This window comes from Pezoporus occidentalis, unplaced genomic scaffold (assembly GCF_034315485.1).
Source record: "Pezoporus occidentalis ecotype Australia unplaced genomic scaffold, CSIRO_AGI_Poc_V1 ctg164, whole genome shotgun sequence".
Lineage (NCBI taxonomy): Eukaryota > Metazoa > Chordata > Aves > Psittaciformes > Psittacidae > Pezoporus > Pezoporus occidentalis.
Window position 1 is genome coordinate 1,006,904 of NW_026913466.1, and position 69,275 is coordinate 1,076,178.

Consider the following 69,275-nt stretch of genomic DNA (forward strand, 5'->3'; position numbering starts at 1 on the left):
TCTCCACAGCCAGCTGCAGGCACAAGCAAAAGCGGGCCCTTGCCAACATCATCTGATTGCAGGGCTATAGAAGAGCTGCCAGCACATTGCTTAATTCTGCCTGGAAAGCTGCTGTGGAAAGCATGGGGTAGAGGTGGTACTAATGGGTAGGTGACTGGCAAGTGGTGGATGAGGGCTGAGGAGGGTGACTGCATCCTCAACGCCACCTTCCTGCCCACATGTCCCGTGTGAGCACCAGTGGCTGAACTGTTCAGCACATAGAAACCCATTTCTTGGGAAGAGGTGGCCAGTATCCAAGTGAAGTGACTCATATGGATCCTCATCCTTATTTAAATTGGAGTCTTCCCTTTCAAGCTTTGCCCATTCCATGGAGCCAAATTGCTGTGTTTCAGGAGAGGAGAAAGCCAATTCCCTGACTGTATCTCTCTTTGATGTTGCCATCTGTACTTCTTCCCAAGTAACTATCTCATCTACCTTTTAATATTTCCCTTCATCTTAAATTTGCTTGAGAGCAAAACCCGTCAGCTCACCAAAGCCAGGACAGAAATACTTTCCAGTAGGCTTTTCTGAGGAACCACTGGTACTTGCTGGTTTTGGCACCAGCTCTTCCTTATGTTACCTTCTGCTGGTGTCCTTCCTGCACCTGGTTTCCTTGGACTGAGCTTGGAGATCTGCTGGACAATGTCAGGCAGGCATATCTGGGAATGCACAGGATGGCCATTTGAGTGAAAGAAAGAAAGAACTGGAAAACATCTTGGAATAAATTGTCAGCTTTTGAACCTGGCCAAAACCATAACTCTCTTGGAGGACAGGTATTTACTAGGAATTTGTAATGATATAAGGATGGGGTTGATATTAAGGTGGAAAAGTCTGACCTCTTTCGGTTGGTCAAGGCTAGGGAATTTGAAAGATGTAAGCTAAAAATCAGTCATAAAACCAAATAGGATGAATTCATCCTATGAGGCACATGGCTGCATTGCTGTTGCTTGTCAATGTAATCACTAATGCAGGCCTCTAAGCCACAGTTTAAATTGACAATATTCATTTATTTTAATTGTAAAGGGCCACCATCAAAACAGTGCAAGTGGAAAGAAGCCATTTTTCCTCCGCTGTCCCCATTTTTCTGGCACCTCTTCTATCACATGGAGTAACTTGGGGCTGGCTGACTTGTGCTTCTGAAACAACCCTATAGCAGAACAACAGAACAGCTGGGAAGCATGTCTGTCCCAAACTGAGCTCTTTCAGATTTTTAGCTCTCCTCCTCTCTCTTTTATCTCACCTCAGCATCTCCTGGGTGGCCAAAGCCAGAAACAGTGATCTAGAAAAACCTGCCAAGCACCAAGATGTGAACCCAGAGAAGACCAAGCCTGAAAAAGTAGCAGAGGTCTCTGCTAGAGAAGCTGTAAAGGAAGGAACGCAAAGGGTATTAAATTAAAACTATTTGAGTTACCTTTAAATATACATCACAAGGCAAAGGGAGTGGAAGGCAAACCAAGCAACCCAGCATACATTCTGTAGGAAGTAGGTCTTTCACACTTGTGTTTGCCCAATCAGAAAGGGACTCTAACTGGATCTGGATCTACCCGGTTCCAGGTGTCTTCTGCCTCGGGTCCTCCAGAGCTATTTGCTGGAGTGCCTCAGCTTGGCAAGGTGTCTTGATTGCCAAGTGAATGTGGATTCAGCTAGCTCTGACCAGCTCTGGCATCTGAAAAGATCTCTTTTCTTCCGCTTGACTCTCTCTGCCAGCTGCCTGTGAGTCAGGAGTTCCCAGCCAGCAGCTCTTGTTATTATCTGTTTTCAGTTGCCTTGATGTTTACCAGATTGGACTGCTTTTATCTCTATTAACCCTACATCACTGCCCCAGTGTTGCACACCCCTGTGTGGCTTGGCCACTGGGTCAGAGCACAAGTAAATAAACAGACAATAAATTCACCTTCTTGAGGAAAGAGCGAGGTCTAAAACACTGGCCAAAAATAACACAAGTGTTGGTGATCTCAGGGAAGAAAATAACTAAAAGGCCAAATGAAGGTATTAAAAAATCAAAGCTTAAAATAACTGACAGCTCATTAGACTAAATCTGAACTCTGCTAAAATTCTCCACCAGATGAAAACTCCTGTATGAAAATAGTGCTGAACAGCTGAGAGCAGGACAAGCTGGCCTGATTTCCTTTGGTCTCAGAAGCTGAATTGCTGCTAAGTGCTTTCATTTGTAACCTTAGATACATCTTACAGTCATTTAGACCAGAAGGTCTGATTAAAAATGCATCTAAAAATATAAAGGGGAGATTCTCGAACTTTTAAAGGGCCATAAAGCTATTCTGAACAAGCACCTCAGATCACTTCCCAAGTCCTCCTGTTCCTAGAAATCATGGGGCTGAAGCAAAATTAGGAGGATGAGCCATTTGCCAAGTCAGTGTTCAACAAGGACTTCAGGATATTGGTGCCTTTTCACTTACAGAAGGAAAACCCGATGTCCTGGTTCCCTCAAGGGCTCAGTACAGATACAATAAAACAATAAAAACAACTTTTTCCTTTCTTTTCTCAGATAACACTTGAATAATCAAAACACACAGTTTGAACTTGTTGCTGTTTTATTTACCTCATGTACTACAGTTCATTTACCCACACAAAGTGAACAAGCCATGGCTTTGCTACCAGATGTTTCCATATTAGGGCCAGTGCTGTTTAATATCTTTATGGATGATCTGGATGAGGGGATTGAGTGCACCCTCAGTAAACTTGTGGATGACACCATATGGGTGGGAATGTTGATCTGCTGAAGGACAGGGAGGTTCTGCAGAGAGATCTGGACATATCATAAGCCCTGGCCAATGGGATGAGGCTCAACAAGACAAAGTGTCAGGTCCTGCACCTGGGCCCCAATAACCCCATTGAATGCTCCAGGCTTGGGGAAGAGTGCCTGGAAAGCTGCTCATGGAAAAGGACCTGGGCATGCTGATTGATGGGGCTGAACATGAGCAGCTTGTGCCAGGGCAGCCAAGCAGCCACCAGCATCCTGCCCTGTATCAGCAATAGTGTGGCAGCAGGGCCAGGACAGCGATCATCCCCCTGTACAGCAGGGCCAGGGCACCGGTGAGGCTGCACCTCGACTCCTGTGTTCAGTTCTGGGCCTCTCACTGTAACGGAAACATTGAGGTGCTGGAGCAAGGCCAGAGCTGGTGCAGGGCCTGGAGCACAAGTGTGATGGGGAATGGCTGAGGGACCTGGGGGGTTCAGTCTGGAGAAGAGAAGGCTTAGGGGGGACCTTATCGCTCTCTACAGCTGTCTGACAGGAGGGTGGAGCCAGAAGGGTGCTGGTCTCTGTCCCCAAGGAACTAGTATAGGACAAGAGGAAACGGCCTCAAGCCACGCCAGGGGAGGTTTAGATGAAAATTAGGCACAATTCTTTCCTAATGTCTGCTCAGACATTGGAACAGGCTGCCCAGGGCAGTGCTGGAGTCTCCATCCATGGAAGTGTTCACACACCACGTAGATGAGGCCCTCAGCGACAACCGCTGGCCTTGGCACCACAGCCCGGCGTCCCGCACCGCCCGAGGCCCACCACGGCGCTGGCACCGACCCGCAGGACCACCCCCTCCCGGGGGCACCTGAAAGCGGCGGCTGCGCGGGGGGCGAGCGGGCGGGGCGGTGGGGCCAGGCCCGGCCCTCACATGCGCGGCGCCGCGGGACCCATTGGGCGCCGCCGGGCTGCGGGCGGTGCTGTGGGCCGCGGGGCCGGGCCTCGCCTCGCCGCCGGCAGCCGGTGCTGTCCGTGCGCCGAGCCATGCGGGTGTGCGCTGCAGGACGCTGCTAGGAGCCGAGCCCGCCCGGCCCGGTCTCCCCCTCCGGTGCCCTCCACGCCCGCATGGCAGTGCCGCGGCGGTGACCGTCTCGGAGAAGGTCCGCGTCCCTCGGACGGGCGGCTCTCGGGGTCTCTCAGCCCACGGGGCCGTCCCTGAGGTGAGGTGAGGCGAGGCGAGGTGAGGCGGGCGAGGGGCGGCATCGTCACCAGCACCGGCACCACCGCTTCTTCGTGCGCTTTACCTTTCTTTTACCCCCTTTCCTGCTCTCAGAACGGGTGGTTCGCCGCGTTGCTGAAGCGCCGGTGTGCCCGGCGGAGCTGCAGACGGGCCCCGGGTAGCGATAGTAGCTGGCGGCGGTGTCTCCTCTTCGGGGTGTCCGAACGCGCTCGGTGTGCCCGGCGAGCGGCAAGCCACAACTGCGGGGCCGGGAGTGTGGCGTGCTACCGGGAAAGGCGAGCGCCGAGCCCCCCTTCCGAGGCCGGGGGTATTAAATGCATGTTGGGACCGCCGGCTGTGTGCCTTTTGTATGGGGTCAACTGCTCTGGCGCTGCACCACACGCAGATTGGAGGGGCCTGAAGCGGTCAATAAAGCACATCTTCAGGAAGAAAACAGCCCTTGTCACAGAGAATCATGTGTGGTTCAGCGAGGCACGTCTCCTCCCTTCCCCCTGCTCCCCAGGACGTGGCAACACTGACTCCTGCTCGTTGAGGATCCCTGAGCTTGGCACAGCAGCTCTTCTGTCTTGCAACCTCCATTTCCCCTGTTACAAGTGCTGCCACTGCTGTTGAACACGATTTGAGGCACAGAAAGCTTCTGTCTTGCCCAGCATCCTTTAGGAAAGCTGGTCTGTGGTCAGTGGGGGGATGCAGGCTGTGCATTCGCAGCACACCGGCAGCCCGTGGCAGCTTCTCCTTTTGGGTGCTTCCAGTGTGTAAGAGCCATGAGGTAGGTTACTCAGACTTGAAAATGGAGGACGGTAGTGGTAACCAGCCTGTTGTTTGATGGAATAAGTCTCAGCAGTGCTTCCTGTAATGGTGGTGCTGAAAGTGATGTCTTACTTGGCTTAGCTGCTGGGGTGGAGAGTGAAACATCTTCAGTGCTGGCTTTGGGGTGCCTGCTGCTCATAAGCATTGTCAGTTTCAGCTTTAAGAAAGAGAAATAGTGTAGGGAAGTATTTGTTTGTTTTCTTTTTCAGCATGATGTTTGTCAGCCGTGATGGGAAAGAATCATCTTTTCTGCCTCTAAAAATGGAGATGGGGACTAGCCATGCCCCCTTGTCTGAGGGAGAGGGCTTTAGGATGTGAGAAATTTGCAGGAATAGTGCTGAGATTTCAATCCCACGGCTCTGAGCTATCAAAAAACCACTGTCATCACAGATGGGATAGCAAAGTACCTTTCTCTGTGTCTTTTTTTTCCTTCCTTTCATTTTTTCCCCTCCCCTTTTTGTGGTGGCAGAAGAAACCCCCTTTCTTCCAACTTAGGGCAAGCATTGGTAGTATAGAAGGTTAGTGTTATGTTATTTGCTCCTGATTGCCATCTTAAATTAATTCACCAAGCCTTGCTCAGAGGCCAGGATCCTGTTCATTCTTTGTGATTTACAGATCCCCTATAAACCCTATTATTGTTAGTTGAAACTGATTTATGAGGTCCTGATCTAGGAATATGCTACTGTGGCCATTTTTTCAGTGCTCCACACCATTTTCTCCTGTGTTTCTGAGCAAGCATTACCTTTATAGTAAAACTCATTAGGTGCTTTGCCCGTATCTTGCTTAATGTGAACAAGCAAAGTTATGTTTGCTTTATCTGTTTTCTTGCACATATATAAGTAGGGAATATTTAAATAGGTACTGTTATTTGTAATCAAGATCACTTTGATAAAGATCCAGAATTTACAAAGGCTAAATGAGGTAACGTGGGAAGCGAGCCGCATTAAGCAGTAATGTAAGATGCAGATATGCACAACAGATATCTATACCGGTCCTGACATCCTTGGGGGAGACAGTAATCTGTCCAGCATGTTCGGACCTGGAGGAGGAATTCTAAAGCAGTAGCACCAGCAATGTAGAAAGTCTGCACACTGCCATCACAGGGAGGTAATTATTAATGGGAACAGACCTGTGTAATAACAATGCGAAGAGAATGATAGCACTTGGATGCTTGCTGTGGAAAGATCACCAAGTGTACATTGCGCTAACACGCATAGCTGCGCACTTGGACGAGAGTTCTTGTATTCCAGTTCTTTCCTAGTCCTGTGTTCCTGTCACCTCTGACAAGCTGCTCTTCAGTAGAAGTGAAGTAGGCTGGTGGTATGGAGATTCCACAGTGTCCTGTATGTGGACAGCTTCCTTGATTGTATGTCTGAAGAGTGAGGAAAAAAACCTAATGCTGTTGGTGATATGCTTGCAGTAGGTCCTGCCAATGACAGGAGGATAGGAAAATAGAGGGTGTGTACACCCCTGTAGTCAAAAGCGCTTGCGACCATGTGTGTTGTGGCTTGGTGCAGTTTTGTGCTGAAATATTCCATCTCGAAGTCAGCTCTTAATTTTTCCAGGTCTTCCTCTTCCTTCTGTGTATTAAGGTGCCATTCAGAGCCTGCTGCAGCCCGTATAGTAAGTGGATTTTGAATTGGGTCCTGTACCCCTGGCTGAGTTTCTTCCCCTCCTTGTGTTTTCTGATGGCATCGGCTTCTGTGTCAGTTCTCCCTTCTGCTGCTTGGGATGTTTTGCAGACAGAATGCTGACTCAGTGCCTCAGCCCACCGTCTCCCTTTGTCCCTTTGCTTATTCCTGCGCCGCTAAGAGTCAGAGGGAAGTTTTGGTAGAGGTACGTGGGCACTGATCACTGGGGATGAATCAGTGTCCTGAGGCTTTTAATCAGTGCGGGGCCAGTGATGGCAGTTTTACTGAGAAGTAGTTTCAGTCATAAATGTCATGTAGGGAACCCAGTAAACTAGTTTCTCAACTGGATGCAAGCAAAAGGGAGTTCCAGAGTTAGTATTTTACCAAATAATGAGCTCGGAAGGTTTTTCATTTGTTTTCAGAAAAAGCAATCTGTGTCTTCCAATTAATTCATAAAATTGCTGTAGATCCCTAAATATTCACAAAACACAACTAGCAGTATTTACATGATAACTCAAATCTTCCTCTGTAAAGAGGAAAAAACAAAATGCATTGTTTCAGTTCCTGCTGTTTAGAATTCTCCATTTCTTGCTAGTTGAAATGAGACTGCACAGTTGTTTTTGGTTCAGTTTGTTTTTTTCCTTTCTTACTATTTTATTTATTCATTTCTTGTCTCTTCGTGCTGGAAAGATTATATCCTAGGGAAAAAAAAAACAAACCAACAAAACCAAATAAACCTCCCAAAAGCTGTTAAGAAAAATGGAGGTAATTTCCCTCAGAAATGTTATACTTTAAGACTTGTTTGTTCTATTGCATAACTGACATTTTAAATGCTTTTTTATTATAAGTAGTGAAAAGTCTGTGGACTTCATTATGCGAAGACTTGTGTACATGACTGATTTTCCTCAGATGTGTAATCTCATGAGTACGCACGCATGCATAAGGCTTTCTGGTGTCACAGTAAAGCTGCTCAGTCTTGAAAGGGTTTATTCTTGGCTGTGATGTTGAGGTGCTGTGGTGTGTATTTTGCCAAACAAGGACTGAAATATGGAGAAGGATGTTTGTGAAATGCAGTTTTCTAGCAGCTACCAGCATTACATTTGTAAAAGTGTGTAAATATCATCTGTGTAAGTGTGTAAAATTAGTGTTTCAAAGCTATTCTGTGCCTCTTACCTTGAGAACACTTTGAGCTGCTTTTTTTTTTCCCTGAAGTTTGACTTGCTTGTATTGGGGATAGGTTTGGCTCAAAATCTCTTAGTCTAAGCAAATTGAGTGCAATTTTCTTTTAACTGTGTAACAAAGAATAGGTACTGATTGCTTGCCAAAGACTTTTTCCCCTCGGAGATTCCAAACAAATGTAAGAAAGAACAAAGCCAGTATTTCTAGTGCTTAACTTCTTGAGAATCATATTGGGTTTTGGCATGTAAAAAAGGAGAGTGCGTCACAAGTTGGCACTTCCTAGTACCATCAGTAATACTAATTTCCACATCATCAGTTTTAACTGACACTGTTTCAATCTTTGTCTCACCACAAATATCTGTAATTAAAAGAATTGAAGCTCTCTTCATTTACTTCTGTATTCCCTTCAGCTCTGTTCTTCCAGTCTTGCAAGAACAGGTTCCTGTCCCCCTTCAGGAAATGAATAGGAAGAGAAGCTCAAAGACCTTCATGCAGCAGCTGCCAGAATGTTCAGGGAGATATCCTTGGGAGGAGGAAGTTTGTGTTCTTGGGATCAAGCCAGCAAAATGCCACTTTTGCCCAACACTTGAAGGCAAGCAGTGGTGTGGGAGGAGAGTATGGCTGCACCAAGGACCTGTTTGTTGGCACTGTTTTAGAAGAAATACCTTCCCTTCTTTCTCCCCCTCAAGTATAAATCAGGATATGAAAACACGCTGTTCATGTAGTCTCAAAAATGTTGCTACCTATAATTTTCCTTCTTTCCACTTGAGCTCTTTCCTCAGAAGTGATTTGTTCTAAGACTGAAGGAGTTGCAATACTCAAGATTTCAGGAACAGTGATGGTGTAAAATACAGCCACCGTTAGAGGAGGAGGAAAGTTATCTGTTGCTCAGATTTTTTGTTTCAGAGGTCCTTTTCTTGGTGAAGGTAACTGGTTAAGAAGCAGAAATAATAACCAGGCTGAAAGTGTGTGGCAGCCAGCAGCAGGTGAGAATAGCAATCACCTTTATTCACCATGGTCCTGCATTTTGTATTGTGTGATCAATAGAAAAGAAATTGCCTGGTTCTTGTGACCTGCCTTGCTACTTGTTAAGAGTTTTAAAATCCCTCTCTGTTCACTAGTGCAGTATTTGTCTGAGTCCCATCTCCTGATGATTTCCCCTGTATGTCGAGACCATATGTGAGGCTGCCTAAATGCAGGTGTCTGTTGCTCTTCTAGGTGTCCTATCTGACATGGAGCTAGTAAATAGGATGAGACCTACAGCAACAGGACCCCTTCCCTAGGTTCATTATGTAAAGATATGTACAGGAGCAAAAAAAAGCCAAGCACAAAGGCTTTTTATGGCCCTTGCGGTGAAGCAGTGAGGCAGGCTCCTACCACCTCCATGCAACCCAGTGGCTTCAAAGCCACAGCCAAGGTGCAGGGTTGGGGTTTTTTTTGTTTTTTTTTTTGTCCTTTTTTTTGTTTGGGTTTCTTTCTCACTTGGACTTCATTCTTTACAAGTCAGCACTGAGATAAGTTTCTCTATAAGAGGTGTTCCTGATTGCCCTTGGGTTCTACAGAAGCCAGTGCTGCCGCACCTCTAGTGTTTTCAAGTCTGGCCAGTGCCACAGATACCAACATGCCCGCTAAAAGAACCATTCTTTTTTCTGGTGGACTTTGTTTGAAGCACTTTACTCTTGCTGCAGTGATTTTTCCAATTTGGATTATAGCTTTTAAGGAGAAAACAAGTGCATAGGATGTGTGTATGGCTATGAAGTCTGAATATCTGCCTGTTCTTTGGCTGTTGCAGGGTATGAAGGAGAGAAAACTTGCGCACTTTGAGCTGGTGTGAGAACTTGCATAAAGAACTACCTTAGTGCAGGCTTGCTGAAGCTGTGTGTGCTGGAGACAGAGGCAGTTCTATAACCTTGCAGTACCTTAAGGTCAAAAGAAAAGCTGGTAACCCTGGGGAGATCTTTCATATATCTTGATGAGCGCACATGCGAAGTTGATTTTGTCCTATTATGTCAACAGAAAATATAGTCTGTTGCCTGTCTCAAATGCTCTGATTGAAACCCCACGTTTATACAGTGCTGATTTGCTAATGATTGAAAATAACCTTTCGGTGCAAAAGCTTCCTCTGTGAATATGAATATTTTATACAGAAGTATTATGCAATAGGCATTTTGTCACCTTTGCAGTCCTGCACGGAGGAACATGGAGTTAAGCTGATGTCATTTGGATTGTTCAGTATAACTTTGTCCACTAAACCAATGCAAATGTCAGCGAATCATTCAAAAATGTCTATCTTGCATATTTGTACATAGTGGCTTGTGTACGCTTTGTGGAGAGGGAGGATTGGAATTAGTTTGGTCTGGAAGCCTGTTCATTGAAACTTGTAGTGAGAAGTGTGAAAGGCAGTGCACTAGCTTGCTTTGTTGTTTAAGCACAACTATGGTTACAAACACTTTCCACATGCATTAGCAATTGCCTTCATCATAGATGCACCGCGGAACCAGACTTCACGATTAATCTCACTGGTGCTTAAAAATACAAACTGAGAAGTCTCCATACAGGGTGCCTCTCAATGGCTGCCATCCAGAAACTTTCATGGACTTGCTTTCTGTCTAATTAAATTAAGAAATAAAGCCTAAACTACCTAGCTTAGAAGAGGAACTGACAAAAGGGAAATGAAACTTTTCATGCACTTGATTCTTTTAAAGTTTCATGTTTGCTGTTTCATAACCCATACTAATTTCTTTGCTGTTTTTACCTCATTGGCATTATTACCAGGCAGAAAGGGAAGACTGGCTTGGTGATTTTGCTTCAGTCCGTATCGCTCTGACAACAAATCTGTTGGCTCTTGAAACAAGGAAGTGGAGGAATGCAAATACACAAATACTCGTGTGTGCTGCAGAAATTGAGTTGGCTCACTGCTAGTGCCCCCATGGAAAGTGGGTAGGAAAGAGTCTAACAGAAGAATAATGAGAGAAGAGTGGACTGAAAATGAGACAGAATTGTACTAATAATAAATCAGGAAAATGAATAATGCAGTGGTTTGGACAAGACTATTTCTAGTGGTTAAAATTTGTGGTTACACTTTTGTTTATGTATCGTGTAATTTGATTTAAGATGTACCTAGATTGAAAGGTGAATTTAAGACTGTCCTTGTTAATGTCAATCAGAGTAGCCAGAGCAGACTTTAAAGAAAGGAGCTGCTGAGGCCAGAGCTGCATGAGAACAAAAATAGTAGAACATGTAGAAAAGCCAGAAAATAAAACCATGAGAGGCATGAAACAGTGCAAAAGAAGAGAATAACAGTGTGGCAGAGGAAAGGAGGTAACAAGATGGAGATAAGTGTGAGTAAATATAAAAGAAAATCTGAAAGCATGAAGTTGTATGTACTGTTCTACATGTGGAAAGGGTATGAATTCTCTTTGTTTGACATCTCCAGAAGCAGGACTATAATGGTTATAGATGAATGGCCAGGTCTGCAGTCAGCTTGAATGCATGTTGCAAATATAGACCCCTGTGAACTTAAGTATGCATTACAGGCACCTATAAACTTTACAGGTGGAACTGGTACAAGTGTGGTTTTAGCCAAATGGTTTTGTACCTGGCTAATTCGTGTTGTAAAACCGTGGTCTGTCCACGTGCACAGCAGCCTGGTCACAACCAGTATTCAGCCAGGCAGTGCGTGGAGCAGAACTGCTCCTCTGCTGTCTCTTGTGAATAAAGAGAGGGTGGTGGCCTTCAGTGCTCTGATAACTGCTGACTTCTGTCACCTCCTCCATGTTAATGTCTGATTATTTACCTGCTTGCTGTCTGAACTTGTAAGATTTTACATTTTTGACTTGCTGTCTGCTAAAGAATGCAATACCAATGCTACCAGCAGTTGTCCCCCCTCTTACTGCTTGTGGATCAAACAACAGGTTACCTATAGCCCTGGGAAATTGTGCCTGCTTGCCCAGCAAGGTTCGAGTTGTTAATGTCTTGATTAGATTCTTGCTGTCTGCAACAGAAGAGAGGAAGTGAAGAGAAGCTTGCACATAGCTCATGGAGAGGAGAGGAGAAGAGGAGGTGGCCACAAAGGGAAGGAAAGAATTACAGTGAGCTGCTGAAATAAAGGGCTTGTTGGGTGGCATGTGAAAAGCTGCAGTGAGGCTTTAGCATGGACAATGAGCTCTGCAGGGAGCACCAGTGGGATCCTGTGGGCTCCCATGGAGTAGGAGCAATGCCTAAGGTGCTTTCCAAAGGGACTGTGGTTTTAAGACCAGCTGGAGCAGATTTGAGCTCACCCTACTGATGAAAGGGGAAGTCCTGCCTCCCTGCCCACCCGCCTGTGCTTTTGTCTGGCAGGAGGCTTCTCCCCGGCACACACCAGGGGACAGAGTGGGAGTGTTAAGCAGCAGGATGGCCACAAATCAGCTTAAGCTGATTGTGAAACCCCACTCAGATAGCAGCAAAATCTGGTGTATATATGGTTATGTTACATTGCTGCTTCTGCAGTGGGTTTCTGGGCTGGTTTGGGGTTTTCCTTCTCTCTTGATGGCATGACATTTTTCCCATGTAGTGGTTTGTTGTTATGCAGCAAAAAGGGAGAAAGATGGCATTTAACCGAAGTGATTGTCAAAAGTCTCCTGTTGGCTGGGTACTTGGAGATACATGTAGAACTGAGTTGTGTTAAACCTCTAATGACTGGAACTGCCTTACTTATTTTATTACGTGAAGTTTTTTTCCAAGATCGCCACTTCTTCCCCAAAATACTGTGATTTCCCTCCTCCGTTCTTTATAACAATTTGCTCTGTTAGTGCATCATCTGATTTTTTTCAGTCTGTGACCAATGATTGTTTCCATGTTAAATGCAGCCTCAGTTAAGCACAACAGAAACAGCGTTTTCCTTAACGGAAAAGATGTTTGGTCAAGTGACTGTACAAATGAGGGTGACCACATGTAGGCTACAGCACACAGGACGTGGCATTTGGAGGTTGCACGTGTTATGTGCTAAGTGCCTGGCTGTGGTTCGCATAAAATTGGTTCTGGGTGATGCCAACACCCCAGTGTAAATGGGCTATAAATCCTTCCTATGCTGAAGGGGCCTCAAAAATAGAGGATGAAAGGGAATGAGTGCCAGGAGGGACAAGGTTATAAGAGAAGAGGTACATGTGCTCCTTATTTAATCTCCTTTGTTCCCACTGTGCCCCATACTGGCTCTGTAACAGTGGGTGTGTATTCTTGTGTCAGAGCAGATGTTTCTGGAGATGTTGTTTTGTTTTAACAAATTGAGGTTGTCACTTCAGAAATGGAAGGGAGAGCTGAAGGATGAAGCATAAAGAGAATCCAAATGGGATTGGGAACATAATCCAGGAGCATTTCAGTGGCAAGTGCTGTGGGGAAGACTCCTTCACTGGTCTTGGCTCTGCCCAAGCATACACTTACGCACTATTATGTTTTATATGAGAATCTCTGCTTTAGGTAGGGTTTTTGTTTATTTGTTTGTGGGTTGGTTTGAACCAGTATCTTGCGAGTTTGTTTTGTTTCCCTCCATCTCTCTTCCAGGTATTGGCCAACTCATGTGCTCAGTCTGTTCTGGAAAGGGGATGGGTGGTGATGATGAACAGCATCAGTCCTTCAGACTGTGATACAACTCTTGGAAATAGGTTCTCCTGTTCTTTCATGCCTTACCAGGCGTGGTGGTGGTGCTGTTTGGCATCTCCAGACACATTTCCTTAAATGCTGAGGCATTTTCAAAAGCACAGTCCTCCTCCTCTGGAGGTGGAAGCTGCCTTTGCCTTCTGCTTTTAAAAGCTGCTTGTTGCCTTTGGGGTGGCTGCCAAGGCAGAGTTGGAGGGCATGGTAACCTCTGCTTAAGCCCTTCTTACCTGGGTCTCTGACCTCATGGATAATGATTACAGAAACACCCAAGGTGAATGGCTCTGTGGCTGTTGAGAGTGTTTTCTGTCAGGGTCTGGAACATCCAAAGGTCTGTTAGAAACCTGCGTGCAGTAGACCTATGTAAAATATCTAGGCAGAACGTTTTTTTTCCCACCTCCTTGTGTATTTAAAAGACAACAGACTGAAAACTACAGTTCTGGTGATACATGCTGCAAAAAAAGGGGTTTAGTTCTCTTGAACACTTGACCACCCCAACCCGTTTAAAGGTGGAAATTCCTTAAGATGCATGTTTTATCTGTGTATTTGTCAGTGTCTTCCCTATCTTCCTTTTAGCAGTAGACACCCAGGATAAGAAACCTGGCACAGCAGGTTCCTGCTGACCTTTAAAGTGTTCTCAGTGGAAAGCATGACACAGGGCTTGCTTCTGTAGGCTTCTGAATGCCGGGGGGCGCCAGCCCTAAAAAAGCCTTGGGAAATAAATTAGGAGGGAATTGTCTATATGTGCTGGGTGGGGGGGTCCATTTGCCTTTTATTGTGAGGTGCTTTGGGAGCAGCTCAGGTGGATGCTTGGCACTGAGCACAGACCATTATGGCAGAGTAGCTCACTGCTGGCGTGGAGGCAATGTGCTGGTGCTAAAGCAAGGGATGCAGCCCGTTGTCCCTGCTTTGAGCCTTGACTGTGGAGCATCTCCATGCTCAGCAGTGTGTCAGCAGAGGGTAGTGGTTGGTGGTGCTAGGAATGGCTTGGGGCATAGCCAGGGCAGGAGAAGCACAGGAAGGGCAGAGAGGCAGTGCTGGCCAGCCTGCTGTGCACACAAGAGTCCTGTGGAATCATGCCTGTTGCTAGGGGACTCGTTTCAGCTATGAAGCAGCACTGATCTACATAGAGGCTTTCTGGGTGTTTGTTGATTGGAGGCAATTACTGTGGAATACTTGATCTGTAAGGAGGCATACTTAATAAGCAGCAAACTAAAATAAATACTGGTGAATTACCTGCTGGAGTCTGGCTGTTCCTTTTGCTGAGTGGTTGCTTTGCATCTGTGAGCTCTGCTCTGCCCTGGAGCCTCTGAGTCACTGGAGGTGAAGGCAGCCACGCTGTGGTCTTGGCTGGTAGAAGTGGTGGGCTAAAGGAGGAGGGGAAGGAATCCCAGTTCTTCCCCATTTTGTCCATCCTGGGGGTAGAGGTATGTTCCAGAGGTTTTCCAGGCAGCTCAGTGAGTCAAAGTGGGCTGCTTGCCTGGCATACTGCTGTAATGCAGCAATTCAAATGTCGTCAAAGTGGTTATGTGGAGCACGCACAACGTGCAGCTACCACGTCACTGGGATCTGATCTAGCTTTCATGGTGATAGCAGGGGAGCAGTAGCATAGAAATAGCAGCACCCTTGGTTAAGTTTGGATGAGCCAGTATATTTAAGAAAATATGTAGGAAATGGCAAATTGGTAGTTTGAGGAATCTGCTCTTCAAGAACAGAGCAGCTCATTTAGAGTCTTTCTGAAACTACTAAAATCAGGGTGTGCTCAGCACTCCTCAGAGATCAGTGGCGAAAAGAGGACTGACATTCTGCTTCTGTGTCTCAGAGTGGCATTTCTCTCACGCCCCACTAGCGTCAACATTTTATTTGGCTGCTTTGACTCACAGCAGTTTGTTTTTATACAGGAAGAGTGCATGGTGCTTGTCAAAATGAGAAAGTGACCATCAGCGCCTGGCTTGGTGTTCCAGAGCCACCTGGAGCCAGTGCTCAGCCCAGCTGAAGCCGGAGAAGGAAGGAGGAGAAGCACAGCCTGATCAGGTACTGAGCCAGGAGTGGGGATTGTCTGAGGCAGAGTTGATGGGAAGCTGTGAATTAGTTATAAAAATAGGGTTCTGTTCCTTGCTAAGTCTTGCTAATATGTGTGATAGGTTGGTGGGCCAGTAATGACAACTGCATCATCTGTAGCCTGGTGTGGGTGCATACTGTATGATTGAATTACATGACATATCTGAGGTAAACATAAATATAGTTCTGTGTTTTCTAGGGTATTTGATTTACACATGTAATGTGCAGTACAGCTCAGTCTGTGTTTGCTAATACCTGTATCCAGGCTCCATGTGAGTTAGAAAAAATGGACTAGGAGTACTCTTAACAAATGTTTCAATGTCAAAGAGCAATTTGATGTCTTGAGGAAAGAGTTCTTCGTCAGCTTTATTGTTCTTCTAGCAGGGAGATGTAAGTGCCAGCTTTTGAGGAGCACATTGTTATGTGGCAACCGTAAGAGCACAGCGAAGTAACAGAATAATGGGTTTTAAGACAAAACCAGCTTTCAGCTTGGTAGCTGTGTTTTTATTTGCTGAGATTTCCATAAGCTGTCCCAGATACAGGTATTTATTCTTGCACTCACATCTTCCAGGTTGTCATACTTAAGGAGACTTAGTTCATCTGGTTGTATGAAGACACTCAGACAAGTTCAAGGTTTTGCTTTATTGTACTCAAGTTATTGGGGTTTTTTCCTTACGTAACTATACTTTCCAGTTTATGTGGAACTCCTGCTCCAAGGACCATGTCTTGAGAAGACTTTTATGCACCTTGATACATTAATGAAAACAAGGCTACTGCTTACGCTGAGTGCTTATATAACACTTGGGTTGGTAGTGGCCCACAATTCATTTCTAGAGGGAAGCATTCCTTGAAGAGGCGCAGTATCTTTCACCTCAAGTGATGCCTTCTCTCCAGAAGTACCAGCATGTGTCTGAATTTATTAGTCACATTTTTGTTATTTACTGACCTAGGTGGAAACAGTGGGGGTTTGTGCACATGATATGTTCAGAAAAATATTCCTTACATTCTAGGGTAATTTCCAGCTCTGATTTGATCTTTTCTTGTGTGGTTATAAAAGGGAAGTCTTTTTCTAGCTTGGTTTGAGAACCCTTCACTTCTTTGTCTTTCGAAATAAGAATCGGCATTTATTTGATTGAACAACTAGCTTCCTGCTTCCCAGGGAAGAGATAGTGGCTCTTTCACCTGCAAACATCCCTCCTGTGGAGAGTGTTTGCTGGGGAATTAAAGGAAAGCTAGCAGCTACTAGTAAAATACAGCACAGTAGGATGAAGAGGGATTATTGAAGCATTACTAGGAAATTCATGGCTGTGTGCAAGACCTTATGGACTCTGCAGACAAGCTGACCTAAATTCTGCAGCCAGACCTTACTGGTTTCTGCATTGATGTGATGTGGCAGGCTAGATAACCTGCAGCCAGATCTGTTTTGCTTTGTTGGGTGGGACAGAGAAGATTCATATTTGAGTAGAAGCACAGACTGGGCGGTCTTTGTAACTGTAATGACTCTTTCTTAATCTTTCTTTGTTATTTTCTAACCCACATTTTGCTATTCTTGTGTACTTTTCATGTAGTCAGGATGAGTATCCTTATAATGCAGACTCATCAAGAAGAGTGGACGGGTTGTTTACTTCTAGATGGGGAAATACATGAGTGGTTTTACTCAGAGAGGCTTTTACAGATGTTTTGTAGTTGAGAGAAAAGTTTCACCATTTCCTTGCTAAAACCTATCTTATCAGTAGTGAAACAGTTAACCTGGCTGACAGTCATCTCTTGTGGGGGGAATAGGATTAGTATCTAATTGATATAAATGGCACTGCTAGCACATAATGTTTTCAGGCAGTCTGTTTCTTAAGATTATACATCACACACAAAACAATGTGTAAAAACTCAAACAGAAAGACGCTATGCCACATGTGTCCAACTAAAGCTGGTCAGTCCTACCACTGAATTCTACTGCTGTTACTTCTTGTAATAGGATTGTGACTTTGCAGTCTAGTTTCTGCTGGCACAAATCTGGTGTGATGGCAGTTACTGCTTCCTCCTTTTTGCTGTAGACGTAAGCTGGGCTGATGCAATGCTCTGCTTTGCCTTCACCCCTCCTGTATGCCCAGTTACCCAGTCTCACCACTTCCTCCTGGGGTGCCGCTACAACTACAGCAGGAATTTTTCTGCTGGTGCTGCTTAAACTGGGTCCTAAGAAAGAAATGTTTTATGCAGGCACAAAGCTTTAGCAGCCACTCAAAGGGCTTCTGCAGTGAGGTTTCTGCTGGTGTGGTTTGAAAGCAAGAGAAAACACTGATCTTGGCTGATGCAGCTTATATCAGCAAAATGTTAGTGTGGATAGGGGCTTTCCCAGGCAAGTGTTCCGGGCTGGTTACTGTGATGGAGTGAGTGTGTGTGTCTGTGTGTATATATGTGTATGTATGTATATAATATTTGCCTGGAAACCTTTTTCGTGGGAGCATAAGCTTTAAGCTCTTTTGATTTGTTTAGAGGAATTTCTGCAGCTGCAGAACCCTGAAGCGCCAGGGGAAATAGTGATATCCTCAAACAGAGCTGGTTTATTTTAGATCATATTTCATTGATGTGCTTTTGGTTTGTTTTAAGAACGACTTGTCTGTATAAGCTATTTGCTTACTATGGGCAGATAATAGGCAGCAATGGGATGCCAGGTATGGCAGTGGGGTTGGAGAGCAAGGCCTGGCTCACCCCTGTGCATTCCAATGCCAGGCACAGTAATTAGAAGTGTATTAATTGACAATAAATTAGAATTCATTTCAATCCTCCCGAAACCAATAAACCAGTTTTTTGCTTGCAATAGTGTTATTGCCAAGGCTGCCTCAAGGCAGAAATAGGTTTTTTGCTTAGATGTAGGCATAGATGGCATTTTGACTGCTCTTTTGCAACGAAAAGGACTTCTGTGTGCCTCGCTCCAGTGTTAACAGTTTTAATGTCAGCTTATCTTCTCTTCCTTCCTGTCCTCCCAGCAGAATTTTCTGTGTGAACTTTAGATACAGAAGCTGGAAAATAGCCCTACTTTGGTATTATATTTCTCCACTGTTTCTGCTCTCATATCTCTTTGCCTGGACAGGAGACTTGTCCCAAAAGCCAATCCCCACAGCCACATGTCCGTGAGTGTCGTTGCTTCCAGGCCACTTGACCTCCTGCAAGCCTGACCCCAGTCAAAATTCAGTGCTCTCTTTGAACTGTCAGTGGAGTAATGGCATAGGGCACGTTTCCATGTGTATAGACCTGTTTCCTGCTGGATGTGTGCCAAATTCAGTAGGCTGTGGTAATCTTAGCTATGTGTTTTGACACAATATGATGTTGTTTTGAAGTATTTACCTGTGCTCAGTTCTTGACTGAAATCTCAGAAAGTATGTTTTGGATAGATGGGAAGAGATTCTCAGTGTATGGTCACTCCCTCAAGCTTTGTACATTGTCTTCAGTAGGTGATGCTCTCTTGAATAACGTAGCACCATCACAAGTGTACGTGTTCTCTTAGAGCGTGGCTGTGAATGCTGGAGCACCGGATCAGCATAGTGAGGTTCAGCATTAAAGAGTAAGGTATGCCCATCCTTGACCATACCTGATTTGGTTTCACAGGGAGATGAAACACTTCCAGCAATTGAGAAACCACAGAAGGGATTGGGCTGGGATTGGGAAAAGTTCACCATTCCAAGACCTGGTTTTCCTTGTGCAGATGGGCCTAACATTGTTTAGTATTTGTACCACAGTATGAAAAAAACATACCCTAAGAAATTGGTGACATTATTGCCTGATGCCTCAGACAGTCAAGATGGGGGTGTGTGTGGAAGAGTGAGATTTGCAAGGAAAAAATGAACAAATAGCTCTTTGTTGCCCAATTATTTTAGTGCTGCTGTGGTTTAGCTGTAATATTGTGTTACTCTGTCCTCAGCTTTTTATGAGCCTCTCCTAGAAAAATTTGAATTTCAATAAATAATACATTTTTCTAGTTGTATTTATTATTTCAAGTGTTAGAGTTTGCTTGCAATTATAACATTCTGCTTCCTCTGGTGACTGAATATATAAAATCCTGGCCTTTGTTGCTGAGCAATAAACTCCCAAACTTTCCACTTACCTGACTTTGCATTTCATGAAGTAGCTCTTGCTCAGTGTATTACTGGAAACTTTGGAAAACTTTTCTGTGCGTAATTAGAATTGATTTGATCAATAAGGCATCAGTCTTATTCCCGTTCCCTTAACTCTTATGTTCTGCAGGATCTGGGAAAAAAAAGTTGATTGGTGATAACTTACAGTCAAGATCCATAGCAAGGCCAGTATTTGCTTTTCCAGCTGAGGGAATGGGATGGGAAGTTGCAGAGAAGCTCTGCAGGGTGTAGATGAGTGTTTGGGAAGGCAGAAGTGGGTGGTCATGGAGCAGAAAGATATTAGAAGGGACAGCAGTGTGGAGCAAGAAGCATGGTTAATGTGTTAATGTTACGGGAATGTATTGGTCCACTCCTGTATTGTGCTGTCTGGTATGTGTATTTAGGCTGAGACACTCTGGGCTAACTGGCTGTCAGCTTGCTAAAATGATCAGGTTGCCAAGAGCTCCATCATCTAAACATCATTTCAGATTTATGGCACGTTTGTCCACCTTTAATGTGGCTCATTTAAGGTATGCAAACATGCTTTTTAGTGCTCTGCCTGCAGTCTCTTTCCCTGCAGCTCATGTAAATGGGTTTGGTTTGGTTTTGCATTCCTGCTCTGTCTCAACCAGGCTTCAGTCTGAAGGCAACAACTGAGAAACATACTCTTTCACTGAAAGGTTATGTCTAGGTTGTAGGGGATGGGAAAATGAGAATTGGAGCGCTCATCCATAACCACTCACTAAAGCTTATTTCAACAGTCACTTCTGTCTTTGTTATAATAGTTGGAGCTGTGCCAGACTGAAAAGCCCCAAACTTGCTTTGCTTTGACTTCAGCTAGATTTTACATGTAATATTTTAATGAGGTAGAGCTCCTTCTGTTTTCCTTGTATCCAAGCACATCGGTGGTAGAACTCGGGTGGGATTTTTCTGCAGTGTCATTGAGTTTCTTTTGCTTGTGTGGGTTGCTCACATAGCTGTTTCAGTGGGAAGACAAACACTTGAAATAGAAAAATATGATGAGTCAAAGGCTGTCAAGTATTGTGCATATATCCTCTACCTTGCATACTGAAGCCTTGACCTACTTGAGGCCTCTAGGTACTTCTGTAATATAAGTGTTGACAATGATAAACTGCAGTATCTGGCAGAGGGATTCAGTGTGCAAGAACACCTGAAAATAGGAACTTCTGATCCTTTCCCTAAAACGAGCCAGTGTCAAGGTTTCTGTTCTTTTGGGAGGGGTTGGACATGGTGCTTCTGGTCAGTGCATGCTGGCATGCTAGTCAGTGGCCAGCAGTTTGTTTTAATACTCATCAGCAAAGAGGTATTGATAGAGCTGACTTATTTGACCTGCTTTTCACTGTATGTGTGCTGCAGTAATTCTTTGAGTGTATTATTTATCCTTTTGTTTTCAGAAATAATATAGCAGGAAAAGCCCCACTCATCACTAACATCTGAAAACAACAAAAAAAGAGCAGAAGACCAGAAAGATAGTTTCTAAACAACAACAAAATGAGCTATATGGTGGTTGAGGAGAGAAATGCTTGCAGCCACTGGTGCTTGCTAAGGGGAAGAAGGGTTCTGAAAACCTGACAGTGATCTTTGATTTTTTTGAATGAGGACAAATATTGTGTTCTCCAAGTAAATGCTGAGTGTAGTTACTTAGTATTCCTTATAATATTAAATGGCTGAGTTTCACAGCTTGTCACAAAAGGCCTTGGAGCTTATTCTTGGCTTTCTGGTTAGTCTGATGACAGATGATGGAACTAGGCAGGCTAAAGGGTCATGGCATTTTAGAAAGATTCTCTTAAAAATAACTCAATGACCTTTTAGTGTTGGAGGTACCCCCAGGATAAGCTGGTTCTGAGTGATCAGAGGCCAGAGATATGAGTGTTTCTTGCTTATTCTTGCACCAAACATTAGATAGATGTGGATTAGCACTGGTTGAGAATGTTCTCTGAAGTCTGAATGGGTTAAACTGATGTTTCTTGACACTTTCTTTTGGACTATCATCTCCCATATTAAAAGCATAGTTAGGAGATGGGCATGTTTTCTTTCTGAACAACCGGAGGGCACATGAGGAATGTGCATCTTGTTTTCAGAGCAATCACAGACCAGTCCTCAGGAGCTGACTCACTGCTATTTTGTAAGCTGGGTTTGCCTTCCTTTCATGCGGTTCTGCATTTTTCCGTTCCCTAATCCATGGTAATTTAGATCCCAAGTATGCTGGTGTCAGAAAGCCTGCTTCCTTGAGTAGTTCTTATTCCCATGTGTATGGTGCATAGTTGGCTTGATTTGACGGTAGCAAACATCATTTTTGATAGTTTCATTTTTTTTCTAGTTGAGTTTTCATTGAATTATGGCACAAAGGCACTTTCTATGCACCTGTGTAACATAAGCGTTAATAAATAGTTATTTGAGGTATTGTATTTAGTCTTGTTTTACTGTCTCACTTGTATGGGCTTGTTTTCAGTTCTTTTCCTACACAGTATTTGAGACTTTCCTGAGTTTCAGATTAATTGACTTGTTCTGTTTGCATTTTAACTGAGCTTTGCTATTGGATTGCCATGGTAGGGTAGGACTGGGAAAAATGGCCTCCTGGAAAGGATCAGAGGGAAGGCCACAGCTCCATACGACTTGAGCATTCAACTTCCTAATATGTAGCACACCTTGAGTAATGCCGCTGTATTCCACAACTGACTTTCAGGATCACTTAAACTTACTCTCACACCTTGGTAACGTTTTAGTTGTGGCAGGTCAGGTATTTCCCTGCGATTGAGAGTAACTTTTAATTACTTTCTTTGACTTGGATCCCTTTTTACTTAATGTTTTTCTAACTGGCAGCTTAGGAGGAGGTAAAGTGCCAGAAATCCAGCACTGTTGTCGTTCTTATTTTCTGAGTAAAAGCTTTGCTGAAAATAACTGTGCAACCAATGTGTAAATCGAACTCTTCTGAGAGGCTTACCTGGCATGTCTCTATAGCTCTGCCAGGTTAAAGTCAGAAGGTCTGGTTGTTTTAATTGATGCTTTTGCAACACTCGTGTGGCTGGAAAACTGACAAGAGTCATGTGAATTTCATGTTACTTCTGCATGATTAAAATCAAGGGCAGCAGCGTGGGCTGCCGCTAGAAATATTCCCATGAAAACCATATGGGAGAGACAACCCAGCAGAGACTGTTTTTTCCCCTGTTCTTCCTATGCCACTGTAGGTCTAAGGCTGAACATAGGGGAAAATGGACACCATTTTCAAGGGAAAAGGTGGAGTGATCCCACTTTTTGTGACAGTAGCCAGGAGCTTGTGGAGAGGGGAGAAACAATAGGAAGCTTTTTCCTAGGTTTCCTCGGTGGAGTTTCACATATGACACTGGTTAAGTAGGAGCCTGATAGGAAGGCATGGGGCTGGTAGGAAGGCAGCACCTTCCCTGGGAGCTGCTGGACTTCAGCCTGGGTGTTCCTGCAGGAAACTCCACCCTCTTGTTCTATCTCTGTCTGGTACGTGTTTTAAGCCTTGATGTCGTCCTCTTGTTACTGCTGGCAGAAATCTGCATGTGTGGGAGATATGTAAATGTGTTGTAATGTTCTGATATAATTTTAGCGCAGGAAAAGAGCAAGCTCTGTACATGGGTATTGCCAACCGAGCTCCAGTCTTGCAGCTTAGATGCTTTAATAGAGCTGTTAACTCTGGGAAGCGGTTTACAGGGATGTGGGGTATAGGATCAAGTTCTTAATTTTGTAAGCTTACAAAGCAAGCCATGCTTCCATAAAACTAAATTCCTTTACAAACAGTAGGAACTGTCAGTACTTTACAGACCATAGGAACTGTCTGTATCAGTATAACAGAATTTGACTGTTTGATGGCATGATTATTGAGGATTGATGATGTGAATTCTCTCCTTTGCTTGCAGTGTGTATGTCACTAGGAGAATCCTGGCTTTGCTAAGAGTAGCTGGGGTGGCCTTTACTTTTTTGTTTCCCTCAATGTAAAAATTGTAAATATTGTTTTGCCTTAAGTGGGGTTGGTTTTGTGATTTTTCTTTCAGGCTCAGTGAGACATGATCTTCTTGTGGGAGAGAGAAACAACCCCCTACTAAATCCTTTCTCATAGTCACGGTTAAGTATTGCACTCAGGAGGGTGAAGTTCCAGTGGAATTGTAGTCTTCTCATAACAATTTAGACTTTGGTAAAGAAAGTGGATGAGTCATTGCAGGGGGTTGATGGCTGAAAAGGTAGATTAATAATTAATTTGAAAACAAGAAGGCCTTTCCTCTGTGCCCAGCTTTCAGCCATTCAAAAGATCATCAGATTCCCACATGTAGCATAGGGTTTGAGTACTATGGACATGTTTGTTTTGATGTCTTTCCCTGAACTGCAAATGTTGCCTTTTTTTCCCCCCTTCTCTTTGCTTTTGCTTACACGTTATTTATAGAGATACAAATGTCAAATTTGGCTCAAGCGTTTTGATGAGGTTACAGCACTTGGAAAGAGCCAAATGTTCCCATTATTTTGGTGTGGGTGTTAGTGGTAATTATAATTGCTTCATAACCTTTTTTGAGTTGTACTGGTTTACTAGATACTTCAGGAGCAAAGGTATTCCAGTTTTCCAGTGTTTGTGTGCTTGTGCGTGCATGTTCATTTGATTTTCCTCAATAGGTGTTTGTCAGTCAAGGCCTTTTATTTCTACAGGTCTGTGTTTGAGCTGGGTGTCCAAAGGGAAACACGAGGTCCATGGTACCTTTTTGCCTTTATGCTGGGGTAGTGTTGGAAGTGAAGAATGCTGCATACTGCAGTGTGGCTCTGAAAGGATGACTTAAAACTGGCCCTTTGAATTCAGTTAAATTAGCATAAATGATCTCTGTTTGAGGAGTTTTTCAACTGCAGTAGGCCCAAGACAGGAGATAAATCAAAACCAGCTCATGAAAGACGTGGAAGCTTCAGCAACCTTTTGAAATCCTTTCATATGTAAATAGCTACCCTCTGAATGTTCCTCTCTGGGGCAGATCTTTGATACAAGGTAGGTCTTGTGGCTCTGATCCTAGAAGAGGTAATAAACTGTTTTGTCTTTTTGTTGTTTAAAACCATGCTATGTGCAGCCCTGTGCATTTTTTTTTGGTGCTGAATCTTGTCTGTTTAGTGCATTGTGAATATATGTCACAGTATTTGTTTGCTGACAGTGTGCAAAAAGCCACTGTAACCTTTCTTTCATTCTTATTTATCCATAAGCATGAAGGGGGAATGAAAAAGTATAATTTTAACTTGAGCTGTCACTATCATTTATAATTTAAACCTGGAATGCATCACATTTTCAGCCCCATGGTCATCTTAGTCATTAAATCCTGAATTATGGCTCGGCTATAGGGTTCTGATCAGGCTTCTCTGAAAAGGAGATGGCTGTCAGCTATTTGGCACTGAGCTGTAGCTACAACCTTCTGGTGTTGGTGTTTGTGACACTGTTTTGTTAGATGTGGAGGGTGCAGCAGCTGAACCTTGCACTTCTCAAGGCCTGAGCCTGTGAAGAGTTCTCTAACTTTCCGAGCTTGCAGATAGTGATACACTTTGGCCTACTTTAACTGTGATCTTTAATTTGCCTTACTCAGAAGTTAAGATTTAGTTGCACTAAAACTGCTGTATGAATTCTTTAACATTTACCATGTGGTGCAGACTTACCATGAGTAGGGTTTTTAGAGTGGAAAAAGAGAGGACAGAACTGCTTCACAAGGATAGCATTGGAGTTAGACTCTAATTAGGTTTGTAAAAACAGATCGCTTGACCTTTGTCATAAAACAATCCTCTTGGCACAGAATATGGAAGGGGAATGCTTTTTCTCTTTAATTTGTGTTAAAAGGATTGAAAGCAGGCAGTGTGGGGATGATGAAAAAACTCATGCTGCAGGGAAGGATATGTAATGTTGTTTGTTAAACTAGACCTCCCTGAATGCTTGTCTTACTCCAGTCAGACCTCCTTGGGTAAATGTCATGTGCAGGACTGGGTGTTCACCTGCTGGGTGGTAAAGAGAGGACAACAGGCAAGCTCTAGAGGGGTGCTGGGAAGAAGTGGATGATTTCATGGCTTCAAGTAGATGAAACTTGCTCTGGTGGCAGTATGGGCAGTGGAATCCGACAAGAAGTGGGAGGGGAGAAGGATTTGTGTGACTAAGGTGATTCTTCATATTGTGGAAGGAAGAAGCAGGGTCTGGAATTCGTAGTCCTGACATTTTTGGATGTGTGAAGTGAGCCAAAGGAAGCTGGTGGGTGTTGAGACATGATTGATTTGCTCCAGTTTGTAGAGAAGGTGTGGACAGAAAGACAGCAAGAAATCACTGGGCTTTGGTTTAACATGAGAGGAAAAAAACTGTGCAACTGTACTGGTCAGAGGGAAATGTCCCAAGGCACCCTGGCCTTACTCTGTGTCCTGGCAGTGTAACTGTATTCAGTTCACAGCTCCAGAACTGCTGCTCTGAATTCCTCCCGTTGGAAGGAAACCTCCCAACGTAGAGAAGGGCCTAACCAGAAATAGTTGCAGTTACATTTGTTTTTCCTGTGGGATCACTGCAGAAGCCATGGATGGGTGAGATAGGGGTCAGAGATGACCAGTTTCCTCCAGGACTTAGTTCTTCCTACTCACAGACTTGTCTGTAAAGGAAGACTTGTGCAGTGATCATTGATGCCGTAAGGGGATTCTGTGGCAGAGCAGGTGGATCTGGTTGTTAAAACTTGTCCCAAGGAGCAGGGCTAACCTGCTATCCTTGGTCCAGAGCATGTAAAGCAAGAGCTAGCATACTCAAAGTACGTGGCTAGGCAATGCTTTTGTATTAAATTTTGTAAGAGTGTGTATCTGCTGCTTATGGCTTCACTGCTGAATAGGTGAGATGTGAGATTGTTTGGAGGTGTTTTTCGCTTTCTGTTAAGCTGAACTGGAAGCAATCCTTCTAGGTTTTCAGGCTTGGCCACAAGAACATTACTTGTCATGTGGTGTCACATCAGCTGAGGACTCTTCAGTCAGTAAGCCTGCTTGACTTTTCTGACACTTGCCTTTCTCCTAGCCTTGTCACAACCCTTCCATCATTAGACTGACTTCTCTTGTACGTTTTGGTTATGGGGAGTAACAAAACCTGTGAAACTTGACTATCCATGAAAAAGAATGCAGTATTCTTCCAGCTTTTCTAATGGGGTCATTTTGCATGTGTACACTTGCGTTAATAGCAGTTGTCTTCTAGTTAATAAATACAGTGCCCTGTGAAAATAATGGGTTGTTCGGATTGGATGGATTCTTACAGTGCCCTCAGTGCTGCAGCTTTCACTAGCTAGCTGTGCCTTTGCTTGTGTGCACAGCAGAGTTGTTTACATGTTAGGAATATGCTAGAGGCAAGGAGAAAGGAACAGCTTTAATGTGATGCAGCTTAGATGCTCTGTGGGGGAGGCCTTGAAATTGTTCATAACAGGATCAAATGTCAATCAATGTTTCAGGAAGAATAAAGTTACTGTTTATAAGAAAATTGGAGAATAGTAAATTAAATGCTTTCCAGCCATCTTAAAGCCATCTATTCCTGATCCTGTCTAGGAAAATGTCCCTCTCCTGTGGTTATTCTGAACCCTAGAGTATCAGTGGTGCCTAGTAGAAGCATCTATCCAGACCACTCCTGTTTGGCTCCAGCTGCTTCCCTGGGATACCTTTGGTAAAGAAACAAGATGGCAGCTCCTTTCAGTTCTTCCATGGAAAGCCTGGTGATCATATTGTTGAAGGGTGCTGCAGGAGCTTTGTGGCTCCTATTAAATTTGGGGATTGAGGGACTTAATGGCTCCACAGAATAAGAAAGTAGTTACTCCAACATCAAGCTATGCACATGAGAAAATGACTTATCTCTAATTGCAAGGTATAAAAGCTGGAAGGACAAAGACAGAGGAAACAGCTAGAGAGGACTGGAGAAGAAAACAGCTGAAAACCTCCTCCTCTCCCTCCAGAGCTGTTTTTTATCAGTGACAGAGAACTGTGGGATGAGCAAAGCAGATCTGTATCTGCAGCAGACTGTGGCTCTGATATAAAAATGTATCCCCAGGAAAGAACAATGAGAGCCTAGCTCATCTACACTAAGGGCATCTGTCTGCTGGATCTGAACCTGCCATTCCTGTTCCAGGCTCCTTTGTGTTGTATTCAGGTGATGCTTGAGCTCTTCCACCAAGGGACTTTCACGTTTTGTGTTAGACTGTGCCCCATGTCAGCAGGCTGGGGTTTGGGAAAGAGCTTTGAGGAGAAATGGTAGGGACAGTGAGGGTGGGAATGGAGAGGGGTCTTGGAAAACTGTGTCAGAATAAGAGGCTTTTCAACCTAACGCTGAGATGCCTGTTGGAAATCCTTCTCTAAAACAAGCCTGGCAAATACACAATCCTGAATTTATTTACCAGCATTCAAGCTTTTCTGATTGTGTGGTTTCTTGCATTCTTCTTGGGATGGTTTGGTGCTGAACCAGCATCCTGATTTGTTGTGTTGTCTGGGCCTGTCTCCTGAGGGAGATATTTTGGACAGTTACTCCTGAGTAAATCCTGTGTGTGATTCTGGAGTTAAGGGCTTGTCTTCACATGCCATTGAGAAATTATTTGAGTCAGCTGAAGGTATGGCTTTAAAGTGGATTGCTTCAATTGCCTTTTGTCTGTGAGGCAGAGTAATTGAGAGTCACTCTGGTTTTGGCAAAGAGTATCTGAAGAGGGTCTCAAGCAGTTTAATAAATTCTTTAATTTGTATGGGTTTTGTCTCTTAAAGAGCAATCCAAAGGGTCTTATGCAGACACAAGCCTCAAAGTGGATTACGTTATATAGGAAAGCTGTTCTTAAGGATTTGGGAGGGTTTATGTGGCTGCAGATATATTACTCGTCAGGAATAGCACTTGCATTTTAAAGTCACTCTGTACTTTCATCTGAATTTAATATTCAAACTCTGCTAACCTTAAGCAGAAGTTACGAGAGGAATGTGAACTGACTTTGGTCTTTGCAGTAGACCTTTGAAACACTGCTGTGGCATCTTAAAGCTGTCATTAACTGTGTGATGACTGAGAAACTTCTAGTTCACATATTTAATCTTTTGTAGTTGACGAAATGCACTTAGGTGGGTAAAACTGTGATTTCTTGTGAGATACGTCTACGCTGATGGAGGGAAGGATCAAAGAAGTTAGAGGAGTATGAGCCCTCCCAGCAAATCTTGGACTTTCAGCCCAAACTGAGATTTTTCCTATCCCATACAAAGCTTTAAGTGTATGTGTACGAAAGGTAGAATTTGGGTAAAATCTGGGTAGTAGAAAAAGGCAGAATGTTTTAGTACCTGAGGCTTTTGGCAGCCTGCATAGTTAATGTTTACCTCAAGCCTGAGAGGAGGGGACAGAGCAATCCAGCACAGGGAGTGTACACTTGAGGCCGAGCTGTTTGTGCAAACTGGTGGTTTTGAATATTTGCGGCCTAATTTAGGGGGAATTTGTAGAAGGTATGGGTAGGGCTCTGCATTTTGCTTCTTAATGTACTGCTTCAGTTCCCATTTTGCTGTTTAAAAAGGAAGAATGACTGAACCACTGCATGTATTTTCCCTTAGTCATTTGTGGTTGTGCAAAATAAGTCGCAGTGGCTTAATGTACAGCAAGAATCTGGGTTATTTCCTTTTCGGCTGCTGAATTTAGACTTAGTATAAGGAGTTTCTACTCTAACTGAATGCATGCAGGTATGTGCTTCAGGAGCCATGTGGGACTCCTGGTTATGTGGGAAAGTCCATATGTGCTGAACTGCAGAATTGCATCCATAGACTGCTACCACCATGCTTCTAGGATGCTTAGAAGATCACTGTGTGTAAATAGTTAGCATCTTATTGAAGTTTCTGGAAGCTGGAAGTTTCTGGATGTTTTTCTACTGTTGTGGCAATTACCAAGACAAATGTGTTTTTCTTGCTGAATATGTAAGTTTTATTTCCTGTGAAAGACTCTGTCTTGGACTGATTCTGTACGAAAGTTTGATTGACTGCATGTGCAAAGCCAGGTAGAGCATAGGTGCTTCCACCTTGGGCAGATAAGGAATGTTGTGTCTACGCTTGGAGTGCATGTGCCTTGTACTGCTGAGGAGCACTGCAGTTTCTGTAGTAGTGCCACACTGGCGTAGGACCGAGGTCAGTTTATTTTGCCTTGTTCATCAAACAAGCAGTAGATGGCTTATATACCTGGGTGAGGTGCCTTACTTTTACTGTTAATAGGAGAAATTAATACAGATTTTTATTCAAATGCTTGTTGGAGATGTCCAGAATGGCTAATCAGCAAATACATGAGTCTGTTTCCCATTGTTTTGTTGCTTCTGAGGTGCCGAAGATGCTGTTGGCATCATTGGTAGGTTGTTCAAAGTCTTGGAAATTCAGCCCATTGCAGGTTACCTCTTGTTTCAGCTCTTCAGCTGAGACAGATACTGTGGACTTTGGTATCAGACAACTGGAAGTTGCTGGTTGCCATGGGACTATTGATTGTGACCCAGTTACGTACAGGATGGGCAAACAGAGCAGCCCCAAAGAAAATTATACTTGATGCTTCAGAAGAGCGTGTTTGTTGTCACAAAGCTCAGTGTTACTATAGGAAGAAAAATGTGAATGGAAAATGGATATATTGAAGATGCCAAATAGCCCAAAAGCTGAAATTCTGGTTTCAAGAGACAGCAACTACTCTAACAGCCCTTTGGCTTCAGGACACATGTAGACATTTGAAAGCAAAAAATAGTGATTAAGGGGACAGTGAATACCTGAGAATTAGAACACATGAAGTTAAGACATTGAGTTAGAAAATATGCAGTTAACTCTCTACAGCTGAAGTATGTTGGGAAACAAAGAGTTCCAGTTACTAGATAGAGATAATAAAGTAGCTCATGCAAGAAAAGTAGAAATAGTTGTTAATACCGTTCACTATTTGTGAAGGCGCAGAATGTGATACCATGAATGCCCTTCCAACAGAGAATGAAATCCTTCTTAATGAATAAAGGTTTATTACGTTCTAGGGCTAGACCTGTGTAAATCAGCAGTGTTATGACTGGATTGTTTTAAAGAGCTTGCTGACAAGTCTGCAGACTTGCAGGCAGTTGGTGTTCTTAAAGCTAACTGTGCCAGAGTAGACAAGGGAAGGATAACCGATTTAACCATATTCCAGCTAGCTTGACAATCCTCATCAAAACACTAGACAACTTAATGCAATATTTAATTGATAAAGCATTAGACACTAATATTGGTCTGTATCACTTCAGGGGTGATGTGACATAGCAAACATAGTGATACGCTGAAAGTTTTACTTGAGCAAAGGACCTGCACAAAGTGTAGTAAAGCTGTGTCTTCAAATGGCATCTGGTGCAGGGGCAGGGAGACGGTTCAACCCTTGCAGACCCCTACTGCTACCTGTCTCCTTCCACATGTTGCCTGTAGTTCCCTTTGTTGGCAAGAGTAGAGATAGTTAGGACTTTGACAATACCCCTTTGGGCCTCATGTACTGACATGTAAGTGCTATGTGGTATTGCAAAAGTAAATGCATTAAGAACTGACTAACTGATATTTAAGAGTTAGTCACTGATGGTGAATCATTATCAAATGGGAATGCTTCTAGAAATCTGTTTTAAGGATTGAGGTGAGGCTGGATTCCATTGGACCTTTTCATCAAGTACCTGGAGACAAGGACAGGATCTGTGCTGATACAATTAACAGGCTATATCATGCTAAGCAGCATGGTAAGCAAGGATAAGGCAGCTTGTGCAGGGAAATTTGAGTATCCTGGTGAGCTGGTATCAACCCAAAGTGCGTTTGCATCCAGGCTGGTGCAAGATCATTGTACCTGCAGGCATTGTACTTCAATGTAATTGACAGAATTAGGGAAAAGGCTGTTTTGGAGGTACATTGAGGAATCAATTGGACTCCTCTCCCACAGGACAGCAAAGGTGTGTAAGTCTGGGTGTGTAAGGAGGGGCAATAGGCAAAAGAAGGTGAATGGTGTATGATTGTGGGGTGTTGAACAGCCTGTTGAAAATGTGAGCTCAAAAAAGAGAGGAGATAGTTGAAGGCAGGGTGGTGTTCAGGTAGCACAGGGAGAGCTTGAAAAGCTCATTCTGTTGCTGGATCTGTTGTTTCTTGATAGATAAACGGTGTGACTTGATAATTGGTGGGAAACACCTTCTGAGGGAGAAAATGCTGAGGCTATAAGGCTGACAGAAACAGGCGTAGCACAGCGCTGATGGCTGGGAGCTGAAATCAGGCAATTGGAAATAAGACATTCATTTGTAACGGTGAGAAAGCATAAGTGCTGGAACAAATAAACGACAAAGGAAAGTGGTGGATTCCACACAGAATGTTCCCAGGGCTGAAAGCTGGTCTGAAAGTGTTACGTTAGGCAAACAAAGGTTTGGCTTAGAGTTTTATGTGATCCTCTGGGCTGAATACAGGAATAATTGAGTATAGTGGTCTGTGGCATCCCTCTGGCTTTGTACATGGGGCTATATAAACCTGCAGAACAAAGTGTTCCTCAGGTGCTGAATGATTGAGCACTAACTAGCCTCTCTAATAGAAAGTATATATTGCATTTATGTATATACGTACATACGTGTGAGGCATATATTTGGATGGTGGCTACTGATGTGAGATATGTAGCTCCTCTCTTATGTATTTTGTGAGCAACAGAAGAAATTGGAGTCCACAAGTGGCTGCTGAGAGTTTCTTAAACGTGCATGGTCTCAAACTGAAAAACATGGGTGCATTTCCACTCTGCTTATGCTAGGAAGTGATTCCTCCCTGCAGGGTAGATTAGCTTGTCTGAACTCTGCTCTCCTCTTTCTGGAACTGATCTTTCTTGCCTATAACCAGATTTGGAGTCCTTGTGCTGCTCTTCTCTGGCAAAGCTCAGATCTTTCTGTTCCTCATCTTGAAGGAACATCTAAGGAAATGTCAAGGAAAAGCAGAGTGGAATGGACCAAGTGCAGCAGGAGGCTCACAAGCAATGAGCTTATAAGCATCACTTTGGGGGGGGGGGTGTGTGTGTGTGTGTCTTTTTATAGTGGACAGTTAATCTCTGGAACTTGCTGCTGCATGATACCATTATGGGTAAGAATTAATGTGTTTCTAGGAAGTATTCAGCACCCAGGGAATGAGAGTAGCTCCATATAAATCTATGGTTCTAAGATTTAAATACATTTTGTAGCAATGGGGTCTAACATGGTGGGCAGATCATTCTATAATTGTTTACTAGGAAACTTCTTTTGCTGTAACATCTGTTTCTAGCTACTTTCAACAACAGGAACTGGTGATTCAGAGATCTGTTTCTATATTTAATGTGAGAAGGAGCGTAGTGCCGGCAGAAGGAACACTGAGGGGGTGTGTATGAAAGGGAGGTGGTGATAAAGGGAGAACGCACCCTGCATGCTAAAATGTGCCATTGTGCCTCTGATTGCAGGGCATACGGGCTGATCTGCAAACAGAATAAACATGGATCAGTAACAAACTGGTTTTGAGCATTCAGTTTTTCAGTGTTCATACTTGAGTGGTTTCTCTCCTTGAATTGATCTGCAGAGAAAATGTATGGTCTTTATCTGAGGGTTGATGTCAGTGGGGAGAGGAATGGAATGGAGCAAGGAGATGGAAGATGTGGGAGGAAGAAAGCCTAGCTGTGTTCTTTATCAAGCAAAAGTCTCAAATTTTCTTTATTAACTACCTCCTGACCCTCCTTTGGAGAAAGCTTCTCTCTGTTCTCAAATTGAGAGTTACAAATGTTTCAATCTCCACTGCTTTTTCTTTCCCTTTTTTTTTTTTTTTCTCCCAAGGTTACATGCGCAGGCACACAGCTTCTGTTTGTGTGTGTGACAATTGAACTGGATGGATGCTAATGGACAGAGGAAGAGGTATAGGTGCATGTATGACTGAGGGTTGTTTCACTACTGCTTCCCTTTCATTGTCTCCAAGCACTGGGATAGCTCCTAAGCTGTGCTGTCTGTATCTACTTGAGTATGCTCCTGAGATGTCACTTGAAGAGCAGAGCTTTTCTGTGTTTGTCACTGTTTGTGTCCACACAAAACCACGTGTATGTGCCCAAATAAACCAGTCAGCTCCTGGATGTGTTTTGTGACCCATGTCTTTGTATTGCCCAAGAGTTTTGGTGGAAAGGCATCTGCAGAATTGTAAAAAGAGGGAGAGAGAAGTCTTAAAACAAGAGCATCACCATGTAATGCAATAAAAGTTATAAAACTTTAGCAAATGATCAAGCATTTTAGCATCTTTGTCTTTGTAGGTGGGAATGGTTATTTTGTGGTCAAGCCATTTGTGGCCCAATGATGGGACCAGTGAGTGGACTTCCTTTGGAGCTCTGAGCAAGAATAAAAGTAACAGCTAAGTTCTACCTCCTGGGCTGCCTGTCTGGCTTAATACAGCACTAATCTGGCAAAGCATCAAGTAGAGATACTGAATCTTTGAACAGAGGAAAACACATCATAGGTGCTATGAATTAGCTCTTAAGAAGGGCATCAAGAAGCAATGTTAAGTGTGATACTCTGTGGCTGTTGTGTGAATGCCATGTTTTCACCTGTATTCGGTCATTCCAACACAAGTAAATACTTTGTTGTAGAAGAAGCTAAGTATTTTGGACTGTTGAATCTGAAACACAGATGATATATTGCAGCAAAAGACTCCTGTGGAATTTTTTGTGAGATGGATTTTATGTGCTTAGTGAATTTTCAGTAGTTCTTCAGTACATGCTGTTGTATTGCTTGTGTCACTGGTCTGATCTGGACTGTGATGACTGAGTCAATTGCATTTGCTAACTGTGGAAAGATGGGTTGATCTGTAAGACATGTTTGTGTTATGTGTGTTTTGTAATGTTAACTGTAAATCATAAATATGTTTAGTTAATGCCAGATACAAGCTCTTGGTGTTCTTGTCTGCCCTCAGGAGTTCTGAGAGTCAGAAGGAATCACAGAGGAAACTAAAGCTGCTTTTGTACTTTGTTTGAAGGGGGGAAGTAATGAAATAAGTTATGTAGTCTAAGATATCTTTAAAATGGAGACTTTTAAGTGGTCTTTGGGCTTCTACCAAGGAACATGCTGCCGGCATTTTGGTTTTGTGCATTAGAGGATAAAGAAAACACTAGAAAATCCCTTGGCTTGTGTCTATAGAGAAAGAACTGTGCTTTGCCACTATGTTTTGGCCATGTTTGGTTGTGGTAATTTATAGCTTCATATCCTGTGGGCTTTCAGTGACTTAAATTACTAAGAAGAAACAGTTTGTCCTGCGGTAGGTTGTTGAGATGGTGCTACAGTTGGCAGGGGGACCTTGTCTAGGAGAATCAGACCTGTAGTCTGTTGTGGCTTTAACAGTGACAGCTGCCTCAGAGGAGGACTGGAGAAGACTAATAGCTGGTGGCGACATAACCTGGTTGTTCTTGCTGACCTTTGCCTTGGACTATAGAGGTGTAGAGTTCCTAATTAAAAAGCTTAAATGTAAGTCTAACCTGGAAAGCTTGAATATTTCATGTTCATCTGCTTAACGCTTTTGCTCATTGCTAGTAAACTTTTGAGTCCATGTCACAGTGAGGGAGTAGAAGAACCTTTATTCAGATCTCTGTTCAAATTGCAGCTACTTACAAACAGCAATTCAGAAAACAAGAAGTAATTTTACATAACAGGAAAACTTCAAGTGTGCCATCATCACACAATTGTGTTTTGTGTTTTATTAACTGAAGGCAGTAAAGATTCCCTAATAAATGAGTCACAATAGCATTATTGCTTGTATTTATACAACTTGAGATCTTGTTGTCTAAGCCTGTTGGCCTTTACCTCTGTGAGTGTTTTAATTCTTGATAGGGTTTTTGGTTTTGTTTTAAAGCCACTTAATGAGTAGTCATTTTTTTTTTCTTGTACGTATACAGCCAGTTGTATCTTCTCCCTTTAGGCGTGGAAGTAAAGTTTTATTACAGCTTGCTTCTCTTGACTTGACAGAGCAAGTATCAGTGAATATGTCCAGCTTCAGCAAGTAAGCCTATGCAGAGCATTAAGAAGTGTTATCTGCAGATTAACTTTATGTGGAAACCTCAGCTACGCTCCCTAAGGAAAAGTTCTAATATAAAGAGAGAAATCTTATTTGTGAATTGTGCACCCATATGAAAATAGCAAAATTTCCTGCTAATTTATATCTTTCAATGATATCTTTGTTAAATCACTTTTCAGAATAGAGTCGCACATTAAGGAATAATTCCAACACACTACTAAAACTTGCAGACTTTTTTTAGGATGCCTTTACTCTGTGACTTTTGCTGTGGTCGTAGTGTTGCTAATGTAGAAGATAGGAGATTTATTACTGTTTCTAGCCCATGGCATATACTTAAAGGTTCTTACTTGTATAACTGGTCAAGCTCAAATCTTTGCCTTCCTCAAACACTGCTGTGTTATACGGTATGAAATCCTATGCAGTTCAGCCAATTTTTTGGGGCTGTAATCTTTTTGAGACAGGATTACACAATGCATAATGCTGTAAGGCTTTGGTATAGAGTAGGAAATGGAACCTTTTATGCAATATAAATATTAAGTGCTAGCAGAATCTAGCTTTTTGTCCAAAAATCACTTTCTTTGTTTGAATATGAAGGAACTCTGACCAAGACCCAGGAACTCAGCGCTATACAAGTAGCAGAGAGCATATAATTCAAGTATTGTGAAGAATAGTGGCATCTAATGCATGGCATGATGAGGCAGAGAAAGGATGAGTCAGGAGCAGGATTGCCACAATGGTCTGTCACATAAAGAATGTTTTAACCCAGGAGTTGCTCTGCCTCTCATGACAGAGAAAGCAGCGCAGTAAGCCTTTAGTACCATTATGTGACAAGGCTGCAACTTTCCATGGAGCCTAAAGAATGATGTCTGCCTGGCCCTCCCCTTCAAACCTCACATAACAGCTATCTTATGCCTGCTTATGTGTGATGAGGAAGGATCTGAAAGGATCCTTCAAGGAAAGCCCCTTGTGATCCAGGGCTGCTTCGCTGTGGATGTGGCTGTGTCTGTCTATGGGCAAGAACTTAGAGCTTACAGCAGTAGCACATCACCTGCTTCCTTAAAGTCACCATTTTGGGTCTGTCCTGCAAGGTCAGTTGGTCCCAAGCTTTGTGACAGGGGTAGAGAATGGTCTTTCCATTTGGTTTTCTAAAGCAAGTCTGTTCTGGGGAAACTGCAACCAGTGAAGGATTAAAGGAATAATTTAGTTAAATTTTGTTATTCCAAAGTTGCTTGGTGGGTTTATATCTAAGAGGAAGGGTTTTTACTGTTAGCCTTTGAGGAACTTGAAATGGAGATTAGAATTGCTGCTTAGCCTAAAGGGGAAGAACAAAAGCTATTATGGATTTTGGGGCTTTCATAACTTTTTAGTTTAGAAAATGTACTCGAGGCATAATTTGGCAAGCAGAATGCTTGGTCAAAGACAGGCTGCTACGAGTCTTTATAATGAATTAAATGGCTGGTTTCGTTTATGCTTTGGTCTGGCCATGACAAATCCTGAACTCTTAACTAATGGAATTTATGGGAATGTAGTCATATGTATATTATTGCTGTACACCCACATGCACAAGCAGTAGTCCTAAGTGTGCAGATGAGATAGCAGGAATATATAAATAAAGTGGTTGGCTAGTTGTCCTGAGGTTCTTGAGTAGATCCTTGTTAAAATAGTGCCAGTCAAACCTATGAATAGATCTGGTGTATCAGAGATTACTCGCATTCAGCTAGGACGGGAAACAGGTCATTGCATGAGCAATTTGTGGCCATCCTGTTGTTTTGTGTTGAGTCAACAGTTTGAAATGCAAACTGAGAGAGCTGAAGTAATCCCTGCTGTCCCCTGATAGCTGCAGGTTGCCTCCAGGCTACCCTGTTCCAGGAGAGGGGTGTTTGCAGACACATAGGACCTGACGCTCTGGAGCGTGATGAGGTCTCCACATGACTGTGAGAGAGGAATACTGTCTCCCACCACCACCACTGCAGTGGAATTGGTGTTTTCTGGTGCTGTTACAAGATAAAACCAACATTTGCTCCCTTGTTCTGTTTCATCTTGTGTAAGCAATGCCCCGTCCATCACACGTGCCCATAGAAAGATGGCTGGAAATGAAGGTAAAGGACAGTCCTGCATCTTCACCTTGTTCTGCACAGGACACCAGGGCAGCAAGGGAGGCTGGACTGCACCTCTTAAAGCCTTACGTGATGGAGCCATGATGACAGCCAGGACTCAAATCAGTGGTGTTGTACTTGCACAAGCTCACACTTTGTTTCCGCTGAGGTTTTTGGCATGCTGTTGGAAGGGATAGAAGATGGTTTATCAGGAAAGGACCCTTCTCTCAGATCAGTATGAACCTAGTGCTGCATCCTGAACTTTCCTTGCTGGTTACCTGTGCTTGCACAGAACCTCCTGGGGACCTGGCTGGTGTCTGCTGGAGGATGTGAACATTACCTGTATGAAGCAGTGGCAACAAGGAAACCTGACTGTTTTCCTGCAGTTAGAGGGCAACTCTTATTTCTGTAGCAGCTGAGGAGTGGTGTTTGTGCTGTTGTAAGTGTTGAGTAACTTGCCAAAGCAAGCTCAAATGGCAAGTGCCTGGGGCAAGGGGAGGCTGCCTGCTGGATAAGAAAAGCTGCCTCTGGCCCTATTTCCCCATTTGGCCATCCAAGCAGATAGCACATTGGCTGTAAAAGTCGGACAGTGACATAGTACATGACTGCATGTCTATGAATGTGGCTGCCAAAAGTGTTACTGCAAGTGCATGGGGAAGGCTGTAGTGATGGTGGTGAGGTGGTAAGTGCTGGAGCAGGAGTGGCATCTTGTCCCTCGATGAGATAGAATAAGATGTCTCCTTACTGTGTTTTTATTTCCTTTGGGTTGAAGTACATACTCAGAAGGTTTCACTGTCTATTTTAAAACATATCTGGCTGGAAAGGGAAGCTTCATTGTGTGTTTCACTGGAAAGAAAGGCTTCAGGAGCTGTTAATATTTAGTGCCTTACTTTTGAGATATCATCATGCCCAAACCAGTGGGAAGGAGCACGGCTCAGTATATAGGAACGCTGTAACTGTAAATAGATTTATCTGGACATAATGTTAAGCCTTTTCAAAGATAGTGGTGCATCAACATGTTAAGTTTGATGATACTTTTAATCACACTGTGATCCCATTTTCCTTCTGGAAGCCTGATGGAGTTTGGTGTTTTGCTTTGAATTTTACAGCCACAGATATGCTTGTCATTGTCTAACAAATAATCACTTTGAGATTGCAAGCCTTCAGGGGCAAGGGTTGTCTGGCTGGAGAGAGCCCTCAGTGCAGAGGTTACAATTCCAGCTGGAGCATTTGGGTCAAATCGTGATACAAATTTAGCAATAGTAAATATTTATAGTGGGGGCTGTATGGATCTGTTGGTGTTGGTGAGTGGCAGCAAACAACACAACTGAGCCTCTCCGAACCTTTTGGCAGAGTTGGAAGCTTGCTTGTTAGAGCAGGAATGCTGCGATCTCACATCTTTTGGGATGTTATTCTTGAGGCAGGATTTTGAATTGGGTTTTTGAGAAAATAAAGCATGAAAAGGAAGGAGGTGATGTGAAGCCATCAGCAGGATTTCAACACAGCAGCCTGCAAAACGTGCATTGTGGCATAATTCCTCTTTATGCTGAAGTACTGAGATTGAAGTACACACCCTGAACCAAACAATTGGGAGACTAGATGGACTAAGTAAATAGCTTACCTCTTACAGAAAGCGGCTTAAGTTTGGAAGAGGAAAAAGAAATACAGTTAAACTTCAATAAATCCCTTTCAGGATAAACAGTTCAGCTGCAGGCATTTTTCCTGGCATGAGACCAGTGGAGATTCTGCTATTGGAAGCTTGGCAGGAATGCAGTAACATTAATAAGTCATACTTCATCTGTTGATCAGAGCTTTACCTGAGAAGTCCTCATTGTTACCCGTCCGGCAGGATGTCTGAAGCGTAGAAGATCTCTTTGCTTGCTAAAAAGCAGGTAAGGTAGCAGGTTGGGAGCAGGCTGTGTGTTGTACAGTGTCTACCCAGGGTGTGGGGACACAGGATGGTGACAGGGTTTTGGAAGCTGCTTAGCACTTACCTCAAGTGTTTTTTGTGACATGGCTTTTAGAGCTAATCCTTGGCTTGAGGAAGTGTCCTCCCTGGGGAGCAAAGAAGCTGGGTGACATTTAAGTAGGAGCATAGTTTGACTATCGTCTGTAAAGAGTTGGAGAGACCTTGTGTTTGAAAACTGAAGGTGCAGCCTATTTATTGGGCTGTAAACTTGCCCTTTTATATTTACTTTATATTTTTATCAAGGTAGCCCTGTTTTGGCATCATGGGCAAAAGGAAAGGTGGAATTAAAGTGTCCTTTTCCATATCCTGATTCTCAGCTGAGCTTGATGATCCTTCCTACTGCTCTTGCCGCCGAAAAGGTCTTGGCAGAAATAGAGGAGCTGTGATGTGCGGGTGCTTACATGTGTTCATGTATTGCTGGCTGCTTTTTGTTGCATTTTAATATGTGTGTTTAATTTGCTTTTGTTATTTTAACTTTTTGATTTGTGTGACCTTTCCTAGATGGCTTTTAGCTAATGGATATAATGGAAATGTCACTGCAGGTACTTGGAAATACAGCACCTTGTATGTATGCAAATCTTGTATAGGAAACTTCTGTATAACCTGTAACCCAGTGAGAGTCACTGTTTGCTTTTCTGTCTAAAGAAATGAACCAGCTCAGGTAGGGAACAATGGAGCCTGTTCTTTAGTTACAGGAATGTTGTCTGTTCTTGGCTCTACACCTCCATGAGGATGCTGTAAATGTTCCCGTGCAAGGTTGCTGGCATATCCATTAAAAATACAAAGAGGGAAAGTATTCATTGAAAACAACTTACTTTAGTTACTCAGTAAACCAGCTCCCATTCTGATGGGGATACAGTTTAGAAATTAAGTAAACCTAGACTTTAGTACCATGAGTTACAGTGGAGAGGTTATTTTGCCCTTAAGAGAGGCTATATTAAAACCTACAGTAATATGAACTTCAGCAACGTGTTTCTTTCTCTTTGGTAGACACACCTTCCTATTCTTTAGGTGTGTTTAGGGTGTGTAGTTAAAAGTACTAATATATCCTCTAATAAGATTTCTATCTTTACATTCTGTGGCTTAAAATCACTCAACTGGCAGCTCTTGCCAAGTTCAATTTCTTCCCGCTTTTGAAGTTGCCCCAGTTCCAAGTGAATCCAGAACAAGATGAGACAGAGACTGACAGCATGTGTGGCTGTGGATCAGGAAGGAGGACTTGGAGGAATTGCATGAATCGCTGAGTGCCATCTCTACCCAAAATCAAGCTATTTCATATAACAAACTTTGTAGCCATGCAGACTTCATAGGTCTTTTCCAACCTGGTTGATTCTATGATTCTTTCTCATGTAGAAGCAAATTTAAACACATCTCAATCTCTAAACCATTTTTAACTGTTCTGTTTTTCAGATTTCTAAACTGAAAGGGAAATATATTTTTTTTTCTCTTTTAGTCCTTTTAATTACTTTTTAATTTATATTGTATCACTGGGATATTTTTGTTAGTGATAAAAAGTAGCCTGTAGGGACTAGGGTTACCAGATGTGCTTTTATTTTGATGCAGCTTGCTTTTGCATCTCAATAAATTCCCAAAGTGCTGTGGTCAGTAGAAGCACCAGATGTTTACTCTGTGTTGCTGTACTTCTGATAGTGGTCATGAAAACACTGCAGAAACATCACTGGCTAAAGGATGGGGAACAGCAGATCTGGAAATGGCAAAGGGATTAAATGTTTAACACTTGAATGCAAGCAGCTGCTGAGAGTTACGCCATCCAATAAACTAATTGCATTGTACATCTCTGGCAGCACAGGTTAAAGCAACTGCAGTAACTCACTTGTGTTTGTACTTGGGTAAAAGTGCTTAGTGTTAAGCTGGGGGTCTTGCACACACAGGTTGGGCTGTCTATTCAAGAGTGCTGGTGTGGGGATGTTTTGGGAGTTCTGTGACGTGAGATACCAAGTGTTTGCTCACTGGTTTTACTCTAGTCTGGCTAGGTAAACCAGAAAATGCTGTTGGAAATCTGATCGTTCAGCCTTAGAATCACCTGCTTTGATCACTGGTGATGTGCTGCCTTGGGTTAAAAAAGGTATTGTGTACATAGTGGTGGTGGTAACGGCAGTGTAAGGTTTGGAGCGCATGTGCCAGGGCAGACCAAGGCATGTTCTTTGCCTTCATCTGCAAGGTCCATGGTACTCTGCTGTAGGGCTTCTGTTCAGGCAGCTGTGCTGTGCAAGACTCATGTTCTTCACCAGAGAAATTGCCAGTCAAATGCCTGGGCATTCATGGACTCTTACAAACATAAGTTCGGTATTCTCCCCTGCTGAGATCTGGCCTCATTAGTCATCTCTCCTGCTTTCTTGCATGTTGCCTTGCTACATGGCATGTTTTATAACTGTAAAATCACATGTGGTGAACTGTAACACATACAGTTTTATAATACTGAGCTCTTCAGAGACCCATGCGGAGAGATGCTGAAGGACCACTCTCCACTCTTGTTTCCCTCTCCCATCTCTCCTCTCATGCTGTTTATGATCGCCAGTGCTACCAACTTGTGTGAAGTGAGCATGGAGCAGCACTGCTGAACATTCAGAGTAGGATCTCTTTGAGGTTTTCAAGGTCAAAGGCTGACAAGTTATATTCTGAAAGATGCTGAGTGCCTGGGAATAAATGTGAATAAAACCTGAAGCTTGTACTTTTGGTCGAAGCAGCCCTCTTGTAAGAGCATGGCTCAGCAGTACTGCAGTTGCTCATTTTCTGTGCTCTGCAGGCTCAGAACTCTCATGCAGTGAACACTGAGTTAATGGTGGTGTTAGTCTTTGGGTGCTTTGGGGAGCTGGTCGGTACAACATTGGGCTCCTGTTTTGAAAGTCATCTTTAAACAGACCACTCTGGTCACTTACAGCAGGGCAAGAATGAGGTATAGTTTGGAGTTTATTGTTAGGGAAATTATAGTCACTAACGCTGCTTTTTACATATCACATCGATTACAAAACCATCTGTGTAGGAGTGGCAGATAGCACTAGACCTTCAAAGAGCTGGTAAACAAGGAAGAATCAGTGTAAATACTTAAGTAGCAGCATCCCAAAGCAGGTTAGAGTGTTTGTTACACAACCTGGAAAAGCCCAGCTTGGAAGGGCAGCATTTTTGAAAACAAAATAATAATAATAATAAAAATAGATTGAATTTTTGTAACTGGATTCTAATCTGGCATTGATCATAGAAATCAAGATTCATGTTTTCTTCTCTAACTTACAGAAGCCTAATATTTCTGTATGCAGTCCGTGAGAAATCAGATCTTAATACTTTTTTGTTTACCTAATTACTGTCAGTCAGATTAATGTTGTTCATCCAGATGGTGATCCCTTAGTCGGGAATCGATCTACAGTCTCTATCAGAGATTATATATTCCCTTTAAGGGGGGTCCAAAATTATAGCTGTGCATTTGGGCAGTGGGATGGATGAACTGGGGAGATGCGTTAGTTGTGGGGTTCTAGTTTGGGGGGGGGTTGTTTTTGTTTGGTGTTTGGTTTTATTTCCTAAATAATGAATATGTGAGTGGTGTTAAAGGACCCTCCTTAATCACTTAAGTGTGATATCAAATAATAGCTTCATAGTTTTCCATATACATTTATATAATGATAAAATGAAAAGCTATTGTGGAACTGTTGTTCCTCATTTGAAATGTTTTTCTCTATAGGAAATCTCCTTTCAGCGTGGCATTTGTTGCTTTCTCCTTATTTAGTTTCACTTATCCATTACACTCACTTACACCATCTCTAGAATACTCCCTTCAGGGTGACACACAATTAATTTTAAGTCAAATCATGCAGACAAATATTCCATCCCATAGGAATTTGCTTAGCCTGGAATATCAAATCGGCTAAACAAATAACAATTTGGTCAGTCAAGGGGGAGCCAGGCAAAATCAAACCAACTCAGATCTTGCAGATTGGTCTAAGACTGGTAGATTTAGTCAGTCAGACGTTCAGGGAAGAACAGTGAGTGGGAATTGTCATGCAGGTCCTTATGTTGAATATGGTTTGGATCTTCCTAGAAAAAAACACTAATCGGGAAGTATCCGATACCGTAAGCCGTACGTAGTACACATAGTCCTTGTGTTCTGGTGGTAGTTAATGTTCTGCAGTACCTTCTGGTGCTGAAGAAGCAGCAAAACATTTCATATAGTAGAGCAACACTATACCTATGTTGTGCGTAACTGTGGAATGTTTCCTCGGCTTTTCAGGCTCTTGGTGCCTGAGCTGCTGCTACTTGACAACTGTCCAGGGGCAGTGCCTCAGCCAACACAATAAGAGCTGCAAACTGGGCTAGGCATAATGGTAATGTTTCCAGCTATATTAGCAGGGACAATTTCCCTCTGTTACTAGATCCCGAAGCCTACTGGTATCCTGGTTAAGCCACCTTCAGTTTGTCTTAAACTTGATCTCAGAAACTGAATGACCAATGCAGGCAACGAATATGTCTGTATGCTCAGAATGCATAAATCCATTCGGAGGCTCTTCTCTGAATGTCTTTATGCATTATTTCACAAGGGCTCTGGGGCTCCTTACATGTGGTTCTGTGGGGAAGAAGGAAAAAGGGATGGTGCCATCTCTTTGATCTTTGCAGATTGTCTGTGGAACAATTGATGTTTGCAACATCCTGGCTAAGAGGAATCTCATAATCCGTTCTTATCACATTAAGGTCTAATTGCCTGCCTTAATAGGGATGGTGCAGAAGTAGACAAACAAAGGAAGTAGAAATGGTTGGTGGAAAGAAGAGAGTAAACTGTACAGTGGAAATAAACCTATGGTCACTTGATCAAAAGCAATTTAGCAAAGCCTTTTAGTTATGGGAAAACTTCTTTTCTCCTTACTTTCCTGTGGGAAGGGAGAAAACCATTTTGTTCACAGCAACACTTTTTCAACTAGAAATGTTTTCTCTATTATTAGGAAATTCTTGACCAGTTGTGGTGACAGGGCTGATTCAAGAATCTGTTTCCTGAAACAAAGTGGGCTTGTTCCGAGTCTTGGGAACCTGCAAGTGAAATGAGAGGTTCATGTGCTACGGTTCCGGTTTTATTTGTTTGTTCTAACTTTGGATTTGCTTTAAGTTGAAATATGCTTTTAAAACAGGAGGGGCCAGCGAGCTACCCGGGCAGACATGTTTTATCAGTAAGTACAGGAAGAAGTGGGATGTAAATAAACATTAGTGACATACCAATCTGCTGCTTCCTTTTCCTCTAACTTCTGTATTTAAGATAGTTTCTTAGGAAATAACCCCAGTATGTCCACTCTGTATCTCAGCATTTGCAGCCTGAAATATGTCAGGAGAATACACTAGGTTAGTCACATTCTGAGCTCTTGCTGTTATAGCTTTTCTTTGAGACTAATGAGAGGATTACATTTGGCTAAGTATGACTTCTGAAATTGGTTGTTAACCCTTGATGTTTTAATGTGGGGCTGTAACTTAGAACAGTTGTATTGTCAATGTCAGTGTTTTCTTCTTAGATTCTGTTTTCACTGTAACTTACACAAGTGCGAAATAAAGTGGTTTTAGTTCTTACAGCTCCATATCAAAAAGCAGTGAAAAGGGAGGTAGTAGTACGCTGCTTTCAGAATGTCAAGTTTTTCTGCTTAAAATCTAAGAAAGAAGCAGTTGTGCTTAGAGCAGTTTATTTGTCTAGGTTAAAGAATTATCTGCTTCTTTTCTCCAGAAGACAGACTGCACCCAGTAGACTGCTGGAAGTAATGGATGGAGCTGGGAGAGGCTAATGTTACCCTAGAGCATCATCCAAGTTACAGAACTGGAGGCAAAGGGTTTTGGGGGGGAAAGCCCAAAAGATCATACTGCAATAGGCTTGAATTAAAGTCTGTGCTTATTAAAACTAAACTAAAATATGCTGGTTTAAAAAGGAGACTGTCCTGAGATTCCATATTGGGAATTAAAACTCACTTTTCTTCAAGAACCACAATTTGCTAGTTTAGATCTCAGTGTGTCAAAACCCCATGTTCTAGTGAGCCTCATCAAGGTCCTTTCAGTGCACTGTAAGCCCTGAAAAGGGCTGAAAATATATGTTTTCACCAGAAGAAATAATTCTTTTTATTTTGTCTATTTTTCTTTTTATTCCTTTTCCTTTAAATAGCTTAAATTTAACCTGGAATAAAGAAAACCCAAACCAACTACAGTACTGTTGTTTGGAGTAATCCTTAATAGCTTGATTTCTAAGTGCTGGCAAAAACAAAGTAAGTTAACTTCTATGATTATTAATTTAGTAAAATCAAATGCCAGTACATGTAGTGATGGATTTAAGACACAAAATACCACATTTATTTGCAGCCTGTCACTCAGAATGTCTTATGTTGTGTGTAGGCTTACATTCTTTCCCTTTGTTTCTTAAGTCTCAGATCATTTAAATGTTTTAGACACGTGAGGACAGAAACCTGTTTTCAGCTCCTGGAATTGATTTTCACTAGCTAGAAAAAAGAGTCTGCCTCTGTTTTATGAGACGCAGTGTTAGTAATACCACAGAGGGGTTTTTGTGTTTTGTAACTGCTAATCTCTGCCAAAACAGCAGCTCTTCTGTGAGTATCAGTAACTTGAAAGAAAAGACATATTTAGAGCATTGAATGTGGTACTTCTCCGTGTAAAGCTCCTGTTACACCACCCTGCCTACAGCTCTCACAAAGAGGATTACATGGGCTCTGTTGTGCCTCCTAACCTCTTTGAAATCATTCTGTGTCTGTAAAAAACAAGAGGTCTCATAGAGGTGATTTTTAGCTTTAGATTTTCTATTGATATTTCTAAGTCTCTACCTGGAACCACTTTGTGCTCTCTCATTTCTTTTCCACTATTTCAGTCGCTTAGAATAGCCACATCTGCCACGCTTGGGTTTCGGTGCTTTATCCATGTGTTCTTGTGACAGAAGCTAAAAGGCGCCATCACCTTCAGACTGTAAAGGAATTCTGCAGGTTGTGCCCCGAACCGCGGTGAAGTAACTTCCCGTCTGATCAGCTAGTACAAAGTTGAGGAAAAGGCTGGCTGCAGAGGAACAAGCAGTAGCAGCTACCCATCTTTGTCACAGCAGTGATTTTATTCCTCCTTCCCATCCATGCAGGAAAAACTTCCACCTCTGCTGCTGTTATAGAATCATAGAATGGTTTGGGTTGGAAAGGACCTTAAGATCATCCGGTTGTGTGGTTCTCCTGCCCTGGGCTGGTGGCAGTTGTGCCTTAGGAGTAAGGAGGGATCTCTCTGTTCACATTAGTACAAATGACTAATGCTATTTTTCTTCACATGGATGTTATTTAAATGTTAATTCTAGGGCAAGCAGTCATGCTGTGACTCAGTCTAGGTAAGCACTGGGACACAGTAAAGAACATGGGAGTTTGTAGCTAACTTGGAGTAAAGCACTGTGTAGCTCTGGTAGCTGTGGGGTGTTACTGCTCTGTGTCCTTCAGCACCTCCTGTAGCCACTACAGCCCTGGGCTGGTGTGTGGGGAAAGGCTTGGAAACCATGCTGGTAGGAGGCTGCTCGTGTGGAGCTGGGAGTGCTGTAAGACCCTGACAGCTTGTGTTACTGATGAGGGAGGAGAGTTTGACATTCCCTGGAAAACAGAGAAAGATGGAAGTTCCTTCTGCCCATTCTCTGAGGAACTGAGCCTGAACTTTCACATTTTGGCAACTCTGCCCAAAGTACCGGTTGGGATGAGTGCTGCAGTGAGGTAAACCCTCTGCCTCTGGTTGTCTTTCCCAAAGCCTGGACTAGATATGCAGTATCCTCCCAGTGAAAGCTGCTGGGGGCATTTGGGAAGACAGGGCTGGATTCATCCCTGTGGTGGAGGAGATGCATTCATCCTGAGCTCCATGCTAGGCTCTCCAGCGGTGACTGCTGGCCTTTCCTGCACACCAACACCATGGGAGCTGCTGCAGGGCAGGAGAGAGGCTGATGTGTGCCTTTGACCATAGAGGCAGTGGCTGATACTTGAGTTCTGCATGTAGAAATGTCTGATATCTTCAGAGAAAATAGGCTAGAAATAATCTATCATGTTGTGTGTTCCTTGCCTGTGACACTGTCCTTCAGGGTTTGTACCAGTTGCTGGTCTGTACCAGTTGGTATGCTGCATGGATCTGATGCATCTTTATACAGCCTGCTTTGATCTCCTTGTGCTCTGCTAAGCTGGCCTTCTCCCAGCCAAAGGGAGTCAGGCTTTGTGTGATCATGTACATCCTGTCTCCTCCCCTCTCTGTGTATACACACAAGCTGCATATTTTACTTTAGAAATGGCAAATTTGGGTCACAAGTTCAGCAGCTAAATGATGATTTTACCACATCCTGCTTGCACAGGAAGCTGCTTTTTTAAAACATTGATAAGTTGAATCCTCTAGATTTTGTCAAAACAAGAAGCAAATGAAGCTGTTTAAAACTGCAGAGAGGTCTGGATTGTCACATGATTGCTTTGCCACTTTGTCTCACAGTTCATGCTTAAAGTGAATTAACTTCAAGGGAATTATAGTGCATTAACTTAAAGTGAAACCCTTGCAGCCTGCTCCTGTGTTAACTGGACTAACCAGCTTCCTGTAATCACCAGGTAGTGATGGTAACCTGAAAAAAAAGAGTTCTTTTAGTAGTACTGTATCAATTTTCCTCCATTATGTTACTAGAAAGTTGTGGGAGGTTTTCTTATTGGTTGGCTGGGATGGATTTTTCTAAGGAAGGATTATTTCTTAATTAAACAGGGAAAAATTGATACAGGCCCAATGAATTGATAACTGTTTCTCACTGTAAAACTTCCACATTAAAAGTTATGCCAAATATTCTTGTAGTAGCTGCAAGACTTGTGCAGTGGTACTGAAGGGAAAGGAGCTAATCAATCTGGTAAGCAATGTGGATGCTCAGCAAGAAGTGGGAACCTTCTGAGGGTCTGTGTGTCATGGTGTGATTGTTATTCCATGGTGAAATAACCTGCTCACCAGTCAACCGTCCTGATTTTTTGTCTCTGTTCTCTTGTAGGAATGTTCACCCTTGCGGAAGTTGCATCACTCAATGACATCCAGCCAACTTACCGGATCCTGAAACCATGGTGGGATGTATTTATGGATTATCTAGCTGTTGTCATGTTAATGGTTGCCATTTTTGCTGGAACCATGCAGCTGACCAAAGACCAGGTGGTCTGCTTGCCAGTTCTGCAGTCTACTGTAAATACAAAGCCACAACCCAGCACGTCAGGGAAGGCTGACTTCACCACTGTTGAAACAACCACTGGTCAAGGAGAAGTAACATCAATGGGAACGGTTTCTTTTGGAAGTGCCCCTACTGTAACACCTGATGTACTTCTGAGCAGAGCTACCTCTTCTCAGTATCAACCCACTGAATCAGGCCAGGAGCTGAAAAAGGAACAGAAAGATTCCTCAGGCCGTAAAACCAATTTGGATTTTCAGCAATATGTATTTATTAACCAGATGTGCTATCATTTGGCTCTTCCTTGGTATTCTAAGTATTTTCCCTATCTTGTTCTCATCCATACTATCATTTTAATAGTCAGTAGCAATTTTTGGTTCAAATATCCCAAGACTTGCTCAAAAATTGAGCATTTTGTGTCTATATTAGGGAAATGCTTTGAGTCCCCTTGGACTACCAAAGCCTTGTCTGAAACAGCATGTGAGGACTCGGAGGAGAACAAACAGCGGTTAACTGGTGCCCAGTCCCTACCCAAGTATGTTTCCACTAGCAGTGATGAAGGAAGCCCAAGTGCCAGCACTCCCATGATAACTAAGTCTGGCTTCAAGTTTTCAGCTGACAAGCCAATGATTGAGGTTCCCAGCGTCACTATCTTAGATAAGAAAGACGGAGAGCAAGCCAAAGCACTGTTTGAAAAAGTGCGTAAGTTCCGAGCTCACGTGGAGGACAGTGATCTGATTTACAAGCTGTACGTTGGCCAGACTGTCATCAAGACTGTCAAGTTCATATTTATTCTCTGCTATACTGCAAACTTTGTCAACACCATCAGCTTTGAACACATCTGCAACCCAAAAGTGGAACACCTGATTGGTTACACCCAGTTTGAGTGCACACACAACATGGCTTACATGTTGAAGAAGCTGCTCATCAGCTATATTTCCCTCATTTGTGTCTATGGCTTTATCTGCCTCTACACCCTTTTCTGGCTGTTCCGAATACCTTTGAAAGAATATTCCTTTGAGAAGGTCAGAGAAGAGAGTAGCTTCAGTGACATTCCCGATGTCAAGAACGACTTTGCATTTCTCTTGCACATGGTAGATCAGTACGACCAGTTGTATTCCAAGCGCTTCGGTGTCTTTCTGTCAGAGGTAAGTGAAAACAAGCTACGGGAAATCAGTTTAAACCATGAGTGGACTTTTGAGAAGCTGCGGCAACACGTTTCCCGCAATGCCCAGGACAAGCAGGAGTTGCACCTCTTCATGCTGTCGGGGGTCCCCGATGCCGTGTTTGACCTGACAGATCTGGATGTATTGAAACTGGAGCTGATTCCTGAAGCTAAAATCCCAGCGAAAATCTCCCAGATGACAAATCTCCAGGAGCTTCACCTGTGCCACTGCCCTGCCAAGGTTGAGCAGACTGCATTCAGCTTCCTGCGGGACCACTTGAGATGCCTTCATGTGAAGTTCACAGATGTTGCAGAGATTCCTGCGTGGGTGTACCTGCTCAAAAACCTCCGGGAGTTGTACTTGATAGGCAACTTGAACTCTGAAAACAATAAAATGATAGGGCTCGAATCCCTCAGAGAGTTGAGGCACCTGAAGATTCTCCATGTGAAGAGCAATCTGACCAAAATCCCCCCCAACATCACAGATGTGGCCCCACATCTGACAAAGCTAGTCATTCATAATGACGGCACTAAGCTTGTGGTACTCAATAGCCTTAAGAAAATGACTAATGTCGCGGAGTTGGAACTGCAGAACTGTGAACTGGAGAGAATTCCCCACGCCATCTTCAGCCTCTCTAACTTACAGGAACTGGATTTAAAGTCAAACAGCATACGCACAATTGAAGAAATCATCAGTTTCCAGCACTTAAAAAGATTGACTTGTTTAAAGCTGTGGCACAACAAAATAGTCAACATTCCTTCCTCCATTACCCACATAAAGAATTTGGAGTCTCTTTATCTCTCCAATAACAAACTCGAATCCTTATCAGCTGCAGTGTTCAGTTTACAGAAACTAAGGTGTTTAGACGTGAGCTACAACTCCATCGCGTCAATTCCAGTGGAAATAGGGTTGCTTCAAAACCTGCAGCATTTCCACATCACGGGCAACAAAGTCGATGTTTTGCCAAAACAGTTGTTTAAATGTGTTAAATTGAGGACTTTGAGTCTGGGACAGAACTGCATTACCTCAATCCCAGATAAAATAAGTCAACTGCTGCAGCTGACTCACCTGGAACTGAAGGGAAACTGCTTGGACCGCTTGCCAGCCACGCTGGGGCAGTGTCAGCTTCTCAGGAAAAGCGGGCTCATGGTGGAGGATCACCTCTTTGATGCGCTGCCCTCAGAAGTTAAAGAGGTGTTGAACCAAGACACAAGCATTCCCTTTGCTAATGGGATCTAGGTGGAGGTGAAGTGCTCTCTGGTAGCTGACTTCTAAATGGCATATGCTAAACAGTATGGCGATTGCGAGACCATGCGGAGGAAGGACTGCTCTAGCAGGGTTAGAAGAGGTGTAACCAAGTGTTCAATGTTTGCAGTGTTTAGAAAGATTATTTCCAAGATTTTGGAGAGGATAATGAACCTGAATAATCTCAATTCCTTTTTTTTTTTTCTCTCCCCTTAAATTGTTTGTAACATGGATGCTGCCGCTTTTGAATGTTTACAAATTTGCTTGCCTGCTTAAAGTAAATGATTAAATTGATGACCTTTTCTTACTATGCAAGTTGTTCCTTAAGGTCTGGATTTACTTTAGTGCATTATTGGGGTGGGGGTGGGGGGAACACAATGATAAATGTATACAGTATGGTCCTAACAGCACTCAAAACACATGTTGATGTGTATTGTTAGTGTTTAGCCATCCTCCAGTGAAACCAGCTTGGCTGTGCTTTGAACTGCATCAGAACCACCATTTACCTGCATTAAGGTATGTGGCTTGCATCAGGCCAAGTGTGTTTGCCTTCTTCATCCTCAACACCTCATGTTATTGGGTAAGATTTCTGCTGTGGTCCAGTGTCTGGTACTTCACACTGGCAAAGACTGGTCACATTCCTGCCACTGGTCTCTCCCTCAGTTTCCATAAGGCTCCTCTGCCACACCATCAGTAGGTGGTAAAAGGGAGAAACACTGCCACTTGGCTTCCAAGTTGGGGCTAGTTTTCATATTTGAACTGGTTTGCAAGGCAACTTGAAAGCCATCAAACACCACTTTACTGCTTATGGTTTGCTCCTTTTCTGAGTTTTCAACTCAAGGCATTTTATGAGTTGATGATTGTTGTTTCACAAGCCTTGCTTAGGAACTGGGATGTCTGCTGCATTTCCTAGACTGATGACAGAGGCATAAGAGTTGTGATTTACCCAAATGTGATTTAGCTTTACCACCTATTGTGGTTTGTCTCCCACACCTGAACTTCAACCATAGGACCGCCACCATAGGAACACCTTTCCCCCCACGCCATCGCAAGTAGTTTGATGGTTTTGAACACTTAAGTACTGTTAGAAAAGCCTAACTGTGTGCCACATAAGTCATCAAATAAAGGAAAAAGCAGACAGCAGTGAGCGTGGGATTTCTCTTTGGCTGTTTTCTTTGGTGGTGGTGTGTTTTTGGTTTGTAACTGAGTTTGCATTGCCAGAACCATTAAAGAAATATAATCCATTAAATCTGCAAAATCATCAGTTGTAAATCTTGCCCATTTACATTCCATGCGTGCAGAAAAGAAGTACTATGCTGGGAGATGATTACATGATTACTCATGGTTTAAACACAATTCCCTATTGTGGTGCGGTCAGGACTGAACTAGTCTGTAATTCAAGGGACTGTTCTCACACAGAAATCCTCATGCACAGTGATTTCTACTGTACTATTGCCAGAGCTGCCCTGACTTACACCGCTATTAATGAGGGGATAGTTTAGGCCTGGGGGCATTGAGCAGTCAGGAGCAGTTCAAATACTGCTCTTATGAGGCTTGTTGTTAATCATTTACTGTTAGTCATGCTGGGATGACTGTTCTAAGCTGTAGGTAGCAGTCTCTATGTATGAATGAATACATACCTGCACTGTATGTTTGTGTAGATCAGAAGACTCATTTATGAAGAGTGGTTTTCTCACTTCTTTTGGGGATACAGCCTGTTTTCCACTTGCCAGCAGGTAGTAAACCTGAGATGTTGACAGTCCTGCAATACCAAGTCATGGGTTTGGCAGCATACTTGAAGTTACTGATCCACTGGGAAATTCACTGCTAAGTGATCCTCAGAGTCTGTGTTTCAAGCAGAAGTTGAGGCTGCAGTGGACTCTTTTCTTTCCCTTTTATTAAGACCCTCTTTCATGTGTTTATTTTTTGCACATAGATCACTTTAAAATTGCTGGGCTATTGACCCTTTCGAAAACCTGTGGAACATACTAGTGGTGTATGCTTTGTATTTGCTGTTGAGTGTCATTTCAGCTTCCAAGAATTGTGTGTAGAGGGAGGAAGAGTTGGAGGATGACAAAGTAATTAAAATATTTACAAAAATAGTTTTATTTTTCATCCTTTTCCCCTTATTTTGATAGTGGGAGTCTCACAGAATGTGGCTGTGCATTGATCTAGCTTTGGTGTTTTCACATTCTCCTACTGATGTTCAAACCTAAGCCCATCTCAACTTCATGGAAGTATGGTGCACATGATTTACACTGCTGTTCCAACTAGTTATTAGCCAATTGTACTTCTCTAGACAACTTCCTCCAAAACAAGTATGTGTTAAAGTTTATTCCAGGCTTGTGATGCTTCCTCAGCATAAACTCCATTCTTGTTTTCAGGAAAGCTTTCTCAGCATGGGGAGGAACTGCCCATCATCCCCATGCTGCCTCCCACTAGTCCTTCCTCCTTGTTGTGACTGTTCATAATGTTCCCATTTGCTGTGTGTCAACTGACACAGTCTTGCTTTAAAGTTTTGGAAGTTCATCTCCTTTCCATGTAAGGCATGTGAAATATATTTTGCATTTCTTATGTGATTTAATAAATAAGATGTTTATATCTTCCTCTAATCTATTTTTTTAATGGGGAAAAAGCGTGTTTACGTAGTAAAATCTCTGATTTCAAGTATCTTATGCTAAGAACTATGATCTAAGAAGGAAGAGGTATGAGTTGCTGCTCATAGTAAATCCTGTAGGTGTGGTTTCTCATTATAATACTTCAGGATAGGGTGTTTATTCTCTTCCATGTACGTAATCTAAATGACCTGACACTGTTTTGATTTGGCTAATGGAGTTTAGCAGAATATGTGTATGGCCCTGGAAGAAAAATGACTCTACTCATTCAAATAAGAGGAAGTAGGAAATTGCCCATTCTGTTTGCTCCTGCCACTGTAACACATTTCTGTGAAGATCCTGTAGTTTTCCAATAGATCATCCTTTTGGAAGATGCTTCCTGTGGTGCTGTGCCTGTCCTGAGCAGGCATCAGGCCTCTTGGTGTGAGGGAGGATGCTGACACTCATGAAAGGCTCTCTGCTGCTAAATAAATAGCTTGGAAGCTCTGAGCTGCCCTCTCATAGCAAAGGGGGACACCCAGACACTGGTGTATCGTGTCTGGTTACAGGGGATCTGCTTTGTGGCCTGTTTTTTTAATCAAAAACTTACAGAAATAGCTGTTTTATATATTCTGCTTCCATGGATGTGCACAGAGATCAGTGGTGTACAGCCATGTGAAGGCAAGGGGCTGGACTGTGTTTCCTTTACTTCAGAGTTGTGTTAAGCAGATGAGGTGCTCCTGTAGCTGTGGTGTTGTCCATCAATCTGAATTCTTGCAGGAGCAGACTTTGGTTTTCAGACTTCTCAGTTCTCCAGACAGGGAGTTGTGCAGGAAGTTGACAGTCCCGAGTGTAACCCTTCCACGTGAAAAAATGAGGCTGCTGTCGGGTCTGTGGGATGTGAGGTGCTAAAGGTGAGAACAGGGGGAAAGGACATTTAAGATACACATTTCCTGTCTCTAAGCTGGGGATTCTTTATTGCGTGAATGACTGTGAAAAACACAAAGCCTGTAGAATTGAAGTGTCATAGAAAAATCCAAGAGGCACAGAGGCAGTCTCATCATTAGCTGCATGGCAGAGCCCTATCAATGTGTGCAGCTGGAATCTTAGTCAAACAGCAGCTGCTGATGCTCTGTTTAGGCCAAGTCAAATGACTAGAAAGGTATTAATCTATTTGCTTGCAAAAGTACAGATGGAGACAGACTTCTGTGTGGACGCATTGTGTCCCAAGCAGCTTGGGGAGACTCAGGTTTGGATTCCTTTGAAAAGAGCTCTAAGGGAGACCTAGCATCAGTTTGGTTACAGACAGGCAAAAAGCTGCATTATCTAGTGATGGCCGTTCACAACCATGGGGCTGCTCTGTCTCAGGCAGCCTCTCACCAGCCTCTCTCTCACCAGCCTCTCTCAGGCTGGTGGTTGACATCCTTGCCCTTGCAAAGCCTAGGTGGTCAGTGGGTTCAGGAAGCCATTTTGTGAAGGTATTTAAATGAAAGCTTTTCAAGCAAGTTAGCTGTAGGAGCATGCAAGGTGATCCTAAAGGTTACCAGAACTGAAAGAATTGAGACATTCTCACTGTCTTTAATCTTGGCATCAGCCCCTTGCCTCCAGCTGTGAACTGATGGAATTGTTGCATGAACTACTGCTGAATTGACAGGGTTCTCCTAATGACTGCCCATTTTAGCACTAGAGAAGAGTTCCCAGTTCAGGCACTCCACTTGTGCTTGTACAATGTGTTCAGCACTTAAACCAAACGCATCCAACACTGATGTTGCAAAGCCCTGAGGGCTTATGCTGAGACCAGTTTCCCAGGTCAGCAAATCATTCCCTGTGCTGCTGAAGGGGGGGAAAGCTGCGTTGCTGAATGCAGTTGTTTCTGTAGCAAAGATGAAGCTTTAGAATTAAGCTCAGAAGCAGATTTTCCGAGCTGATTACAAACACGCAACCCATTCCACTATAAAAGTCATGAGAGATGGCGTGTTTCTGGCAGAGATGCTGAAAACAGTGCCTGTAACTCAGCCACGCATGGGTGCAAAAGCGGCAGCTCTTCAGCACTGCACATCGACACAATACAACTTCAGTGAGGAGCTTTCAAACCACATGCACTGGAGTGTGGCCAGGCTGCATCTCTCTGCCTTCCCTGAAGAGAACAGCCCCTAAGCCCTTTTGCAATTACTACCACTAGGACCTTTGTTCTGTCTTGCCTCCAACAGCACGTTGCCCCTTGATGCTGGAGGTAATGTGCGGTTATTGGTTTAATAATGGCTGTTTGGGAAGAATGCCACCTTCTAAATTAACACCATCGTGGCTTGCAGGATGTCTTCCAGCACTGAGCAGGTCTGTTCCCATAAAATGAACACGCTGTGCCCATAAACAACACTGTCTTGAGTTGGGACTGGGTTGCCCAGACCATTAGGAGCAAATGCATGAACGTGTTGCTGTTCTGCCAACAGGTTCTGGGTAGTTTTGGTGCTCCAGGTGGTTGTAAAAGCAGATTTTAAGACCTTTTCCCTAACACCATCCTACAGTGTTCCTGGTTTGCCCCAGAGAGCAGAGGTGGGGTGGGAGAAGGCCTGGCTCCTGCTGCCAGCACCCCATGGAGGCCCCCATCTGCTTGGAGTGGCTGGATTTATCTTGCCCCTCCTGAGGCATTGCCTATGGGAGATGCCACATAAGGTTACATAGCTACAAAATAAAGGGGGCATGGTTGAATGTGACCTACTGCCAAGCAGTATGTCTGAAAGATGGGGAGCATGATAATGGGAGTAAATGCAGAATGGGGGGGGGGAAGGGAGGGTTCTAAGAGGAGGTGGAGCCCCCATCCCCAGGTTGAAATGTCAGAAGTTATAGAAAGATGGCTTAGAATGTGGAGTGCGAGTTACAGCTGCTCCTGGCTAGAGCCAAGCTCAACCCCTTGGAGCACCCTGTGACTCTTAATTTATTTTTATGCTGCTGTCCCCATCTCAGATAGGCCTCAGGGTGCCTGTGTGCCTGCTATGTATGTGCTCTCCTCCTGCTCCCATGCAAGTATCTGTGATAAGCTGGTCCCTGCAGAACCGTTACCCCTTATCCCAGCATACCCGGGGCTGCCCCTGTCCTGGCTGTGTGCTTGGCAGAGCTCTGCAGGGAAACCCCAGGCACTATCAGGGTCAGAGTCTAATCTTGGGGCTGCAGCTTCCCCTTGTGATGGGATTCTCCCTTCTCTGGGTGGCAGGTGCTAGCCCAGTGGAGGCTGATGCTCCATCCTGGCTCTTGGCATCCCATCCCAGGGCAGCCACATGGAAGTGGTGCTGGGACTGGTTCACCTCCAGCTCTCAAAGCTTGGGGGAACTGCATGCTTCCTGCTGTCCTCTGAGGAGAGGGTTTCCACAGCATCCTTAAATTGCAGTTTCCAGTGTCTTTACAGCCTCCCCTATCTTTGGTGGGAATGGGGCTATGTGTTTCTTGCCCTGTTTGTAAAGGATGCAGAGGGCACCTGATGATTGTCACATCCCCCTCTGCAGTGAGTGCTTCTTCATGGCCCCTGTATTTTTTCTCTGCCCTAGGTTAAACCCCTTCCGTCAGCTTTTCATCGTGTGGTGTTTGGGTGTGTTTGGTTTGTAACTCCTGTTGCTCTCAATCCTCTCAAGTTTGGTAGCATTAGTGGTGTCTGTAATGGCATGTGGAAGCCGGGGTCAGGGTGCCTCTGCTCTGAGTTGCAAGGGCAGGCGACTGCTGCCCTTGGTTGTGTTCAGCATCTCTGAGGTCCGGGGGATGTATCTGAAGGCAGTGGTTGGTCTCCAGCCCTCTGGGCTGTTATCATGAGGGTTTTACCATGGGCTTCTTCCCATGCTGCAGGGTAGCTGCAAGGATGTCCTATGGATGTGAAATGCTGGGCAAGTGGAGGCTCCAAGTATACAACCAGGTCTGGAGGGCTGTAATGGACAATAGAGCAGGAAACAGGTGCCTCTCAGGACCTCAAGTATTAACCTTTAAAACTGGGAAGCATGCTTAACAAAAGGCAAAGGCCATCTGGGTTGTAAGTTGGTCGCTGTTGGTGTTGATGTGTATTTGAGACCTAATAGAATGCCAGCGTGATCTGACCCAGGAGGATATGTTTCTAGCTACCTTCATACTAAAATCTAGTGAAGTAGATGGGCTTTAAAATGGGGTGTGTTAAACGGGTGCGAGGTGGCAGTGTCCCTGTAAGCAGCACTAGTGTAGGTGAATTAATACTCTTAGTACTTGGGAAAGTTCCTCAAACCTTCAGAGCTGTTTATGGCTGAGTGTGTACCCCTCTCACTGCAAACATCAGCCTTCACTCAGGGCGTGGGTGTTCTCCCTGGGTGCTGGTGGTCTGGAACCACAGTGATCCAGTGACATCCTTGCTGGACAGGTCAGCTCCAGGAGTCCGCACTGGCACCACATAAGGAGCCTTATCATGTCCTCTCTTGCAGACCATTCGGCTTCCAGTTTAGGACCAGTAGAGCTGCCAGGCTGCAGTTTGGAACTAGAAATGCACTTAAGAGGCCTTAATTAAATCACTTTTCTGAAGTAGTTAAAAGACTGCAAAATGATCGTGTAGACAGCGGTGCTGCACCGTGGTTGGAAACCTGCCTTGCTCCTCCCCACCAGGCAGTCAGGTAAGCTTGACCTCCTCTCCCTGGGCAGAGCAGGTAGGATCCGAATGGATGTCTCTGTGGGAGTTACATCCACTGTGAAAGGTTAAGTGCACATAGACAAAGTCCTTGTGCCTGTAGGGCTTTATCTTTGTGCTTGCACTGATCAGCCCTAGCAACATGTTTAACTCTGAATATACTCATTTAATTAAATGCTTTTAGCATTCATTATGGTGCTTTTAATTGCTGACTTCCCCAGAGGAGTTTGGCAGCAGATGATGTGAGGTGTGAAACACCAGTGAACAGCCTTGGTGGGACTCACAGTGTCCCAAAATGAGCGTTTCAGCTTTACAGTCTGCTGCTCCCTCCTCACCAGGCTGCAAAAGGGCTGGCTTGGAGGAGACCTCGGAGATCCAGTTTGGTGAGGCTGTTATCCGTGCTCTGAAAGCCTGAAAGCTGCTGCTATTATTAGCAAAACGTTGGCAGTATGATTAGCTCTGTGCAAGAGTTTAGTTCAAAGAAGCTTAAAGGATGAACAGATGCAGACTGGACTTGGGCATTTTAAACCTATGGCAGTCCTATGTGATATGGGACAGGGTGTGTAGATGCTGGTTTTCCTCTTCTTACCTTGCTGCACATAGCAGCTAACTGGCCTCTGTTACTAAGTTACTGCTCCTTGGTGTATGAGAGTGGAGCAGGCCAAGGGTGGCCAGGAGGGACTGGGATGTGCAGTGGAACTCCTCAGTACAGGATCTTGGGGATGCAATCAGATTTCATGGTCTCAAGAGGACGCAAAGGAAGTTCACAGGAGAGAGCTCCCGGGCGCATTACTGAATACATGGAAACCACCTCTGCCATGGCATGGCCCTGCCTTTTGCCTTGCTTTTCCTATGATCTGCAGCACCTCCTCTGCTGTCAAAATGGGAGGCTCTCCCACAGAATGGCCTGGTGGAGAGCGAAGGGCTGCTGTGTGCTGTGCAGGCCTCCTTCCTCCCCTGGGGATGCACTGCAACAGCAGCATCTGCTCCTGCCCTGGAGCCCGGAGCGTAGCAGCTAGCTACGGGCACAGCTGCGAGTCCTCCATCGAGACAGCTTTATTACAGGCTGCTGGATAGATTCTGTGATAGATATCTCCTCTGTCCTCCTCTGCCTTGCTTTTGCTGATCTTGTGTCTCCAGAGCCCTGGTGCAAAAGGACACACGGATGGTGCTCCTCCACTGCCTGCGTGCTGGGGTTGTGCTGCCTTTTGGGGCAGAGCGAGATGAGCATTTTGGAGCTCTTTGGAGCTTTGCAAAGGTGTTTCTAGCTTAAGTAGAGCAGCTCTTGCTCTCTCCTGCAGTCGCTACATTTGGAGATGTGGGTCTTGTTCCCTTCTGTGAGTTCATGTGCAAAGGCAGTGGCTAAACAGCTGTCAGAGGCTGGGTTAGAGGAAATCTATTCCTAACACTGCAGTCAGGCACAGCTTGTGAGATGAATGTGATGATTAGGAGGAGGCTGGAACTGGTCCTAACACATCACAAAGAGCAAAGAAATCCTGCAGTTGAACGTGCTGACTGTTTGCAGGGCTGTTGTGCCTCTGCAAGGCTCAGCTTTCAAAGCTCTCTCATATAAAGGGTTATATAAAGTTATATGAACTCCAGTGAAACATCCTCCAAAAAGCTGGGATACATCTCCGAGCTTGCTCACCAGCTGGGGTAGAGTTGATCTCTTTCTGCCCTGACCCCTCTTCATGGGCTTCTTTCTGTTACCAGAAGGAAAGGTTAGTTTTGATTAGTTTGGCTTCACATCCAGAGTGATTCGAAGCTTGTTTTTTCTAGATGCCTCCTTTGAAAGCAGAACACTCAAGCCATTGTGCTTAGCAGCTCTGGTTTCAACCTGCTGAAAGGTTGACAACAATCTCTGCAGTCTTTGTCTTTCCTGGGCTTGGGGTTTGAGTGTTTTTTTCCTAGCAGAAGCTTCTTTGTCACAGTCAGGCTGACAGAGCTCTACAACATCACTGTTGCATTAACAGGCATACGGCATTCAGAGCGGTCTTTTCTATGTTTCTGAATCCCAGTTATTTGCCTGTAAGAAACTACAGCCTGTCCTGGAGCTGCTGAAATGAATCACTGGGAGTGAAGTGCTGCCAGTTTGAAACTGTAAGATGTCTGGCTAAATCCTTCCTCCCTAACAAAATCTGGTGCAAAACTTCCGCTCCCTTGGAGGAATCACTCTACTGTAGCATCCTATCAGTATGTGGGGACTGTTTTCTTCCTGAAATGAGTTTACTGTCAGTTTATGCTAACTTTAGCAGAAAAAGGCACCCTCTAAAGCTCAGGGCTGGTTTGGAGATGCTGCCATCTTCATTAACTTGGTAGTTTACTGAAACCACAGACTTGTGGGAACATTTCCATGCCAGAGCTTCTCAATGGGCTGCTTGTGCACGTAGGCACTCAGAGCTGTGAGGGTTGCACAATCCAGCTCTTCAGCTCCTCTAGGAATATCCCTTTACAAGCTCTAAGATCAGAAGAAGTATCTGTGACATTTCACTTTGGTGCTGTTCTCTTTAGCAGTGAAGGACTGTGTGTATGGGATGTTTACTGGGGCAACAGCATAGTTTCAGACTCCTGCAAGTGAAACTGCCTTTATTTTCACTGTCTGAGGCATACACAAGAGCAAATACAAATCCAGTGTAGAATGTGGCTCTTCAAGTGCCATTTGGGGATTAATGTATACAAGGACATGAGTAACAGCAAAGGAACATGCTTGTGGATGAATATTCCCAAGCTTTATGTTGTTTCTGTCTCTGTCCATGTGGTTCAGCCAGGGAGTAGCAGTGAGTGTGCCCGGATCCAGCAGTAGACAGGGAGAGGGTGTAAGGCTGAGGAGGTTAGGTCACTCCTTGTATCTGCTCTGAGTGCTTTGCTGAAGCTCTCCTAGAGGAGACCCAGGTGGTGACGTTCATTCTAGTGCCACTGAGAAGCACACAGTAGCCTGCTGGAAAAAGATCCAAGACCATCAATTTAATTTTCATTCCCTGTGCATCAGTTAGATGGCCAGAGTATTGATTTAAGCAGAGAGCTAGAATTGACAGAGCTGTATTCATGGTTGCTGATATATAGCTTTGCTTTCTTGTGACTGGGAGCAGCTGGGAAGTGGCTTTAAATGGATAGCTTGTGTGTTGTCTGAGGAAGGAAATAAGTGAAGGTCGATAGAAAGACAGTTTCTGTAGTGCAGCCCTTGCTAGGCTGGATGGGATACTGGGCAGATGGGATGTTACCTTGGTTGCAGTCAGTTTACAGATCTATTTAACTTGCTGAAGAAATCAGGCCCTAAAGGGCTATGGGACTCATTTTCAACAGCTATCATTTTCCTTTTCCCTAGCCTTCCTCAGATCCTCAGGTGAACACAGACTGAGCAGCTGTGAAACTTGATTCAAACCCCACATCCTGTTTACTAGCACTCTGGTTTTTATGTTTTAAATACGTGAGGATCTCTGACCTTTTCACTTGAGGTGATGTATGTGCCAAAGGAGGGTACGATCTCGGCACAGCGTGATGTTCCAGTGCAGCCTTGGCTTTGGCCCGCCTGACTGGCAGTGACAGATATCAGCGAGGGGTGTTGAGACCCTCTGTTTCATGTGTCTATAGCAGTACCTTTCCTAATGTGCTCTGCACACACAGAACCCCACCTTCACTTGCTGGTAGGTCGCTCTGGTTCCCTATGCTTCCAGTGCTGAGGAATTTTGCCCTGTTTTTTTTCTTGCTTAAATTGGATGGAAAGTGGTATTTTGGTAGGTTTTTCTGTGATTGCTGCTTTCCTTCTCCTTTTACTGATATGTGTCTTGGAGAGTTCATACATCTTAATGAAATTATGAGAAGGGGAGGTGTTGCCCAAAGGAAAGGAGAAAGTGGGGGGGGGGGATACATCAGCTTCCAGAAATAACATGGAAACCATTTTATTTTTGTCTGTAGCCCTGAAAGCCTGTTGTAGGTGAGTAAATTGGAATTATTTGCAGTCATACGCTGAAAAGACAACATAAGTGTATGAGTGTCTGCTAGGAAGACCCGCCTGAGTGGGACCCAGAGGGAGTTCTGGTATAGCCAGGGTTTTTCCAGGGGACAGGCACTGGGATGGCCCCTTGCAAATGCCATCTGATGAATCATGCTGTTCTGGAGCAGTTGTGGAGCAACCTTTGGCTCCGCATCTGAATTCCTCTGAGCAAGCACAGCGCAGGAGAAATTCACTCTACATAATACAAGGAGAAAGCTAGAGCCAGGTTCAGGCTTTATCTATGGCATATCCGTTTCCAAACCCCAGTGTTTTGCATGCAGGAATGTGGCAGGAGGCAAGGCAGACCAGTGGCTTTCTGGAGTGCTAATCCTCGCACTCGGAAACTGGCCCTGTGTATCTGGGCCTAACGTTATGCCAGATGTGTGTTTGCATTTGGTTTTTGCCTCTCATATTAAAATACATAAGCACATATCCCTCATGCTGTAGCTCTCTGTAGCTGCTGGAGACGTAATTGGGAGAAGAGAGAGAAAAGAGAAGGGAGATGTATCTCAGCCACAGGGAAGATCTGGATTAGAGTCTGTAACAAAGCCAGTTTGCCAGTGTCCAAGGCTGGAGTGACTGAGCTGGGTGGTAAATGTTGGCAGAAAAGGGAAAATGTATGAATTTGTTGTGTTTGAATAACGATTCTGACCTTTCTGTCCCAGAATGCTGAACATATATCACTTAGAAGGGAAGAATACAAATCTTCGCATCTCACTCCTGTAGCTACCCCAAATACTCCTGGGCTTTGTGCAGGGGAGTCTCAGCAGTGCAGAGGGTGAATCCATTAACCTGGCAGAAGCTGAGGTTATGTGTCCCTTGGTAGCAAAAATAGGTGAGAAAAGCTGCCTTCAAAGTCCCCATCATGCCCCAATGCTCATTTCTGCCCTGATTCAGGTATTTGTGTGGCTGCACATGAACTGGATGAAAGAATGAGATTTTAAAACGCACTTAAAAGGGGGGGAATTGTTCACCTTGTGCAGAAAACCTGTGTTGTGCATCTCTAAGATCTGTAGTTGTGGTTAGATGAGGTTATCTGCACTTAAAGTGCTCCTGGATTGGGACCACAGGCAATGAGGTGTGTTGGAAGTGCGTGCCCAGGAGGTGCATGACCCTGGAGCATGGAATTGAGTGAATCTGTGTTTCAGTGGGATTTTTGAGAAGCAGCCAGTGTGGGTTTCAAAGTGCTTTCAAGTATAGCAGAGGAGATGTTGACAGACACTGCGATCCTCACACTGATGAATGTGCTCAAGATGTGGAGAGCATCTTCACTTTCATGCCAGAACGTGAGACCTGGAGTAACAAGTGTAATGGAAAAGGAGGAGGCAAAAGCTGATACTGAGCAGATGCTTTCTGTCATCTTCTGGGTAAGCTGCATTGGGCTCAGCAGAAGCAGCTTTCTCCTGGTAAGGCAGAGGAGCAGAGCAGGCAGTTACCAGGGCAAGAAGTCACTTTTCAGACCCTGGAGTGAGCTTCCCAGGGCAGAGCTGGAGGGCTGTGAGATCTCCAATGCCAAGCTACTTGTCTCTCTGTGACACTCACCTTTTGCAGTGCATAAGCCTACCCCTGACTCCAGACCAAGGCTCTAAAGCAGGCTTAACAGTGCAGTTACTGAGCTAACAGTGTGTGTAATTATCACATGCTTCACAGAAACCAGAACGTCTGGATGTGAAGCTCCTCATTGAGGATTAATTCAAAACACAACAAATGGAAAGCACAGAGAAGCATTAATTCCAGCATTATGTTTTCAGATTGTACAAAGCACACACTGCATGCACAAACCTGATCCAGAAACATGCATCATGTGCAGGTTTGATGAGTCTGGAATCCTAAAGTGTTTGCTGAGACTTCTGAACCCCTTGAAGTGCATGGGAAGTAGCAGGCATGCAGACTGAGAAATGGAATGTAGCTATTTTCTTCTCTTATACAATTTAAAGGATTCTGCATATGTTCCTTCACAAAACTATGCCGTGATTCCCGTATAAAATGTCAGTAACCTGGAAATAAACTGTTGCATGGAAGTTTGACTGTGTGCCATGGTGTACACACTACATCACAGTCCCAGCAACATCAGATGGCAATTTTCCCTTCTTGCACTATGGGAAAATGCCTTCTGCAGATGTAATATTTACCAGCATACCACAATGTAAGGGGGAAAATGTAGGGCACTCTCATGGCAGGATGTATTGGGCCATGTGGAATTTGTTCCTGGAATGAACTACTTTGGAAACATAGTAAAAAAAAAAAAGTGAAATGTTATGTCAAACCATATGTTGACATTCTGGTGATTCTATCACACAACTTACAGCAGTGTTTGCTCTACACCTCTGCAGTCTGACTCGAGAGCATGGAAACCTGAGCTTTAAATAACAGTATGTTAAAAATTTGAAAAAGCATTGCTCAGAGTCACACGCAAAAGTTCAAGACTAAAGCCCAAGAGAAAAGGCTCAGAAAGTGGCCTGCAAATGCAAATAAATACACCCTCAACTTTATCCCCCCCCCCGCCCCCTTTTCACTTGAATTCTGCGTGAGTTCCCAGTAGCTTTGAAGGTGGAGCAGAGAAGCACGGGGCAGAATTCCTACCTTTCTAAGCAGTTCCCATATGAAGCTCACATCCTAAACTCTTATAAAGCTTACTGGAGCAAAAGGAAATGTGCCCTCTAGAAGAGGGCATTTCCTTTTCCCTAGGAAAGCATTACAAGCGTGCTGCTATGTCCCACTAACTGTACAGAGAGGTGGCCACATGTACAGAGTGGATGTGGCAGCCTGCTGTGTGTATTTTTCTGCTCCTACAGCAGGCATGAGTGTTCTGTTTCTGAAGGGATTGCCTGGAGTAGATCCTCTCCCATCTGGGGCTCTCCTTTTCAGGCCTCTCTTTCTGTATCAACCCCATGGATTTGTCTATACAAACTATAGTCACAAGGAGGACTAGAGACCAAGATCTTTGGCCTTAGAAGTCCTCAGCCACTTGAGCTGTATGAAGTAAGTCACCCAGTTAGTTATTTTTTCCCTAGAAGATGGCATGCTTTTTCACGGCTCTGGTTGGACCTTCTTGTTTTCAGCACAGTAACAGTATCCTAGTTAATGGTGACTTTTATTTTCAAGGGGCATGAACATGACTCTATACTCTGAGATAAACTGCTGCCGTGTGCTGCAAGTGTTATTTATCTTCATGGGTTTTTATCTTGGAACCTCACAGTTTCTCAGACATGCTGCTTCTATCTAAAAAGTGTTTCAAATGTATGTGCACTGGCCAAACTTTCTAGGAAAACAGTGTGAATAGACCCTTGCTGTGAACAGCATGTTGCTATTTCAGCTACTCTGTCTGCATGAGAGAGGGCATCTGCATAAACTCTACTTAAACATGGTTTCTGGGTTTATGCCCTTTCTGGTACATAAGCACCTATACCGAAGGGTTGAAAAATATTGGCAATGGATATGTATGTTTGTGTTATACATCTTGTTTGGCTTTTTAAGGACAGTGAAGGTCAGGCAGGGGTTTGGCAGAGGCATCTCTAACATGGAAGCAAATGGGCAGGTAACAGGCAGCTAGAGGAAGTGCTCCAGGACATCAGTGAGCTGACTGACAGTGGAAGGGCAATGAGCAGTAAGTCTAGTTCAGTCTTTGTGCAGGGCACCTGCACAGCTCTGACTCGCTCACTATGGAGGCAAACAGCCCTACACACCCCCAGCAGCACTTCCCTGCAAGATCACATCATCACTGGAGCTAGCCTCCAAGGAATGTAAAGTAAAAATAAGTTGTAAAGCTAAAAAGCAATAAGCGTAATTGCTCATAAGTGTTTGCATGCAAGAAAAGTGAGACACTTCACTGATAATGTGCCAATTACCAATAAATTGCTCTGCAGAGATCCTTTTCCCTCTAAGGCTGTGTAATACTGAGCTGATATTCTCTCTCTATTCCCAACCAAATGGCAGTTAGAAATCGTGCCAAAACCCAGACCAAAGCCTGAAATGGGTTCTGCTACTCTCACTTCTGTGTTCCACGGTGACCCAAAAGTTACAGCAATTACTCTGTCCAGCAAGAGCCCACTGCTGCTTGTCGGATGCTGATGGGGCTCCAGCAGGGCCATAGCAGCACACAATCTCCAGCAAGTCTGTGCTGTGGCACATCTGAAAGCTTCTGGTCTTTCCTGTAAAGGAGCTAGACAAAGAAGTTTGTCAAGTTTGACTGACTCAATCTGTATTCTCAGTGTTGTTGGGGAGTGGTGGTTGGTTTGTTTTGTTTTGGCTTTTTTTCCCTGTAGGAAAGGATAACGTGATTAGTATGTTTCTGCATTAGGATGTTTCCACTCCCTCCTGCTGAATTTTAGGGCATTTTTTTATTTGTGTTGTACAATATATACATCCAAAGGCCATAATATTTCAGATTTGGAAATCCCATATGACAGCTCTGATTTATGCTGGGATGACAGACATAAGAGCCCACTGAAATCAGCATGGCTCTGAATGGTTACCATGGTTCTGTGAGGCTCAGATGGAATGATCTGCTTCTGTGTTAATATCTAAGAAGAAACAAAAGGAATTAGAATCCATGTGCTAGAAAGAATCCATGCAGTTTTCATGTTCCTGCCCCACTCTCCATCACCCTAAAACACAAAGAAAGCTATGTTCTGAAAACATCAAGTGTCGGTGGAGATGTATGTTAAAAATTACATATGCCACTGCTGTGATTGCTGTTTTAATGGCACTGGAGAGATGTGCTGTTGGAGAGGTGTGTTCCTATAGATGTAAATATTATGGCAATCACTGCTGCTCTAAACAGAGTTAAGGAACAGAGAGATTTCATCAAAGGCCAGAAGATCCCCTTTCCCCCTTACTGTCAATGAGATCAATCACCTCTAATGCAATGAAATACACAGGGTTTGTTAGTGTTAGGCCTCCGCAGTTGCTAGTAGCTGGTTGCTAACCACTGTTAGCAGCAATTGAGAGTCATGTGAACAGAATTTCTTCAGGTTTTAGACAATGTTTTAAATGAAAGAGTAGCAGAAAACACAGCACTTGGAAAGAGAAGGAGAGGGTATGGGTACTTACGGTACCAAACTACAGAAGAGCTGTATTTCACAATAGCCATGCTGCTGTGTGTGCTCAGAGAAATCACTGATTGGTCTCTTATCCCTGTACTGCCCTGAAGAATTTACAAAAAGAAGAAGACAAGCCCAAGGAAGCAGCAAAACGTGCATTCAAGAGCAGAACGGGATTGCACAGTGTGATTCTACACTGAGCGGAAACATCCATGTTTTGGATCATCGAGAACAAATGAAATACAATGCTGGTCTGTTCCCTTTCTCATCTTATGTCTCCATTTTGCTTTGCTTTGCTTAGCTTAGGTTTTTTTTTCCTTTTAGGAGCCCTGCAGGGAGGAAAGAAGGAGCCTTTGTTTTAAAAAGCCTGAAACCAACAGTGGCCCATTGATCACAATTAAGTCTAAAATAATATGCTTAGCTGACCTGTTTGTATTGAATCCAAAAAATTGTATGTTGTAACTGCTAGAGCCCTGGTCTGCCTCCAGGATCCAGTTTCTTCTCCCTGAGATTATGATTCTGGGACAGTATGCTTTAAAAGCCCAAAAATGCCCTGTGTGTTTGGAAGGCTGCATGTGAAAGCACCTCCTCTTCTGTCTGGTGCCTGAAGTGCCTGTTGGTATGACAGGAAATTCTTCATAACTGGTTGTTCTCTTTGTCACATACCCTCTTCTCTTTGACAGACTGCTGTCCCCATAACAACCACCTCTGCTGTCAGTAACTTTCTCAGATTGGTGAAACGACACACAGGATAGCAGTAATTCTCATCATGACATATGAATTCTAAGTAACCTTTCCATGTTGTGCATGGGCCCAGTTGGGAGCTTCCTGAATGCTGTATGAACCTCTCCTCTGATTTAAACTATCATTGGTTTCTTCAGGGGCTGCTTCCAACCTGTTGCAGTGAGAGTTTTAATATGACAAAACATAGAGGCTTAACCTCTTGGTAGTCTAGTATGCTTTAAGAAGTAGATATTCTGAAGGATTAGTCACAAAATAAATGTGATTTAGGAGAATAGGAGATTAAAAAGATAAATAAAAAATGATGACTTTCTGGCATCAAGTGCTTTATCCTACAAGTGTGAGGTGCCTTGGTCCTGCTTCTGTCCTGTCTTTAGAGACCCACACCGCACACGCAGGCAGCAAGCACAGCTTGATCTTTGTTCTATGGGTTGAGTGTTCAGGGAGCACCCCCTTTAAGTGTCTCCAGTACCTGTTTGCCAGACTGCTCATTCAACTCACCAGCTAGTCTGGCGTAGAGTTCATGAGCAGATCACATGCACAGACACGGAACTGTGAACACGGTCACATGGAAAACAGCTAAACCCAGAACTTAAAAACATGAGACAAGCAGTGGCAGTAAGTCACAGGGTTCAGCCACACAAGCGTATTGACCAGCAGCCTGCTTATGTGCAAAACAGTTATTTTTATTCCCCCTCTCCAGTCTACTTCAGTCTGTTTTGTTCCTCGCTTCCTTGTCTTTGGCCTTTCTCCCAAACATTTCACAATAATCCTGTATCATTTTAGCAGTCTCCTGTTCAACCCCGGTGTTTCCCTCTCAGACACTGCATTATAAATCCTGTTTCCTTTATGCAATAGTCCCCTTAGATTGCACCAGAGTTTCATCTGCTGAATCCTTCCATAGGGTTTGCAAATCTTCACTTTTGATAGTCCCCTTGGCAGCTGATTCAGATGAATCCCGTATCCTGGGTCTTTTTGTTTATTTTGAATAACCATTAGCCAGATATTCTTACCATGATCACAAATCTATCTATCCATTCTGCATGATTTCCTCCCTTCAGAACTGCTTATTCAATAGCACTGTCATTAGCCATTTCATTTGGCCCAGCCAAACGCATTGGAAAGGGGTGAGAATCCACTTTAGCACATTCCTCAGCAACTCATCCTGCAGCATGCATTGAGATGAACTTTACAGT

At 43.7% G+C, this 69,275-nt stretch overlaps 1 protein-coding gene across 5 annotated transcripts; it reads left to right on the forward strand.

Annotated features, from left to right (window-relative positions):
* The first annotated feature begins 3,714 nt into the window (after positions 1 to 3,714).
* LRRC8D (leucine rich repeat containing 8 VRAC subunit D) lies at positions 3,715 to 51,385 on the forward strand. Of its 5 annotated transcripts, none has more exons than XM_062613114.1 (3): positions 3,716 to 3,965; positions 15,136 to 15,268; positions 48,497 to 51,385. In XM_062613114.1, exon 3 carries the CDS (start codon positions 48,499 to 48,501, stop codon positions 51,067 to 51,069), a length of 2,571 nt encoding a protein of 856 aa, XP_062469098.1. In that variant the 5' UTR covers positions 3,716 to 3,965; positions 15,136 to 15,268; positions 48,497 to 48,498; the 3' UTR covers positions 51,070 to 51,385. The 5 variants fall into 5 exon arrangements, with proteins under 5 accessions (XP_062469101.1, XP_062469100.1, XP_062469098.1 ...); XM_062613115.1 differs by having other exon boundaries at positions 3,716 to 3,960; XM_062613117.1 differs by lacking the exon at positions 15,136 to 15,268 and having other exon boundaries at positions 3,715 to 3,965.
* Positions 51,386 to 69,275: the final 17,890 nt, after the last annotated feature.

Excerpts from the sequence above, each read along its gene's own strand:
- LRRC8D (XM_062613117.1), top strand. The coding sequence starts at position 48,499 with ATGTTCACCCTTGCGGAAGTTGCATCACTCAATGACATCCAGCCAACT.